A 72,089-nucleotide genomic window follows, 5' to 3' on the forward strand; every position below is an offset into this window, starting at 1 on the left:
CAGAATTGATAAATGTGGTAAACACATAAACACTACTTTAAGAGCTATGTGTAGAGGTATATCACACTTTTATTATATTTTTAATAGCTGCAGTAATTTTTTTATTAGTTTTTTTAAAATTAAGTCATAGGGATAAAAATATCCGTGAGTTATAATGAAGTAGTTTTAATAATATGTATCCTTAATAGACAATAATTAATTGGGATATGTATGTGTTGGAGGGGGTTTAGTGGTTAGTATTTGTAAAGGATGACCTTGCCATAGTTTGTGAGGCCTCCAAAGCAATTACTGTAGAGACCGAGATGGAAAACAATGGCATAAAGCAGATAGAACTGCTTGACTTAGTCCAAATCACAGACATTGCTCAGCAGCATTAGATGACTGTTAACCTTTAATGAGGGATGACAAGAGGTAATTAAATCTTGACACACAATTATGAAAGAAAATATCAGGTAACAATCTTGCTATGCAATATAAAAGAAGAAAAGACATTTTCTGAAAACTTGCCTGATGCTCTGTCATCTGAAACTATGCTTTATGAGTGCAGGGTGAAGGTCAAAGAGGTATCTCAACTCCATCAATCCTTTGGACAGTTACAAACGACCTTTCGCTTTCCATAAGACATTCAATATTCTGAATTGGAGGGATACATTTTTCTGTGTTTAGAAAATGGCAAAATTGAAACCTTTCCTATTTCAGGAGGCTCACTTTTGTTGACTCTCTTGGACAGCCTGTTCATTCCCCAAAGCTTGTTCAAGCTATGATCTCATTTGCATTAACTACCTAATCTAGAGAAAAACGTCAATTTGATATTGTGTGTCTGAAAGTTTTCTACTTGCTGAATAACTTTTGCTCAAGCTTTAAAAACCCAACATTGACCTATTAGAGTATGAAAATACTTCCTTTAAAACACGAGCGATTTTTAACTTCAGAGAAGTAATCCAAGAGTTTTGCATTTACATTGGAAAGCTAATAAGGGGAATGGAAGCAAGATTTTAATTCTTGAACTTTTCCTCTCTCTGATAGTCTTAAAAATAGTTATTTTTTAGTAACATTTTAAATACCCAAAAAAGTTCCAATTCAGAAATAAGACTCTTCTTGCTCTAATGAATTCAGATTTTTATAATACTCAATTTTTCTTATTTTTCCATATAAAATGTCACAGTAATCAAGCTGTCATCAACTTATGTAATATATAACAGTACAGCTACTGGCTGAAATTACATGTATAGGTACCTTAAGATAACACAAGACTTATACTATACTTATGAATAAGTGCTTTGTGACATGTAGTTACAAAGTTATAAGCATTAAAAATGCATGTGACACAAGTTCAAAGAGTAAGGTATTTTATTTTTTACTTATTTACTTCATTATTCCTTTAATATAGAAACATTGGGTCTCTCCTACAAGTTAGAGACTGTTCTAGGCAATGAGGATACAGCCAGTGTACAAGACAGACAGTATCCCAGTCCTTGTGGAGGTTCCACTGTGAAGAGATGAAGTATGTAAGCAAATACATTAAAAACATCATTCCAAATACTGTGAAATCCACTGGAAAAAACAAAACAAAGTAAAGGATAGACAAATGGAAACTGGAGCAGAGTGCTTTTTACACTCTGTGGTCAGGAAAACTTTGAATAAAGTGTATATTTTGCCTGCCAGGCTATTAAAATTGTGAAACAAATATATGGAATTTAATGAGTAACTGACTGAGGTTTTGGTCACTGACTGCATTCTTCCCAAAGCCATTTCTCCAGCTGAACCATTCATACTGATTTTTACCTATATTCATTATTTATTCTTCCAAAAGGGAAAGGTAGTTTTTGATCATGGACTAATCTTATGGAAGATTACAGAAATGCCTACTTCCTTAAATTGTTGTATTTTCTGCAATACAACTGTAACAAAATTAATATTTTTTGTGAGATAATTTTCTAAGTTTAATTATGGAAGAAGTTAATATGACAGCTGGTTGCTTTCATTTTCTAAATGTTGTCTTTATGTATTTTGTAAATTATAAAATTTGGAAAATAATTATAAAATTATTCAGAATTCCATCATATAGTGTACAAAAGAGTATGCATTGTTCTAAAATGGTCTTTTTTGAAAATTACATGATAATTCTGTCCTCTACCCTTGGATTTCTATATAATATTAAAGGTTTACTTCTGAGAGGAAGAGAATAATTTTTGTTGGCCAATAAACAGATACAGAAACTAAAGATAACCCAAAAAGAATTAACAAAGCAAAAATAAAAATAAAACTAGATAAATTATTTATGATGGTTGATATTCTTAAAAATTTAAAAATAGTTTTGAAATTTAATTCAAGGGAAGTAACTTTACTCTCTAAGTTGTGATTAGTTCCCCTCAGAGTCTAGTTGCTTTCATGTTAGTTGATGCAAAGATTTTGTAGAAATATGGAGGCAGTCCTGTTACTTGTCTCACCTGAGAACAAACATTTAAGTTTTCAGTGGCAAATCTATCAAGAGTTAAGAAAAATAATAAACTTCAGATTTAAAACTTAGTTGTAGCAAGATCTATTTTCAGCAGGAAAAAAAAGTAACTCACCTTTTTTTTTACTTCAGAATTACACTTATAAAATTGACTTCTAACCTACAAATAATTGTTTTAATTTTTTGCACTTTATAAAATGAGATATAAAATATTTTATTCCCAACTCAGACTCATGTGAATCAGATCTTGGCTTGTATCTGACTTTTCTAATTGGTTCAAGGATAAAAATCATAGGGTGCAAGCAAAACAGGAAGTGGTCTGGGATCTCCAATGCCTCTCCCCATGTTCTACCTGCTGTGTTAGAATACACTCAAACCAGGATAATCTGTGAGATCTTTAATAATATGTACAGGCACATCATTAACGCAGAAGGAGTGATTTTGGACATGAAATATCTTCATCTTATACTTAGTTACATAGATTACATAACATTCTGCAGGGAACCCTAATGATTCATGCCAGGTGAATTTGCAGATTCCAGATTTGGTTACCATCAGCAATCCTAGCCAGGTTGATAGGTCCTGTATATTCATAGACAAGGATTCTCCTGTTAGCAACTACCAAATTTTCTTTCACCAAGAGATCTATCATTCGTCTCTTAAGAAGATTTGACTGTGTCAAATTCTTTCTATCCCTGGGACATCAACCCTCTTCACCCAGAAGAAAATGTAAAACACAGCTTCCAGTTAACCACTTACTTCCCATAAGCAAACTCAATGAGAAGATGAAAGATACTTTGTTTACCCTGCTACACTCCTGCTCATCAAGAAGAATCCCTCGCTCCATCTGCAAATAACAAGGATAATAGCCAATGGATCATTGCAACGAAATCGTTGATACAAATCATAGAAATACAGTTTCATTACTGCTTCTCTATACACAATTTGAAAGTAATGAAAAATAAAATAAAGAAAATAATTTCATCCAGTTACATTTCTCTGTAGTTGAATAAAACCCGAGAGAGAGTGCATATTGGTTAGGGATCCAACTCTGTAGTCACAGTGCCTGGATTAAAATCTGGAAATTTATTCAATCTCTGATTGCCTTCATTCCCTCAACTATAAGATAAGGAATATAATTATACTTTATTTATAGTGTTATTGTAAGAATTAAATAATATATGTAAGGCCTTTAAAAGCAGGTATTCTCAGAAACAATACCAGCTAAACCAACATTTCAGTCATCCAAGTTGTGTTTGTGCTGTAAGACTTGAATTATTGTTTTTCTATTTTAACATACAATTATCAAGACGCAATTATACTCAGTTAACTTATTCTCACATTATTTGCATGTTATTGTTATGTTTCTTAAATTTGTTTTTTATGTTACTATTGTGCTAAAGTATAGTTCTCATTAACTGTAATGGGTTGATGGCTCTAATGTCATTAATCAAAACATAATGATAAAATGCTAATCTAAACATCTAACTTAAAATAATATTGCAAGCTTAAATAAGGATAGACTTCCGTAAAACTATGGATTGTGGATTTCTGTTATGACTTTAAAATGAGCATAGGCTATATTTATTTTCCACAAGTAGCTGAAAAAGAAACAAAGCACAAATTAATAAATACAAAATTAGTATCTAAATACTAGTATCTTGTCAAACTAATAAGCTGTTTACACCAATGTCCAGCGTGTTTTTGTCTTAAAATGTTAATGAGTTGCATCTTCATTTTCAAAGTATGGTTTCTAGTAATATGATGGAGACACCCCAGAATACTTCCAAAATGCTTTCCTATATTAAATGAATGTTGTCCAAAAAGGTAAAGAAGAGACCAAAGCTACAGCAGCATTTTTCAAAGTTGCATTTTCTGTAACAAAAGAAGAATGATACAGTATTTCTGAGAACTTCATAAAGCTAGTGCAAAGTAAATGACAAGCATGGCCAGTGAAAAAGGCCTATTGGTTATCTGCAAAATCCCTTTACCAAGTAGCACTGTGGTACAGGGTGTAATACCAAAGACATATATACCAGGAGAGAACAGCATGGAGTGGTTACAGATATTTCCCTTTACAGGTGGATTACTCCACCAAGGAAAAGAATATGAACTTCTCTTAGCAATTTGCCATAATATCTGGAGAAAAATAATATGTGACAGAATGATATTTTTTCTTTTATAACTGGAAAGTCATGTTCAAAGAGAGGTTTGCTTTTAAAAAAAAAATTATAGAGGTATGGATAATTATTAATACTTTAATTTTTGGAGTAAATATGCTGACTGAGAAATGTACTTTTAATCAGTTCTAACGGAGCAGCAATCACTGAAAAAGAGTCTGCTCTAAATTAAATTTCCAAGTGCTCCTCCAAACAGAATATTCGGAAGGTGCCAACAGGGCTTTTTACCATGATTTTAATATTAAAAGAAATAGTAAAATTAGTGTATTAGAAATGGACTAAGTTCCAGTCACAGCTAACTAGAGAACATTTTTCTGCTTCCAGAGAGTTCAAGATTTTACTGTTCCATTCTGAAGCATGCACCTTGTGAAAAATCTTTGTGCTGGTTTGTAAAATGGATAAAACAAACATTTCTTTGTGACATTAATACTGTTAGAAAGTTCTATTTCCATGATAGTATATCCAAGTGACATAACTCAGTAATAAGTGCATCATCTTAAAATGCCTTAATTTATCAACCTAGGGTCAAAAAATTATTATGTTTTTAACATTGACAATTACGTTTTAGCATTTTAAGGAGGTAAGCAAATAACTTGATCAATGACAATGTAACTCTTCCAAAAATACGAATTTTCTATTTCTGGAGTAAAAAAATAAACATACACACACACACACACACATATGTATATATTAGTTATCAATTGCTAATAACAAATTACTACACACCAAGCCCTTTAAAATTTCACTTACTTATCTCAGTTTTCACAGATCAAGAGTTCAGGCAAAGCTTAACTGGGTTTTCTGCTTAGAATCTCAGAAGGCTGCAAAGTGCCAGCCAGGTTGTATTCTTATTTGGAGGCTTGACCTGGGAAAAAAATCTGATTTAAACTTACTCAGGTTGTTGGCAGGATTTATTTTCTGGTGGCTGAATGATTGAAGTCCTGGTTTTCTTGCCAGCTGTCAGCCAGGGACTCCTCTCACTTCCTAGGGACGATCTTCAGGTCCTTGGCTTGTGGTCCCCTCCATAAGCCACCTCACAACATAGGAGCTCACTGCTTCAAGGCTAGCAGGACAATCTCTCTTTTGATTAACTTAAAGTCAACTATTAGCAACCTTTATTATGTATGTAAAATCCCTTCAATTTGCTGTATAATATAACCCAATCATAAGAGTTAAACTTGGTCACTTTTTCAATATTCTATTAGTTTGAAACAAGTCACAGCCCAGATTCAGTGGGAAGAGATTGCACAAGATGTAGAGATGAGGGCATGGTAATCATCTTAGAATTCTACCTATCAATATATTACTGGATGTATTAAAAACTGCACCCTTTAATATTTCAAAGTCAAGAATTCAGTATACATTGTTCCCAGTTGGATATTACTCCATAATTTCTAGATAAGTTTTCCTCTTCAATACCTTTAACTCTCTGAAATACTTAACCATGGTTTATTGCTGTTGACTATTGTTGTGACCTAAAATTGTGAATTGGGATACTCTAACTCTAATACCAGAGTATATAGCTACCACTAAAAAATTTAGAATAATTTAGTCCCAGTACCTGTCAAATATCTGAGCTTAGGTAGCTTTATAAACATCAAAAATTTAGAAAGGCTAGAAATAGAAAGTAATACAAATATTTGCAGGGAGAACTATGAGAATAAACAATTATGAAGACATAAATGGCTGTTTTTCTAATTACATTTTCTCTATAAATGAATAAAGTGTGTTTATGCTCTTACCTTTTATAAAAAAATACATTGTTAACTAATTCTTATTTAATTGTAATGAATCTATACATATGGAGTAGTAGTTCATCTTTTATTTTCTACTTTTCATTTTGATTTACTTTTAAATTCAATTTTTATTAGGTCAAATATAGAGATATACATATGTAATATGTATTATAGTAACAAATAATATTAACAGAAAATATTAATGAAATAAAAAGTGATGATCCTGATACAGTTCTCATATATCAGCTTTAATAAATGGAAACAGAAGGTAAGAAACCAGTAGAGATAAAATATACTTTTCAATAACAGCTGATAGGAGAATTAGCTGTTTGGAAAATAAAATAAGAATCAAGGGACTTTTCCATCATACTCCATAAAACAAATTTATTTTAAAGGAAAAGGGTTAAATATATATAAAGCACTAAAAAAACTAGGAAAAAAATAAGATCATTTATCTGAAAAAAATCTTTCTAAGCATATAAATAATGAAAAGAAGCAAATAAATGATCAAAAATTGTGGGCAAAAACATTTTAAAGCTTCTTGAGTTAAAAAAATGTTATATACAGAATTAAAATAACAGTGGAGAAAAATTTTTTAAAAAACTAATTGCCTTAATAGGTTTAGATTTCTTGTAATTCAATAAGGAAATTTCTAACAATAGCAGTAAACAATAATAAAGATCACAAATAGCCTTTTGTTTTTCCACTAGTTTAAATTGTCATAATATTTTAATTATTTTTTCATGCAAGTCATATGTATTACTATTTCTTCCCAATATTTATATATCACTTTGTCTATTTATTTAATTGCACCAGCTGACATAAAAATACTAAATAAATGGAGTTGATAGGAGAAATATTAAATAGTAATTCTTCATTATAATTTTTTAAATTTTTTCCATGTCCTTCAGATAATTTAAGTTTTTAACTGTTTCTGGTCTATTTGAGTAATATATAAACTCTTCCACTTTCTGTTATTTTCATATTTATTAGCACTGTGTTATACAAATAATTTTCTTTTAATTCATTTAATATCCTCTGTAAGTGATGTTCTTTCTCAATTTGTATTTTTTAGGTTTTTTTTTTAATGTACCAACAAACAAATTTTGTTCTTATAGTAGTACTATATATTTCCTGAATTTTTTCCCAAGAACCCAATATTAAAATGCATTTATCAAATCTATTGTTTCTGATTTTTAATTATAATGTTCTCTCTTTTTCCTCTCATTTTATTTAGCTATTTTCTAATTTCTTGAGTTGAATGTTATATTTATTTTCAGTGTTTAAAGGCTAAGTATAACACAGATCCAGATGACATTTTTTTTAAGAATTTATACTTTTCTGACAGTTTTATTTTCACACAAAAATTGAGAGGAAGGTACAGAGATTCCCCATATACATCCTGCCCCACATAAATAGCCTCCCCCATTATCAGCATTCCCCACCAGAGTAGTACATTTTTTGCAAATGATGAACCTACCTTGACACTTTATAATCACCCAAAGTCAACAGTTTACATTGACGTTCAGTCTTGGTATTATAAATTCAATGGGTTTGGACAAATGTATAATGATATGCATTCATCATTATAGTATCATACAGAGTATTTTTACTGTACTAAAAATCCTCTGTGCTCTGCCTGTTCATCACTCCTTTCCTCTTACCCAACCCCTGGCAACCTCTGATATTCTCTATAGTTTTTCCTTTTTAAAAATGTCATATAGTTGGAATCATATGGTATGTAGCCTTTTCAGATTGACTTATTTCACTTAGTAGTATGCATTTAAGGTTCCTCTATGTCTTTTCAGGGCTTGATAATACATTTCTTTTTAACACTGGATAATATTCCATTGTCTGAATGTACCACAGTTTATTTAACCATTTACCTGCTGAAGTGCATCTTGGTTGCTTCTAAGTTTTGGCAATTATTAATAAAACTGCAATAAACATCTTTATGCAGAATTCAGGATTGCTGGATTATATGTTAAGGGTATGTTTAGTTTTGCAAGAAAACTCTTCCAAAATGGCTGTACCATTGCACTCCCACCAGCAATGAATGAAAGTTCCTGTTGCTCTACATGCTCACCAACACTTAATGTTGTCAGTGTTCCAGATTTTGGACAGATGTGGAACATCTTTTCAGATGGTAATTTGCCATCTGTATATCTTTGGTGAGTGTCTGAAAAGTATAAATTCTTTAAAAAACCTGCACAGACACCTCTAATAAGATTTTTTCCTTGTTGTTTAGTTTTAAGTGTTCTTTATATATTTTGGGTACAGTTTTTTTTTTTTGCATTTTTTTGTTTGTTTGTTTTTGTTTTTAAACCAGAGAAGTCTTTGTAAATATTTTCTCCTCATTCATGGCTTCTCTTCTCATTCTCTTGAGATGTCTTTCACAGAAAATAAGGTTTTCATTTTAATGAAGAAGTCCAGCTTATTTATTATTTCTTTCATGGATCATGCATTTGATGTTGTATCAAAAAAGACATCAACTTTCTCAAGGATATCTAGACTGTGTCTTATGTTATCTTCTAGGAGTTTTTAGTTTTCCATTTTACGTTTAGGTTTTTCACCTAATTTGAGTTAAGTTTTTGGGAAGTGTGTAAGGTATGTGTCAAAAGTAATTATTTGCATGTGGATGTCCAGTTGTTCAAGCATAATTTGTTGAAGAGACTATCTTTGCTCCATTGTATTGTCTTTGCTCCTTTGTCAAAGACCAGTTTTCTGTATTTATAGGGGTTTATTTCTGGGCTCTCTCTTCTGATTCATTGATGTGTTTGCCTTTTCTTTCACCAGTACCACACTGTCTTTTTTCTTTTTTTTTTTTTTTTTTTTAGTTTCTGCTTTATAACAAAGTGAATCAGTCATACATATACATCTGTTCCCACATCCCTTCCCTCATGCATCTCCCTCCCTCCCACCCTCCCCATCCCACCCCTCCAGGCGGTCACAAAGCACCGAGCTGATCTCCCACCACACTGTCTTGATTACTGTAGATTTATTGTGAGTCTTAAAGTTGGGTCAGTCCACCATCTTTATTTTTCTCTTTCAGTAAGTTATTGGCTATTCTGATTCTTTTGCCTGTCCATATAAACTTTAGAATCAATTTGTTGATGTCCACAAAATAGTTCACTGAAATTTTGATTGAGATTGCATTTAACCTATAGATCAAGTTGGGAAGAACTGACATCTTGACAATATCAATACCTTCCAATCTAAGAACATGGACTATACCTCATTTATTTAATTCTTCTTTGATTTTTTCACCATAATTTTAAAGTTTTCCTCATATAGATCTTGTGCATATTTTGTTAGATTCACATCTAAGTATTTCATTTTGGGGGTACTAATGTAAAATATATTATGTTTTTAATTTCACATTCTACTTTTTCATTTCTCATTTATAGGAAAGTTTTTGACTTTTATATATTAACCCTGTATTTTCCAATTCTTCCATAGTCACTTCTTAGGTTCCAGAAGAAGTTTTTTTGTAAATTCTTTCAGATTTTCTATATAAACTATCATGTCATCTGTGATGAAAAAATTTTTTTTTCCTTCCCAATCTAAACAATTTGTCTCTTCTTGTCCTGTCTTATTGCAGTAACTAGTACTTCCAGTACAATATCAAAATGAACTGGTGAGGGAGGGGAATTTTTTCCTTGTATCTTGGCATGAATATTATAAGCACTTAATTGATTGCCTAATCATTCAGATGATTGTGGCCTGTGTCCAAGAAGGTGCTGGAGTCTAACGACAAATTGTTGTTTTACTAATCTATTCAGATCAGAATTTCATTATGATAATATTATCTTGTGCACATTACAAATTTATTGCATTTTATAATTCTCTCTCCTTGATTGAAATTGTGAAGCATCCCAGTTCTTCAATTGAAACTCAAGTTATATTTTAATAATACTTAGGAAAACCCTAGGTCTTATTGAAAATAAATTTGTAAATTAGCTCTTGAGATAATTACTACTACAGGGTTCAGTCAGTTATTTTACACAGACTTCTATTATTGTGGTGGCATCCATCTTCAATAATGCCTATCACATTATTGACTCATGAGAACATTTCACATTTTCTAAAATGTGTTATAGGTAATAAAAGCTCAGGATTCTTAGAGGAGGAAGAAGTTTCATTAGGCAAATACATTTGGAAAATGTTATTCTATATCTCCCTCTTGGAAATTTACAGTGCACATTAACCTTTTGAAGCTCAGGGAAATACTGCTAGGAGTAAACAAAATTTAACTTTTTTACTCATTTTGTTTTCCAAATACAAGAGACCATGTCTCAGTGATATCTGACAGATATATTTTTATCTTATCCACATGATTATTTTTATCCAGATAACTTAAAATGGCAAATGGCACAATATTTTTGCCAAAGTTATAACCTAATTTTGTTTTGAATATGGATCACTTTATTTTACAAGTCTCAATGTTTCCTCATTCTCAATATTGCACCCCATGGATTCTTCTGCCTTACAATTAAGAAAGTGCTTATAAGACTCAAATGTGATCATGTCACTCTCATTCTGAAGAATGTCAAAAATGTCAACCATTTTGAATACGATGATGTTGAAAATTGTTAGCATGACATATGTGAACTTTAATGAACCTATGTAATTTTTATCTCTACAAACTTTATTCTTCATCTGTTTCCCACACAGTGGGTATTAATGGTCAGCTTTCTTCTTTATTCCCTCTTTTCCCTTCCTGAGTAGTCAAATACTTTGCTAGGTATATTGGGTCTACCTCCCTTCCCTCTTCTTTGTGCCGTTGTACATATTTTCCTTAATTCCTCTAAATGTTGATATATTACAAATGTTGATATATTACAAGATTCTGGACCAGAACTTCTTAAATAAGTTACCTATATTCAGAGTACAAGTGAGATACTGTTCTAAGTAATTATTTTTTTTCAAAATATCTCAACCACTCACTGATATAAATTATCTGGATGTGTTTAGTTTATATTCAGGATGATATTTAATATCCATGATAGTCTAACTTAAATTTTCATTACTTCATTCCCTATGAAATGTATGGAGTTGTTGATAGACATAAAGCTAGACTCAATAGTAATTATAGAGTATACCTAACATTTTTGCACTCATTTGCAGAGGACAATTATGTGTATGTACAGAATATTTGCAATACATAGAAAACAATGAATTTATATATTGTCTAACATATAATTGTAAACATAAAGTTGTTTATTTTAGTAGCACCCTTTCTGCATACTCTAGTTCATGTATCATTGAAAATAATCATGTTTTACAGGGAAGTAAAAGTAAATTCTGGGGGAAATAAAAATTATTTTGCAAAGTAATTTTAAAATATATAAAAGATAAAAATTTGCAAAGTAATCTCCAGCTAAACCTAATATTACCAAAAAATTTGTGCTCCCTTATTTTCTACATATTTCCCTTTGTATACTCAATGCCTGAGAGAATACCTATTGCATAGTAGACAGTAAATAGATATGCATTGAATTAATAAATAAATGAATAATGAGTAATTCAAGTTTTGAAAAACACAATGTCTTAAGATGAACTGTTCTTTCGAGGCTTTTTTTCTTCATATCCTCAAAGACAAAGCTTTTACTGATACTCCACTTATTATGCTCTATGTCTTCACTGATTTATTGATAGTTTCTGTTGATTGTAGTGCCTATATCTGAACTGTTGCATTTAAATAAACTTGACCTATTTATTATGAAGAAGCTTTATATTACAAATTGTCAACTGAATCTTTACAAAGACAATGGATGTCATGTTCCTTGTTTCAAATTTCTTTTAGAATGAATAATAATATCAGATTTGGTTAGACTAAGAGCCATCATTAGTGAATATAAGTGGACTTTTTTTCTATGCATTGCTGTGGTTTTTGTATATGTCAGACAATGTGCTACTTATTGTGTATTCTTTAAATTCAAACAACAACTATATGAAGAAGAAAATATCTCTTCATGACTGTGGAAACTGAAGATTGGAGTTGTTAAATAAATAGTATAAAGGTATCAACTAAGAGGTAGCAGACTTAGAATTTGAAACCAGAAAATCTCTCTCTAGAAGTTGTGTCTTAAAGTAGATACTACACTATATTTCCTCCCTCAGGGAAAGTCCTTCATATTCTTTCTCAAAGTAAATATAGTATCTGGCATGGTATCTGGCACAGAGTAGGTGCTCAAATAATTTGTTGGAAAAAAATGCTTAATCTAAGATAAATTCTGCTATAATTAAGCAAATACTGGGAATACAAACTCTTTTTATAATAGGAAGGATTCTGTACTAAAATGACTTCAGATATTATTTTTAACACTTTATGGATGTATAAGATTTATATAATTGGCAGAAAAGTGGAATGAACTTATTATCATGAAACTTTTTTAATCCAATGCCACCTAGATGGATATGTAAGATATTCAAGTTTAAATATTTGAACAGTATTTTAAAAGTATATACTGCAATTATATGGGAAAGTAATACAGAGCTTTCACCCTACAAATTGTTTTCAAAGTTCTTTGTAATATTGAAATATTTACCACTGCATATTTTACATAATCTATTCAAAATTTATAGAATTCAAATTCTACATATCATCTCCTAAATTTATACCAATCATTGACACAATTTAAAGAAAACAAGAGTCTTACAGGTAATCGAAACCTTTTAAGGCTCATTTCTACTTACTTTATTTAACAAATTCAGTATGCATATTTATACCATAACAATCTTAAATTATACATTTTTCCATCCAAAAATTGTGCCTGCTTTTCCATAAAGTCTTCATTTTTATATTCTATCGATACCTGTACTAGCACTTTTTCACAAATATGTGAAGCTCTCACAGTCTTTATTTCATGCCCTTTCCACAAGTCCATTTCAAATTCAGTTAGTACAATTAAATGTTTTATTTATAATGTTTTTACTCCTTATGTAAAATATGCTTATAAAGATTTTGAACTAACAGAGGGAATTCACTCACTCTTCCCATAATTCCTTCCAGGAGCTGGAATACCAATCTTCTTTAGTCATCATAACCCCTTTAAGTATATTTCATAAACTTAATTTTTTCAATCTATAAATATTTATATATTTATAAAATAAATCCATCCCTTTTGAGATCTGCAAACCTCGCTTCAGATCTGTACATGTTTCAAATATTTGTCCTGGTAACACTATATATTCTTTAAGATCACACAATTATTTTGTATGAGGGGCTGAAGACACTCAAATTTTAAATAAAAAGGAACAGATTAGACTTTGCTATTGAAGGTATAAATAACAACCAGTCCATAAAAGTCACAATCAACAACTAGGAAATACAATTAATCTTATAAGCCATTCATAAAAATAATTATTTAAAATGAAATTTAAAGCAAGCAACCACTATCCTCCACTTCCTGCTTTATAACATTCTTTTACTTGATTTAAATTTTTCTTTCTTTGTTCTGATAATATTTCCTATGCTTATTTTTTAAAGTTATGTGAAATATGTTTTATCTTAGGTCAATAGTTCTAACAGAAAATAGCCCAAGAGGTAAAAAAAAAAAAAAAAAAAAATTACACATATCTCTACACAACTATTTCTGGAAACAAAGTATTTAAATCATGTTAAAAACCCTAGGCACAAATGAAAATGAATAAAATACGGATACACATTTCAACATGCATGAACCTAATAAACATTATGCTGAGTGAAAGAAGCCAGTCATGAAAGAACACATATTATATGATTCCATTCATGTGAAATATCCAGAAAAGACAAATCTACAGAGACTAAATAGATTATTATTTGCCCAGTACTGAGTGTAGGAATGAGATGTGGCTGCAAATGAGCACAAAGTTTCCTTTTAGGATGATGAGTATGTTCCAAAATTAGATTGTGGTGTAGTTGTACAATTGTATAAGTATACTAAAATTCAATGAATGGTACATTTGAAATAGATCAATTTTATGATATGTAAATTATATCTCAGTAAAAGGCATATCATCTTCCATCCCAGAAATTCGTATATGAAGAAAGACATTAGCACCCCAGCAACTGTGGAAAAAGCTGTTGATCTAGAAGTAGAATGTAAAAACAACCACTATTATTTGAATGTAATTTTCTCTAACTTAAGCTTTCTCCTTGATTCATGCTTGATCATATTCTCAGCTGGAAATGATGACATTGAAATTATAGGTGAACACCTTGAAGCTATTGAGTAGAGATTGAATCTCAAAGGTTTTAAGGTGAAACTCAATATTTAATATGAAAAGTTACCTACCTGATGTTCTTAGAGGGTAAAAAAAAGTTATTTTTAGATTATCACACTTTTTCCCTTTTTTATTGGTGAAATAAAAACTTTTAAAACTTTCATTGTCTTTAGCATCAATATTATAGTTGTATTTTCTTATCTGTTTTCTGCAGAGAGCTCAGAATATAAGGAAAAATAGATGTGCTGATACTGTGTGATACTGTATAAGGATTGCATTCCACTACTTAGTTTGTGAAAACTCATATCCTAGTTTGCCCTGGCAGGTAAGTTAATATAAATTTAGGGAATTGACGAATAGATGATGGAGTGGACTAGTGGCTAATGCGGCAGAGAGTGTTGTGGAGGTAGCTGAAATAGTGTTTTTGAAATAACTTTAATTTCTCAAACCAGGTGTCCCATAGATATAAGGTACTGGATCTGATTGTACAGTAATTTAACTCTATAGTGAGAAAATTGCTCACCAAAATGGGGTGAATTATCTTTTCCCGAAATATGAAGGTTCCAATGCACTAATGTACTGGAAGTGATTATTTACCAAACGTCATTCTGATCCTTTGAAGTTAATCCAATTCACATGGTTAAAATGTGTATATCTAGTGACTATTTACATTGGCTAATACCATCTTTTCATGTTTAAATTTATATTTAAAGTCTTTGTGTCAGTGGATTTGTGTAGCTGCTGTTTTACAACCACTGGACATATGCATAGTAAAAAAAAATGAGAAATGTTAATAATTAGGTACGTTTTTTCTCTTTATACTTTTGAAATGAAGTTTTGAACCAGACTTTAAAAGTTAACAATTGTTACATTGGCAGAAATTAAAAAGCATAAAAAATGAAAAAAAGATCTTCAATAGAAAATATCTGGTTACTTGTTTCTCTATAAAATTTGCTAGCTGGGAGTGTCAATTGTGTTAATGGAGAGAGTAATTTGAAGCTGTAATCAGGATTAAGCCTCCATAAGACTCTTCATTTTTCTTTTCCATTTGATGACAATTTTCTGTAATTAATATCAGTCCTTTTTTACATCAACCAACTGCCTTGATATTACAAATAGAACATTGTGCTGTGGCTTTAGGTAAGGAGTAAATTAAGAACAGATGCATTCTTAATAACAGTCTTCTCTCACAAAATGTTCAAGATTATAAAACAATATGAGGAAATAATCACTGAAGATGTAAAAATATACAGGGAAAAATTTACCTTAAATTTTTCTGAAATTCTATTAATTTAAGTTCATCTGGGCCTTTGTATTTACATGGGCATGCCAAAGGATCTAGAAAATGTATTGCAATATATAAGATCAGGTTCATGTACATTTATAGATGAATATACATCTATTTTAATACTAGAAATAAGATTAAAAATGGACATGGTAAATCAATTGAATTTTAAACTTTTAAATGAGGTTATTAGTCATGAACATGTAAAATTAACTCTAGTTTGTACAAATACAATAAACTCATAAGAAATTTCTAGTTTTTTGTTTTTGTAGGAAACAAAAGAATGAAAATTTATACATTAAATTATTGCCAATGGTTATGTCCCATCAGACTACAGGGAAAAAAATCATGTTCATGCATATGGATTTCTTTTCCTTTCACTCATTAATAGGTTATTCTTTATTTCTGTATGATACACATATTTCTCTGCTGTTTCTAATGTAAATAAATGTATTCAAAATAAAACTGCTGTGATCATTCTTATTTGGAGAACTTAGAGGCACAAAACTGTAGAAATATGAGTTTTAAATTAGACAATTCATTTTTTTTCTTTTATCTAAAAGCAAATAGTTAATGATTCTAAATCAGATAGTTATGCTTTGAATGGCTCTAAATGGTTCTTCATTCTGGGAAATGTAAGTCTAGCCTTTAGTGCATAAATGGAATTAAAGTTATTAACAAATCAACTATAACTAAAATAAAAGAGAGTGATGCAAAGTGATCAAATTGTAGTGATACATATATGAAAAATAACATTTAATTCTTATTAACAACCAGAATATGAATATCCTGTCTCTCAGTTTTCTTTCAGTGAAATGTGGATATTAACCCTGACCACTGACCCAGTCAATATCATACACATTAACAAAAAAGTTAAGAATTAGGGTAATAATGCTGCAATTCAAACAAGTACCTCCTGGAACCACAGAATGGAGTAATGAAATACATAATGGAGTGATATTCTCCTGGAAAATTCAATTTTTTCCTATTGTGGCAAAATAAAAATATCTCTTTTAAAAAAGTAAAAAAGAAATTCACTCAAAAATAAAAGCCTTCCTTTAAAAACAAACTCTCTCCCCTCCATACAGACAGTAACTTCTCTACTTAAAATTTAATAATCCTTAAAATATGACTTTTTATTATGTTCATTAAATAAGAATGATCAACATAAGGACAAAGATATGACTGGGTTATTTCATAATAGTTCCCAAATAAATTTTGTGTTTCATGGTAACAGATCTTTAGAAAATTAATATTCACATAAGCACAGTAAATCTTTTATAAACTGAAGTTATACGACCCTTTCGGAAGTGACAATGATGATTCTTTATCTAAAACTGTTTTTTTTTTTAATTGTTTAATGCTGTCATCTGGTCTTGAGCAAAACTTGCAGAGACTATATTTTAAATTTTTGTTTTACCAACATTATGAAAACCCTGCCAAGCTTTTTGTTTAAAGTATAAAGTGATTGTAAGTTTCGGGTTTTGAGAATTCTTGAGTGGCCACAAAAGGAAAAAAGTTCTGAACTTTTCAGGCTTATAAAAAGTTGAAAGTTATGCAGTACTTATATTTAGAGTAGACTCAGTTGAACAGTTTCAGGTTACTGCCTGAGCTTAGTAGAATAACAAAATATTGCTACTGCAGAAATAAGTTACTCTGTCACTAGGAACTGCCAGAAGAATCTACTTACATTTGAAAGAATATCAAAGAAACGAAACTCAGAGTTGAAGCAAAAACTGGCCAAAAAAAATATATATATATATATATATGTTGCTTCATGAAAAAGGTGCGAGGAAATAATTTAAACACCATGTTTTATTTTTTATTATAAATACATACATAAAATAAAATATTTGTATAAAGTTTATAATTTCTTTTTCAGTTCAAATAAAGGCTGTTTTAGGTGGAGAAAACCATAGTGTGGAATGAGCTCAATATTGGAACTGAATCCCAACACACTTTTTTCAATTTAAGTGGTATTTAGTAAGCTTTTAAAAGCATCGTGTATACTCTTATTATATGCAAAGCTTTGTTGAATAAATGTTAAATCTACTGTATAAATCAAACATGAATAAAATAGTTGTACATTCGGTTATACATTACCCTTTAAAAATAATTTCAAAGACCAACATTCAAAGTTTAAGCCTTTACTTTTAAAGTTCTTATATAGAGTCAAAAATCATAAAGGTCACATGTCCAACTTATTAACTTTTCAGTTTTTTTTAAACTCAAAGTGAATTTCCAGTGACCACGAGCTTTATTACTGAGTAAATGCTGTTTCAGTTTTGTGTACTGATATACTCATGTTTCGTGAGAGAAATATTTACATTTTTATGTTTATGTAATTATGGAGGAAGATTTCTGAGTTGGGGGAAACATTTCAAAGGAAATTGGACTTGATAAAGGTAATTGATCTATCATTCACATGCACACATTCATGTTTTGTCTTATTCTCTTTCAAGATAACATTTTGATATTTGCATTCTATTTTGTAATCTTATTCACAATCCTTTAAAGAGTATTTCCATGTTTAACTGGTTTTAGTATTCATAATTAGTCCTTTTATATGATGGATTTTCCATTCATTGGTTCTTTACATTTTTTACTATCTCAACTGAGTAAATGTATTAGTTTGCCAGGATTGCTGTCACAAAGTACCACAGACTGGGTGTCTTAAACACAGTAATGTATTGTCTTACATTTCTGGAGGCTAGGAGTTTGAGATCAAGATATTGGCAGGGTTGGTTCCTTCTAAGAACTATGAAGGATCTGTTTTATGTCTCTATCCCACCTAGCAGTCTGGTGTTCCTGGGTTCCTGCTGCATTACTACAATCTCTGCCCTCATCTTCACATGATGTTTTTCCCGTGTGTGTGTGTGTGTGTGTGTGTGTATCCAAACATCCCCTTTTTGTAAAGACATGATTCATATTGGATTAGGAGCCTACACCACCCAGTATGACCTCATCTTAACTAACTACATCGGTAATGATCCCATTTTCCTAAACATTCTGAAGCATTGCGGTTTAGGACTTCAACATATGAATTTTCAGGGTGACACAAATCATATTCACATAACAGTAAGTATATTTTTAATTAAAAAACTTGGTGGAGTAATGTGAGTAACATGTTTTCTAGTAATTTCCTAGATAAGAATATTTTTTAGTTTCCTTCATATACAAACAACAATTTTATTGGTTATAAAATTTTTGAATCATCCTTTGGACAAAACAACTTGGAAAATATACCCCATAATCATCTGGTTTTGAAGTCAGACTGGTTGTGTTTTCTTTGTGGACACTTCTTGTCCATCTATCTGAAGGCTTTTTTTTTTCTTTACTATAGATATAATTTGTAAATAATTTACCTGCCACATAGTAAACCAATTTAATTTACAAAATCTGATAGTATTATTTAGGATGTGGGTTTTGCCATTGAAACAGACGGTCATAGTTCACAAAAGATTAACTCTTATGAAAGATTATATCTCACTTAATTATCTTTCTTGTAAAAGATCCTCTATGCTCAAGGCTTTCCTCCATAAAGCCATCAGGGGTCCAGGCTTGGTCTACCTTGATGCTAGTCACCCTCAATACCTAGCTTTCATCTTCTAGTTTGAAATGCTTATTCCAGTTGCTGCCATGTTATCCCCACTCCAGCTACAGAAGGAAGAAATATAAAGACATGGTTATTTGTGTTAAGGGTACTGACTAGAAATTATACATGTAACTTTTGCTCCTATGCTATGGAACAGAATTAGACACATGACCACACTCAGCTGCAGGTAATCTGGGAAAATGTAGTCTTTCCATGGGGAGCCAAGTGCTCAACAAAAAATTCTATTAATGTAGAAGAAAAAATATATTAGGGGACATATAGTAAACACTGCTATTGTCTACACTTTTCTTCTCTTAATTATCCATTTGTAACCTCCTTCTCATGCATCTGAATGTACTTGCCTTTTTTTCAGGGAATCAACCTCAATGTCCCATCCAGTAACTGTATCTTACTCAAAGTCTAGGATCTCTGGAAAATATGCAGTCCTAATGGTTAGGTCTGAATTTGGCTTATCATGGCCCAGCATCCTCTAAACTAAAAGACAAATTATCTGTCTTCCTCCTGTCACCCCCTCCATAGCCAACACACATATCCAATATGTATATATAATAAGAACATATCAACAACAAATCTTACAAGAGCTGTAGCAAAAAGATACTAGCTACTACAGGCCACCCAGGGAGGCTGCCCCTTTGCAAGTATAGTTTCTTCAGGGGGTAGGCAGTGGGTCAGTGACAAAAGGTGATGGTTTCCATGCTAAGGAAGGAGACGTGCATGTTGGTCTTGCTGTCTGCCCCACAGCCACAGCTTCAAGGAGTCATCAAAGGTGATCTCTTCAGACACCTGATCAGGCTCTACCTGCCCCATGCAGATTCTGGCTGACTCCATCATCGCCCCCTCTGCATAGGAGTGAGTGGAATCTTTCTCAGTGTGAGGGTTTCTGGAGAGAAGCTCCTCAACCACATTTTGATAGTCTTCCAGGCTGATGCATCATTCCCTGTCTGAGTCACACACGCAGAACAAATCTCTTAACTTCTTTTCAGTGCACCTGCACCTGCTCCTCCTCCATCGGTTGGAAGTAAGACATGGTAATCAGGAAGCTCTCAAATTAATCTCCTGGACCAGGCCACTGAGACCCTTGCACATGTTCATATTGTCAAAGAAGGCAGATGGCTATTTGGATCATATTTGGTTGAGTTCCAGGCCTGGAACTTTGTTTAAGTTCTCCTTAGGAATGGTGGGCTGATCTCCACTCAGCTTCTTAAACCTCCACTGCAGCTGCTGGCTCTAGTCTCCTGAGAAGCCTTTCTTGTTCATAAGTTCCCACACATCATCAGATTGGAGGAGGGAAGTGCCCATGGTGCTCCTGGCAGGGCCTGTGGGAAACGGCTTTCTCACAGGGTCGGGACTGACACTGGCTCTGCAGCATCTGATTAGGCCTTGGGTTCAACATGGGTGAGGATGCCAGGGATGAGTCTGAGCCACAGGTCAAGAAACTTCGGCAAAGAAAAAAAATCATCTAAATAGGAAAGAAAGAAGTAAAACAGTCACTATTTGTAGATAACATAATAGTATGTATTGAAAACCCTGAAGATTCCACCAAAAATCTGTTAGAACTAATAAACAAATTGAGTAAAGTTGTAGGATACAAAATCAACATAAAAAAGCTGTTGTGTTTCTACACAATAACAACAAGACAATCAAAAAGATAAATTAATAAAACAATCGCATTTACAACTCTACCAAAAAAAAAAAAAAGAAAGAAACTAGGTATATATTTATTGGAGGAAGTGATAGACCTGCACAATGAAAATTATAAGACATTGATGAAAGAAACTGGAGAATTGTTATTGTTAAAATTACCATACTACTTAATGAACAAAAGACTCCAAAAGCCAAAGCAATCTTGAGAAAGAACAAAGCCAGAGGCATCACACTTCCTGATTTCAAACTATGTTACAGAGCTATAGTAATCAAAACATTATGGTATTAGCATAAAAACAGACACATAGATTAACGGAAAACAAGAGGAGCCTAGAAATAAATCCACTCATATATGGTTAACTAATTTATAGAAATGGAGCCAAGAGCATGCAATGGTGAAAAAGAGTCTCTTCAATAAAAGGTGTTGGGAAAACTGGACAGCCACACACAAAAGAATAAAACATAACCCTTATTTTATGTTATATATACAAATTACCTGAAAATGGATTAAAGACTTGAACATAAGACCTGAAATCATAAACCTTCTAGAAGAAAACGTAGGTGGTAAGTTCCTTGACATTAGTCTTGGTAATGATTTTTTTTTTTGAAATTGACACCAAAAGCAAAGGAAACAAAAGCAAAAGTAAAGAAGTGAATAAGCAATTGGGACTATATCAAACGGGAAAGCTTCTGCACAGCAAAGGAAACCATCAAAAAGAAAAGCAACCTACCGAATGGGAGAAAATATTTACAAATCATCTATCTGATAAGAGATTAATATTCAAAATACATAAACAGCTCATACAACTTAATATCGAAAGAAAAACAAAACACCAAAAAACAATCTGATTAAAAAATGGGCAGAGGATCTGAATAAACATTTTTTCCAAATAAAACGTACAGATATATGGCTAATAGGTACATGAAAATGTGCTCAGTATCACTAATTATCAGGGAAATACAAATCAAAACCACATTGAGATACACCTCACACCTGTAAGGATGACTATTATCAAAAAGGCAAGAAATAACAAGTGTTGGCAAGAATGTGGAGAAAAGGAAACCATTGTGCACTGCTGGAGAAAATGTAAATTCGTTCAGTCACTATGGAAAACAGTATGGAGGTTCTTAAAAATTTAAAAATAAAAGTATTTATAATCCAACAGTTCCACTTCTGGTACTTATCTGAAGGAAACAAAAACATTAATTCAAAAAGATACATGCACCCCAGTATGCATAACAGGGTTGTCCACAATTGCTAAGACATGGAAGCAGCCTAGATGTCCATCAATGGATGAATAAAGAAATTATGGCATATATATATATATGTGTGTGTGTGTGTGTGTGTGTGTGTGTGTGTGTGTGTATAATTCAGTAATAAAAAAGAGAAGAAAATCTTGCCATTTGTGACAATGTGGATGGACCTTGAGGGCATTATGCTAAGTAAATTTAGTCAGAGAAAAACAAATACCATATGACCTCACTTACAAATGAAATCTGAAACAAACATACCAAAATAAAATATAAAACTGAACTCACAGATATAGGGAACATATTGGTGGCTACCAGAGGTAGAGGGTGGGGAGTAAGCAAAATCATTGAAGGTGGTCAAAAGGTACAAACTTCCAGTTATAAAATCAATAAATCCTGCAGATATAATGTACAGCATAGTGACGATAGCTAATAATACTGTACTGTATATTTGAAAGTTCTGAAGAGAGTTGTTCTCATCACAAGAAAAAATTCTGGAACCATGTAAAGTGATGGATTTCAACTAGACTTACTGTGATGATCATTTCACAATATGTGCGAATATCAAATTATTATTCATACACTTGAAACTAATAAAATACTATACATCAATTATATCTCAATACAAATTTTGGGGGATTGTGTAATGGGGCAACAAACCCCCAAATTTCAGTAGCTTATCACAACACAAATTTATTTCTCTGTCATGGAAAGTCCAATGGAGATGTTCCTTGCCTAAAGCTTTCCTTCAAGCAGAGACGGAGCCTTGGAGATTTGGGCTCATTTAATTTTGGGGGGCTGCCATCTTCAACAGATGGTCTTTGAGGTCACTATAGATCAAAAACAAACAAATAAAGAAACAAACCAAATGCCAAAAACAAACAAATAAAAACATACCCATGCAGAATACTGAAGAACAGGAACACATAACAGTCTCTTTTTCAGATTATGTTTAGTCATTATTTCTGCTAAGTATTTCAGAGATCAAAGCCATAAATTATTTGAAAGCAGAGATATATGATAGCTATTCAATATAGGTAAGTTCACCATTTTCCCTTGAAACATTAACATGAAAGATGCAACACTAAACTAATCTCAATGATGCCCCATTTGTCAGGTTAGCTCCATTCAGTTGACAGTCGTCAGCTGATAAACTAAATCAGGATCTCAAATTTTTTGACACAACACGGATTTTATGAAGGTAAAAGTTAAAGAAGCAGCTTATAGCCAGAAATATTGATCAGAAAGTTACTTGATAATTTCTGTAATAATATATTTTCCATAAATATAAGAAATAGAAGCAGGTTACAAATGAAGTAGAAAAATAGTCCTATATTGAAACTTTGGAATAATTCACACTTAAAAGGAAAATCTAAAAAACATTATTTTGGAATTAGATTTTTATAAATTTTTATTTATATACACTGTTCTCCTAAGAATTGAGACCTCCATACCTTTGTGTTAATAAATCATTTTACTTCCACTATCCTTTTAATATTTTAATATTTTATGACAGCATGGTTAGGCCCCATCTCCTGAGAGAAGCAAAATAGTGTAGAATCTTAGAGCACTGATTCTCTAACTAGACCATCTCTTTCATATCTAGGTGCTACAATGTCTTATCTTTGCAAATTTAGACATGTTATTTAGTCCTCCCTTGAATTGGGATGGAGTCACTACACAGCCCCAAACAATCCATTAACAATTATTCTCAGACCAGATAATTGGTACTGAAAGACTCTTAGATGGACGAATTAGGCATGGGATGGGATATGTTTCTTTTCTGTCTGTGCGTGACAAGACTGATAATCTTTTAACAGCTTCAAGCAAACCCACAGCCATCAGAGTCCGGAGGCTGACTTCAGGATTTGGGAAATCCCAGGAGGTAATTTCTGGGAATTTTCTAGTGGAGAAGGAGGGAAGTCTCAGACTCTAGTTCCTCTCTCTTGCCCTCTTCCTCCTTGGGCTCAATAGAAGCACTGGAGACCTTCTGCCAACTTCCTGAGCTCTACCTGAAGATGGCCACCCAGGACTGGTTGGGGACGAGGGCTAAACAGTGGTCACCAGCCACACCTAGGAGCCAGGGCCCAAAAGCCAGGCAAGCTCTGGCCACGGGGGCCACTTCTTACCTTCCCAGCTTGCAAGGGGGTCACTGTTTAATCTGTCAGTGCAGTACCTGTGCTCCTGTAGGTGGAAAGGTGAGTCCTCCACAATTCTTGGCTGGGGTCCTCCAGCCTGCTTTTTCTCTGCTGCTCCACCACTCTCTGCACCTTTTCTTATTTTGGTGAATCCCCCTTCCTCGAATTAAAGTCTCTTCTTGCCCCTTTGGGGCTACATGAAAAAAAAAAAAAAAAACTAAAGAGAGAATTACTCAAATTTCACAAATTATTGCCTACACTTTAAAAAACTACACTTGTTAACCCTTAGGATTGTAGACACTTACATAAGAGGGGTAAATGTACTTTTTTTTTTAACTCAAGCAATATTCAACTATCTGTTCAACTCCTAATCTTTGTGTATCAGGTGACATGTTTTTTCTTTCTAAGACCATCTGTTGACAAAAATTATTTTAATTAATTTAGTCATTTGTTAACTTTAGAATGCCATTTATTTTCAAGTAATCTTGATATATTATTTATGTCCTATACATTTTTTAAAAGTTTAAGAGCATAATTTGATACTGAGGTAAAATCATGCATATAAGTTGTAGGGGCTTTTTGTACATTTTCTCTTACAGAAAAAACATATGTTGACAGAAAACTTCATTCATTTACTTATGAATTTGTATTGATCTTTTGTGCTTTATATATAATAGGTAACATTTATTGAGGGCTTGATATTTGTTACAAATGTTTTCAGCACTTTAATGGGTTACTTCATTTTATTTTATGACAATTTTATCTGGTAAAATATTATTCCCCTTTACTTGGGAAGTGAGGCCCAAGGTCATATAGTTATAAAACAGACCGCACTCCCTCAGATGTTTCAGCCATGAATTATCTATGCTTACTGTAAGTCAGGAAAAACTAGGTAACTATTTACTGCCCCATAGTACAGAATAAAGTGGCAGAGGTTTAGGGTGTGGCATTGTAGTGCCTTACAGTTTAATTTTCTAACACAACTCTAAGTTTCTCCAAAGAGTTGTCCAGCTACATAAAATTCCCACTTGAACTTTCCTCAGGGAAGCTAATATGAGTGCTTTGTCTACATGGCTGTTTGTGTATGGCCCTGAGCTTTCTTGTATATCAGACATTTAGGAACAGCTGAAAAAATCAGGAGACAACTGGGATCCTTTGATAGGTGCTGATGATGAGAGAACCACTGCTAGAAGAGGCCATTACTCTTCACAGCAGCCCTACTGGGAACTAAAGAAGGCCTCTAGGAGTGAATACCAACAAGACTTAAGGACAGAAATAACTGCCATGTATGTAAGTGGGATGTACTATGGTTCTGATAATGTAAGGAGCCGACTTCAGTCTCTTCTGTTTCCAAACTGCAGGAACGAATCTGATATTAGATGCTGAGAACTTAGCTTTAATAAATGTAGTCTTTTAATGTGTTCTCATTTAACTACTTTTTCACTCCATGGTGGTGTATGCTGGGAGAGGGAATATGCTGGATAAGTAGAAAAATGGGAGTGGCAAACTGGAACATCTGTTGTTGTTGTTGTTTTTTAATTGTCTTACCCCAAAGTGAGGCCAGTCCTACTACTATATCTCCTCCGTCAAAATTAATATATGATATTGATCCTCACAATGTTATAATATATCAAGTGCAATTTATGAAAAGATGATAGAATGTCTTCTTTAGACTATTCATGTCATTTTATTTATTTATTTCATATGACATTCTTCATGTTTCACATTATTAGATAAACTTTAATCTAGTAGGTAATGAAAAACATTACCTTCCATGAGAATTTGATCTGATATGTTGGGAAGAACATTGAATATTGATTGGGAGATTAGTCATAGTAATTTGAATCTTAAAGTAGTGTAAAATATTTTTACATTATATTCATTTATTCATAAACTATACATTTATTGAGCACTTACTCTGTACCAGGCATTTTGGTAGATGATAACCAAAAGAAGAAATGTTTATGCCCTCAAAGAGCTTGCAGTTTATTAGAAAAAGCATGTTTAAACAGTTTCAGAATAATACAGCTAATATTAAAATAGAAATACTGTATGTACTAGACAGGTACCTAAATGAGAGGACACTCAATTCTTCCCTGGAGAGGAAAGGCTGAGAAAAATAATGCAGGGATGATGCAATACAACATATGATTTAAAATGCCAACTTTAAAAATTAGTTTATTTGTGTGGGTTTGTCCTTTAGAATATGAGAGATGTAAAGAAAATAGATCTATAAACCAAATATGATTAAAAATATCCAAAGTTCTTCTTGTGAGAGTATCTAAATCATGGTACTGAATTTAATGAAATAAGAAAATATGTTCAATTTGAAGGACTAATCTGTTCAAATTCATAAGGTTAAAAAATTTTAGGCACGATGGAAAGCTGTTTCATAATGGAGGAAAGTGGGAAAAAACTTTATTGATGTTATTCCATTGGCTTTTAATTTTCCATCGATTTTGTTAACGTATTAGCATTTAGTCCTATTTTTCCTCCTTTAATATTTTTTCTTTTAGTTGTTTAAAATGTTTTTCTATTTGATTTATTTACAGAATTTTGAGTATGTTAAACTTGAATACTATTTTCTGTATTTATCCTGTTTTAATTTTATAGAGATTCTTGACTATGTAGGCTAACATAACAAACAGTTTTTGAAGGTTCTTAACCATTATTTCTTGCAATAAAATTTCTGTTCTTTTTGTTTCTCTTTTCCTTCTAGGATTCCATTTACATGTATGTTTAACATTTTCACTGGTTCCCTTATTTAATTATTTTAATCACATTTTCCATCTTTTTGCCTCTCTGTGCTTCAGTCAACAATTTTCTTAGTATTTTCCAGTGCATTATTTTCTAGTTAACTAACCCTTTCTCCAGCCGTGTCTAATATGTTTTGAAACCCATGTATGGAATTGAGTGTGATGCTCCTTTCAGCTTCTAAAAATGTGTTGAAATCTTTTTGCCCACTGATAATATATAGATCTTGTCCTCTTTATGTATGTTTTACTTAAATAAAATTTTATCAAAATTTAAGTTCTATGATGACTCTTTTCCTTACGAAAAATATCCATTCATCACTGAAATAAATAGTAGTGTGTATCTAAAGCTTTAGAGTTATATTTTCATAGGTGACTTTGGGAACTGTTTTCAATAATATAGACAGCATCTCTGCATTCATTTGCATTTCTAAACTTTCCATTGTCTTTATTTCAATAATCAGAAGTTTTATTTAACATCAAAAGTTACATTGGAAATTGCTGAATAAATTTTAAAATCCTTTGTATTCTGTTTTATATTGTTGGTACCTAATAGGGAAAATATTCTTAATAAATTTTACTGTTATCTGGTAGTATAATGTTGGGAAGTACTACTTTGTGTATGAAATTAGGAAGTTTAATAATGTATATAAACAACACTCAATACGTTTTAAATAATAACTTGAATAGATATGTCCCATTTACTTTTAGGATTTCTTTCTTTACATTTTGATATATATGTATTGCATATATGCATAGCCAATACATATATAATGGATAGATAGATAGATAGATAAACAGATAGACAGTTCGATATAGATATACAGATATAGATATATATAGAGATATAGTGTTTATGGATAATGGGGCCCCTGGAAAAACTTTTTACTTTCTATTCTCTTAGTAAGGAGAATTTGCTATCATTGACTTATGCACTATTGTTCTGATTCAACCAAATTCTTTCCCACAATTTTATCCTATGAATTTATTTCAACTTGTCTCCAATTTGAAGAGTATATTTGAAATGACAGGGTAAAACGAAAATAAAATTTATTAATTAAAACAAAATATATAACTTTGCATTCCAATTCTCATTTTAATTCCATATAGTGATAGTAAAATAAAACCTAATTTAGATTGAAATCACATTCTCCCTCTCCATTTACCATATTTGGGTAAAAATTGTACAGATTAGTCTGTTGTATTTACTCTACATTGCTCCAGAACTCCAAGGAATTCTCTCTGGAAGGTGATTCAGAACTGAGTATACTTCTAATTAAAGAAATATATATATAAGAAGTTGTTTTATTTATTTTTTTTGTGCCTCACTAATTTTTAGGTGCTATAGAAAAATATGTCACTTCTCTTCACACCACAAAGAACTTACAATATAATTATGGAAATAAGACTAAGAAAGACAACAAAGTCAGGTAACTAATTCCAATAGAATTAGGTTCTAATCATTTTCATTGTGTTTTAATTGTACTTTGATATCGGAAGAGAAAAAGAGTAATACCAAGTCATATATTACAAATATTAAATAAGTTTGTGAATAGGTTATGGAATTTATACTTAGATCTTGCATTTCAAAAATCAGTGAAAATGATACTCTTCAGCAGGGCACAGTTGGGGATATTGTGCTTCTCAAAGCTTTACCTGTCCTACAAACAAAGCATGTGAGACATGAATTGGCTGAGATCATTTTCAAAGTTGGGAAAGTCATGGATCTAGTGACCATAAAACCCAGGTCATGAACTACCTTTTCAGAGAGTCCAGTCAGTTTGGAAACCACTCACATAACCAAAAATCAAGAAGACCTAGGTATCTCTTCAACACAGTGAAGGAGGATTGGAAGACAGAGCCAAAGGAAAAGAGTTATAAATTTGCTTTATGGAAAAAATATTCTAAATTTCATCACAAACTGTCTAATTTATCTTCTGGTATTTATGAGATAGCTAAAAATAAATGAAGTAAAGTTCTTGCTAAATATTTTCATAAAAAAAGACAGTGAAGAATTTTATAACCTCTGACTGTGTAGGAATGATATAAACCATAAAAATAAGACTAGAAGGGGACAGAAACTGGAAGATACAATAATTAGTCCAGTTTTCTCATATTTTATAATAAGTAATCATTTTATGATCCAGTATTATATCAAAGTGTTAAAAATATTAATACAAGAATGACTATATATTTAAAGATATTCAATAGACTTATTAAATAATACAATATAGTTGAAATCATGTAGTAGGCATTACAAGCACTTACTCATATCTTGCTCACTTCTCCTTCTTGTTACCAGCAGGAGTACTGTCTCCTTCTTAAGATTTACTTTATGGCAAGAAGGATATCAACAGAAATGACTGCTGTCACTTCTGGGCTGACACATTGAATTCCTGCTGCACACTCCTCCATGTTCCCCTCTCCTGCAGAGTGGACCAGAAGCATTATGTTGACAAGTAAGTGCCACAAGATTGAAGCAGCCTGCGATTCTGAGATGCCACATGGAGAATACCTGCTTTGGAGAGATGCCCAGACTATAGGGTACTTTTTGCAAGACATAAACTTTGTTGTGATAAGTCACTGAAATGTTGTGTTCCTTTTACTGCAGTATAACCTAGTCTTTTCTGATTGACACAAAATAAGCAGTGGTTGTGACATAGTAGAAGAGGAAGTCAATAGAGCTTGTCTAAAGATTTAGATAACTAAGAATATGGCTGAGAGTAATACCTATAAAGAAAACCTCTAGAAAATGTATAAACTTTCCAAATTATCAGGAAAAAAACCCCACAAACATGCATAAAAGGAAACACTGTTTACATAGTGAAATATTTTAAAAAGCAGTGGGATAAAATAATGACATAACTAACCAAACATATATATAATTTACATAAATCTAAATAGTCTTAACTCAACCATTTAAAGGAAAAAATTTTATTAGAACAAAACCTAGTAATATATTGTATACAAAAATATACACATTGCAAAATAACACAGAAAAGCCAAATATGGAGAAGGTGGATCTAACCAGCCAAGGAAAATGCAAATAAACAAAAATCCAAAAGTGGGATTAGCAATATTAAATCAGAAAAGAACAAAATTCAGGACAAGAAATAATTAACTGAAGAAAAATTTTAAAATAATACAATTTACAACAAAGATCAAAGAAAATATTCATTCATTAAATAAAACAGTAAGAGCCAAATCATCAGAAATCCAGAGAAAATGACAGAAATACATTTGTAACAGGAAACTAATTTTTCTTTTCAATTTTACATTAAATTAAATTTAAAACAAAAATAAACATGTAAACAGTATAAATATTATTAATATATACTTATAAATTTTAAGTTCTGTACTTTGATATAGAAAATATTCTTTTAAAAATGCTATTAACTTTGAAATTTTGTCATGTATAATGTCACAAAGCATTTCAATCAACTTTGGAGAGTCAAATTTTTATATACTATACCCTCTGATTTAATTTAAGAGAGCACAAAGTTATATGGGAAAATATAAAAAGTATAATGTCCCAAGCTTAAAAACTATATGTTTATGTGTGTGTCTATGTAAACATATATTTAACAACTTTATTAAGATGTATTTTAAATAACACAAAACTAATGCATTTCAAGTGTACAATTCAATGATTTTTTATTAACTTTATTGGCAGTTTCAATAATCACCATAAATAATCCTTAGAGTATTTTCACATCTCCCGAAAGGATTCCTCATGCCCATTTACAGTTCAGCCCTGTTCCCACCCAGATTCCCACTTCTAGTCCCCAGCACCCACTAATCTACTTTCTGTCTCTATAAAATTGCCTTCAGGACTGGACCTTCAAGATGGCAGAGGAGTAAGACATGGAGATCACCTTCCTCCCCACAAATACATCAGAAATACATCTATGCATGGAGCAACTCCTACAGAACACCTACTGAACTCTGGCAGAAGACCTCAGACTTCCCAAAAGGCAAGAAACTCCCCACATACCTGGGTAGGGCAAAAGAAAAAAGGAAAAACAGAGACAAAAGAATAGGGATGGGACATGCACCTTGGGGAGGGAGCTGTGAAGGAAGAAATTTTCCACACACTGTGCAGCCCCTTCACTGGCAGAGACAGTGGTGGATGTCATGGGGGGGAAGCATCGGAGCCACAGAGGAGAGCACAGCAATGGGTTACAGAGGGCAAAGTGAAGAGATTCCTGCACAAAGGATCAGTGCCAACCAGCACTCACCAGCCAGAGAGGCTTGTCTGCTCACCCAACGGGTCGGGTGGGGGCTGGGAGCTGAGGCTCAGGCTTCAGAGGAGGTCAGATCCCAGGGAGAGGACTAGGGTTGGCTGCATGAATACAGCCTGAAAGGGGCTAGTATGCTACAGCTAGCTGGGAGGGAGTCCAGGAAAAACTCTGGAACTGTCGAAGAGGCAAGAGAGCATTGTTTCAGGGTGCACAAGGAGAAGGGATTCAGAGCACCGCCTAAATGAGATCCAGAGACAGGCATCAATGGACACCAGAGACAGATGGGCATGAAATGCTAAGACTGATGCTGCAGCCACCAAGAAGCCTGTGTGAAAGCACAGGTCACTATCCACAACCCCCCTCCCAGGAGACTGTGCAGGCCACCACTGCCAGGGTCCCATGATCCAGAGACAATTTCCCAGGAGAACACACAGCACACTACAGATTGTTACAACGTCATGCTGGCCTCTGCTGCCGCAGGCTTGGCCCGCATTCCGTATCCCTCCCTCCCCGCACCCCCTGGCCTGAGTGAGCCAGAGCCCCCCTACATGCAGAGGTGGGGCGAAATCCAAAGTTGAACACCAGGAGATGTGCAAACAAAGAAGAGAAAGGGAAATCTCCCTCAGCAGCCTCAGCAACAGTGGGTTAAATCCCTACAATCAACTTGATGTAGCTTGCATCTGTGGAATACGTGAATAAATAAGGAATCATACCAAAATTGACGTGGTGGACTTTGGGAGCAACTGTAGACCTGGGGTTTGTTTTCTGCATCTAATTGGTTTCTGGTTTTATGTTTATCTTAGTTTAATATGTAGAGTTTATTATCATTGGTTGATTTGTTTATTGATTTGGTTGCTCTCTTCCTTTTTTAAAAAATTTTATATATAAAAATAAAAATTTATGAAATGAAATATGAAATGAAAATGAAAATACTTTATTCCTTTTTCTCTTTTTGTGAGTATGTATGTGTATGCTTCTTTGTGTGATTTTGTCTGTATAGCTTTGCTTTTACCATTTGTCTTAGCATTCTGTCTGTACGTTTTTTTTTTCTTTTTAAATTACACTGAATTTTTTAATTTTTAATAATTTATTGTTCATTTTAATATCTTTAATTTTCTTTTCTTTCTTTCTTTCTTTCTTTCTCTTTCTTTTTCTCTTTCTTTCTATCTCCTTTTTCTTCTGAGCCGTGTACTGAGATGGTCTTGGTGCTCCGGCCGGGAGTCAGGCCTGTGTCTCTGAGGTGGGAGAACCGAGTTCAGGCCGTTGGTCCACTGGAGACCTCATGGCCCCACTTAATATCAAATGGCAAAAGTTCCCCCAGAGATCTCCATCTCAACACTAAGACACAGCTCCACTCAACAACCAGCAAGCTCCAGTGGTGGACACCCTATGCCAAACAATTAGCAAGACAGGAACAAAACCCCATCCATCAACAGAGAGGCTGCCTAAAATCATAATAAGGTCATAGAAACCCCAAAACACACCATCAGACACAGTCCTGCCCATCAGAAAGACAAGATCCAGCCTCATCCACCAGAACACAGGCACAATTCCTCTCCACCAGGAAGCCTACATAACCCACTGAAACAACCTTACCCACTGGGAGCAGAAAACAAAAACAATGGGAACTACAAACCTGCAGCCTGTGAAAAGGAGACCCCAAACACAGTAAGTTAAGCAAAATGAGAAGACAAAGAAACACACAGCAGATGAAGGAGCAAGGTAAAAAGCCACCAGAACAAACAAATGAAGAGGAAATATACAGTCTACCTGAAAAATAATTCAGAGTAATGATAGTAAAGATGATTCAAAATCTTGGAAATAGAATGGAGAAAATACAAGAAACATTTAACAAGGACCTAGAAGAACTGAAGAGCAAAAAACCAATGATGAACAACACAAGAAATGAAATTAAAAGTTCGCTAGAAGGAATCAATAGCAGAATAACTGAGGCAGAATAAGTGACCTGGATAAGTGACCTGGAAGATAAAATAGTGGAAATAACAACTGCAGAGCAGAGTAAAGAAAAAAAAAAAAAAAACAATGAAAAGAATTGAAGAGAGTCTCAGAGATCTCTGGGACAACATTAAATGCACCAACATTTGAATTATAGTGGTCCCAGAAGAAGAAGAGAAAAAGAAAGGGACTGAGAAAATATTTGAAGAGATTATAGGTGAAAACTTCCCTAATATGGGAAAGGAAATAGTCAAGTACAGGAAGCACAGAGAGTCCCATAAAGGATAAATCCAAGGAAAAACACTCCAAGACACATATTAATCAAACTATCAACAGTTAAATACAAAGAAAAATATTAAAAGCAGCTAGGAAAAAAAAAAAAAAAAACATACAAGGAAATCCCCATAAGGATAAGAGCTGATCTTTCAGCACAAACTCTGCAAGCCAGAAGGGAGTGGAAGGACATATTTAAAGTGATGAAAGGGAAAAACCTACAACCAAGATTACTCTACACAGCAAGGATCTCATTCAGATTTGACAGAGAAATTAAAACTTTTACAGACAAGAAAAAGCTAAGAGAATTCAGCACCATCAAACCAGCTTTACAACAAATGCTAAAGGAACTTCTCTAGGAAGGAAGCACCAAAGAAGGAAAAGGCCTACAATAACAAATCCAAAACAATTAAGAAAATGGTAATAAGAACCTACATATCGATAACTACCTTAAATGTAAATGGAGCAGGCGCGTCGGCCTCTCGCCAGCGACGGCGCTGCGTCACAGAGCTTTGGGCGCCGCGTTCCCCAGACTGCAGCCGTTGCGGCCTAGGCACTGGCATCTCGCGCGCGAACCCTGGTCGGCGGCGCTATGAGGCTCAACAAGGCCGATGTGGAGCGGTATATCGCCTCGGTGCAGGGCTCCACCCCGTCTCCCCGGGAGAAATCAATGAAAGGATTCTATTTTGCAAAACTGTATTACGAAGCTAAGGAATATGATCTTGCTAAAAATATATATATCTACATACATTAACGTGCAAGAAAGGGATCCCAAAGCTCACAGATTTCTCGGCCTTCTTTATGAAGTGGAGGAAACCATAGAGAAAGCAGTTGAATATTATAAGCGTTCAGTGGAATTAAACCCAACACAAAAAGATCTTGTGTTGAAGATTGCAGAATTGCTCTGTAAAAATGATGTTAGTGATGGAAGAGCTAAATACTGGGTTGAAAGAGCAGGTAAACTTTTTCCAGGAAGTCCTGCAATTTATAAACTAAAGGAACAGCTTTTAGATTGTAAAGGTGAAGATGGATGGAATAAACTTTTCGACTTGATTCAGTCAGAACTTTATGCAAGACCTGATGATGTCCACATGAACATCGGACTAGTAGAGCTGTATCGCTCAAACAATAGACTGAAGGATGTTGTGGCCCACTGCCACCAGGCAGAGAGAAACATAGCCTTGCGTTCAAGTTTAGAGTGGAATTCCTGTGTTGTACAGACCCTTAAGGAATATCTGGAATCTTCACAGTGTTTGGAGTCTGATAAAAGTAACTGGCGAGCAACCAATCAGGACTTACTTCTAGCCTACGCTAACCTTATGCTTCTCACGCTGTCCACAAGAGATGTGCACGAGAGCAGGGAATTGTTGGAGAGTTTTGATAGTGCTCTTCAGTCTGTGAAATCTTGTGTGAGTGGAAATGATGAACTCTCAGCTACTTTCTTCGAAGTGAGGGGACATTTCTACATGCATGCTGGTTCTCTGCTTTTGAAGATGGGTCAGCATAGTGACGTGCAGTGGTGAGTGCTCTCTGAGCTGGCTGCGTTGTGCTATCTCATAGCCTTTCAGGTTCCAAGACCAAAGATTAAATTTATAAAAGGAGAAGCTGGACAAAATCTACTGGAAATGATGGCCTGTGATCGCCTGAGCCAATCAGGGCATATGCTGCTAAACTTAAGTCGTGACAAGCAAGACTTTTTAAAAGAGGTTGTAGAATCCTTTGCCAATGAAAGTGGGCAGTCTGCTGTATATGATGCTCTGTTTTCTAGTCAGTCACCTAAGGATAGATCTTTCCTTGGTAATGATGATATTGGAAACCTTGATGTACAAGCACCAGGTCCTGAGGATTTGGCTCAATATGATGTTGGTGCCATTCGAGCACACAGTGGTAGTCTTCAGCACCTCACCTGGCTTGGCTTACAATGGAATTCATTGCCCGCCTTACCTGTGATTCGAAAATGGCTAAAACAGCTTTTACATCATTTGCCCCAGGAAACCTCAAGACTTGAAACAAATGCACCTGAATCAATATGTATTTTAGATCTTGAAGTATTTCTACTTGGAGTAATATATACCAGCCACTTACAATTAAAGGAGAAGTGTAATTCTCACTACAGCTTCTATCAGCCTCTGTGCTTGCCACTTCCTGTGTGTAAACAGCTTTGCACAGAAAGACAGAAATCTTGGTGGGATGCAGTTTGTAATCTAATCCACAGAAAAGCAATACCTGGAACCTCCGCAAAATTGCGACTTATAGTTCAGCATGACATAAACACTCTAAGGGGCCAGGAAAAACATGGCTTTCAGCCTGCTCTACTTGTGCACAGGGCAAAGTGCCTTCAGAAAATGGACAGTGGTCTTAATTATTTTTATGATCAATGAGAATACACAGGCAGAAGTGTTAATTACTGGAAGAAGGTTTTGCCATTGTTGAAGATACTTAAAAAGAAGAGCAGTATCCCTGAACCCATTGACCCTCTGTTTAAACATTTTCATAGTGCAGACATTCAGGCATCTGAAATGGGTGAATATGAAGAGGAAGCACACATAACATGTGCTATATTGGGTGCAGTTAATGGAAATATAGACGATGCTGTGGCTGCTTTTGAATCTATTAATAATGTCGTTTCTTACTGGAATCTCGCACTGATTTTTCACAGAAAAGCAGAAGACATTGAAAATGATGCGCTTTCTTCTGAAGAACGAGAAGAATGCAAAAATTACCTGAGAAAGACCAGAGACTACCTGATAAAGATTTTAGATGACAATGATTCAGATCTGTCAGTGGTTAAGAAATTGCCTGTGCCCCTGGAATCTGTAAAAGAGATGCTTAATTTAGTCATGCAGGAGCTCGATGACTTCAGTGAAGGAGGACCTCTTTATAGAAATGGTTCTTTGTGAAATGCAGATTCAGAAATAAAACATTCTACACAGTCTCCCACCAAATACTCTCTCTCACCAAATAAAAGTTACAAGTATTACAAGTTACAAGTATTCTCCCAAAACACCACCTCCATGGGCAGAAGATCAAAATTCTTTATTGAAAATGATCTGCCAACAAGTAGAGGCCATTAAGAAAGAAATGCAGGAGTTGAAACTAAATAGTTCCCTCATCGTTGGCCTACAGAGAATTATGGACCAGATTCAGTGCCTGATGGATATCAGGGGTCACAGAATTTTCATGGGGCCCCACTAACAGTGGAAGAGAAGAAAAAGCCTGAAGATCTTCCCTCAGATGACGATGTTCTCATTGTGTATGAGCTAACCCCGACCCCTGAGCAAAAAGCTCTTGCAAGCAAACTTCAGCTTCCTCCCACTTTCTTCTGTTATAAGAGCAGGCCAGACTACATCAGCGAAGAGGAGGAGGATGATGATTTTGACACAGCTATCAAGAAGCTTAATGGAAAACTATATTTGGATGACTCAGAAAAATGTAGACCATTAGAAGAAAATCTAACAGATAATGAGAAAGAATGTATTATTGTTTGGGAAAAGAAACCAACAGTTGAAGAAAAGGCAAAAGCAGATACGTTAAAGCTTCCACCTACATTTTTTTGTGGAGTCTGCAGTGCCACTGATGAGGACAATGGAAGTGGGGAAGACTTCCAATTGGAGCTTCACAAAGTTCAGGAAGCTCAAAAATCCCAGAATGAGGACATAACTAGCATGGCTGACAGTGTGTGTACAGATGACAGTAAAGTGACTGTACCATTTTTGTGTAAATCTGAAGAACCAGAGTTTACTACCAGATCTATTAGTTCACCACCTATTTCTTCTGAAACTGTCGATAAACCTGTGGATTTATCTACTAGAAAGGAAAATGATGCAGATTCTACAAGCCAAGTGGAAAGCAAAACAGTTTCATTTGGATTTGGAAGTAGCACAGGGCTGTCATTTGCAGACTTGACTTCCAGTAATTCTGGGGATTTTGCTTTTGGGTCCAAAGATAAAAATTTCCACTGAGCAAATACTGGAGCAGCTGTGTTCGGAGCACAGTCAGCCAGTAAAGTTGGCGAAGATGAAGATGGTAGTGATGAAGAGGTAGTTCATAATGAAGATATCCATTTTGAACCAATAGTGTCATTACCAGAGGTAGAAGTAAAATCTGGAGAAGAAGATGAAGAAATTTTATTTAAAGAGAGAGCCAAACTTTACAGGTGGGATCGAGAGGCCAGTCCGTGGAAGGAGCGTGGGGTTGGAGACATGAAGATCCTCTGGCACACGATGAATAATTACTACCGGGTCCTGATGAGAAGAGACCAGGTGCTCAAAGTGTGTGCAAACCACGTCATCACCAAAACAATGGGACTGAAACCCTTGAATGTTTCCAACAATGCTTTAGTTTGGACTGCCTCAGATTATGCTGATGGAGAAGCCAAAGTGGAACAGCTTGCAGTGAGATTTAAAACTAAAGAAATGACTGACTGTTTTAAGAAAAAGTTTGAAGAATGTCAACAGAATTTATTGAAACTCCAGGAAGAACAGGTATCACCGAGAGCAAAGGAGACAAATCCTGTGGTGTTTTTTGATGTTTGTGCAGATGATGAGCCTCTGGGATGTATAACCATGGAATTATTTTCAAACATTGTTCCTCAAACTGCTGAGAACTTCAGAGCACTGTGCACTGGAGAGAAGGGCTTTGGTTTCAAGAACTCCGTTTTTCACAGAGTGATTCCAGATTTTGTTTGCCAAGGGGGAGATATCACCAAACACGATGGAACAGGAGGATGGTCCATTTATGGAGATAAATTTGAAGATGAAAATTTTGATGTGAAACATACCAGTCCTGGCTTACTATCCATGGCCAATCGAGACCAGGATACCAATAATTCTCAATTTTTCATAACACTGAAAAAAGCAGAGCATTTGGACTTTAAGCATGTAGTATTTGGGTTTGTTAAAGATGGTATGGATACTGTGAAAAAGATTGAATCCTTTGGTTCTCCTAAAGGGTCTGTTAGTCGAAGAATTATTATCACAGAATGTGGACAGATATAAAATCAATATTTTTCATAGTAGATTTTACCTGTATAAACAGTTGAATTGAAGCCTGGTTGTTAAGACAACATGGTAATTATGTTCAGCTTTTGAAAATGGACATTTCCAATGTATAAATATGAAATTGCAGCTTATAGCTGTTGTCACTTTTTCATGTGTTATAACTGACCTTGCATGGTGTGAAATAAAAGTTCAAACACTGAAAAAAAAATGTAAATGGATTAATTGCTCCAACCAAAAGACATAGACTGGCTGAATGGATACAAAAAGAAGACCTGTACATATGCTGTCTACAAGCGACCCACTTCACCTAGGGACACAAAGAGACTGAAAGTGAAGTGATGGAAAAAGATATTCCTTGCAAATGGAAATCAAAATAAAGCTGGAGTAGAAATTCTCATATCAGACAAAATGGAGTTTAAAATAAAGAGTATTAGACACTACATAATGATCAAGGGGTCAATCAAAGAGAGAGATATAGCAATTGTAAATATATATGCACCCAACATAGCAGCACCTCAGTATATAAGCCAAAGGGTAACAGCCATAAAACGGGAAATCAACAATAACAGAATCATAGTAAGGGACTTTAACACCCCACTTTCACCAATGGAGAGAACATCCAAAATGAAAATAAATTAGGAAACACAAGCTTTAAATGACACATTAAACAAGATGGACTTAATTGATATTTATAGGACATTCCATCCAAAAACAACAGAATACACTTTCTTCTGAAGTGCTCATGGAACATTCTCCAGGCTAGATCATATATTGGGTCACAAATCAAGACTTGATAAATTTAAGAAAATTGAAATTGTACCAAGTATCTTTTCTGACCACAACACTATGAGACTAGATATCAATTACAGGAAAAAATCTGTAAAAAATGCAAACACATGGAGACTAAAAAATACACTACTAAATAACCAAGAGATCACTGAAGAAATCAAAGAGGAAATCAAAAAATACCTAAAAAAAAATGACAATGAAAACACGATGACCCAAAACCTATGGGATGGAGCAAAAGCAGTTTTAAGAGGGAAGTTTATAGCAGTACAATCCTACCTCAAGAAACAAGAAACATCTCAAATAAATAATCAAACCTTACACCTAAAGCAGTTAGAGAAAGAAGAACAAAAAATCCCCAAATTTAGTAGAAGGAAAGAAATCATAAAGATCAGATCAGAAATAAAAGAAAAAGAAATGAAGGCAAGGATAGCAAAGATCAATAAAACTAAAAGCTGGTTCTTTTAGAAGATAAACAAAATTGATAAACTGTTAGTCAGACACATCAGTAAAAAAAGGGATGACTCAAATCAATAGAATTAGAAATGAAAAAGATGTAACAAGTGACCCTGCAGAAATACAAAGGATCATGAGAGGTTACTACAAGAAACTATATGCCAATAAAATGTACAACCTGGAAGAAATGGACAAATTCTTAGAAAAGCACAACCTTCTGAGACGGAACCAGGAAGACATAGAAAATATAAACAGACCAATCATAAGAACTGAAATTCAGACTGTGATTAAAAATCTTCCAACAGGGGCTTCCCTGGTGGCACAATGGTTGAGAGTCTGCCTGCCAATGCAGGGGACATGGGTTCATGCCCCAGTCCAGGAAGATCCCACATGCTGCGGAGTGGCTGGGCCCATGAGCCATGGCTGCTAAGCCTGCATGTCCGGAGCCTGTGCTCCTCAAGGGAGAGGCCACAACAGTGACAGGCCCGCATACAGCAAAAAAAAAAAAAAAAAAAAAAAAATCCAACAAACGAAAGCCCAGGACCAGATGGCTTCACAGGCAAATTCTATCAAACATTTAGAGAAGAGCTAACATCTATCCTTCTCAAACTCTTCCAAAATATAGCAGAAGGAGGAACAGTCCCAAACTCATTCTATGAGGCCACCATCACCCTGATACCACAACCAGACAAAGATGTAACAAAGAAAGAAAACTGCAGGCCAACATCACTGATGAACATAGATGCAAAAATCCTCAACAAAATACTCACTAACAGAATCCAGTAGCACATTAAAAAGATCATACACCATGATCAAGTGAGGTTTAGTACAGGAATGCAAGGATTCTTCAATATATGCAAATCAGTCAATGTGATACACCATATTAACAAACTGAAGGAGAAAAAAACATATGATCATGTCAAAAGATGCAGAAAAATTATTGACAATATTCAACACTGTTTTATGATAGAAAAGCCTACAGAAAGTAGGAATGGAGAGAACTTACCTGAACATAATAAAGGTCTTATATGAGAAACCCACAGCCAACATCGTTCTCAATCGTGAAAAACTGAAACCATTTCCTCTAAGATCAGGAACAAGACAATGTTTTCCACTCCCACCACTATTATTCAACACAGTTTTGGAAGTTTTAGCCAAAGCAATCAGAGAAGAAAAAGAAACTAAAGGAAGCCAAATTAGTAAAGAAGAAGTAAAGCTGTCACTGTTTTCAGATGACATGATACTATACACAGAGAATCCTAAAGAAGCTACCAGAAATCTAGTAGAGCTAATCAATGAATTTGGTAAAGTAGCAGGATACAAAATTAATACACAGTAATCTCTTGCCTTCTTATATACTAATGATGCAAATCTGAAAGAGAAATTAAGGAACCACTCCCATTTACCACTTCAACAAAAAATAAAATAAAATACCTAGGAATAAACCTACTTAAGGAGACAAAAGACCTGTATGCAGAAAACTATAAGACACTGATGAAAGAAATTAAAGATGATACAAACAGATGGAGAAACAGATATACTATGTTCTTGGATTGGAAGAATCAACATTGTGAAGATGACTATACTACCCAAAGCAATCTACAGATTCAATGCCACTCTTATCAAACTACCAATGGCAATTTTCACAGAATTAGAACAAAATTTTTCACAATTTGTATGGAAACACGAAAGACCCTAAATAGCCAAAGCAATCTTGAGAAAGAAAAACTGAGCAGGAGGAATCAAGCTCCTGGAATTCAGACTATACTACAAAGCTATGGTATTAAAACAGTATGGTACTGGCACAAAAACAGAAATATACATCAATGAAATAGGATAGACATCCCAGAGATAAACCCATGTACATATGGTCACCTTGTTTTTGATAAGGCGGCAAGAATATACAGTGGAGAAAAGACAGTTGCTTCAATAAGCGGTGCTGGGAAAACTGGACAGCTACATGTGTAAGAATGAAATTAGAGCATTCCTTAGCACCATACACCAAAATAAACTCAAAATGGATTAAAGGCCTAAATGTAAGCCAGATACTATAAAACTCTTAGAGGAAAACATAGGCAGAACACTCTATGACATAAATCACAGCAATATCCTTTTTGACCCACCTCTTAGAGAAATGTAAATAAAGACAAAAATAAACAAATGGGAGCTAAAGACACTTAAAAGCTTTTGCATAGCAAAGGAAACCATAAACAAGAGAAAAAGACAACCCTCAGAATGGGAGAAAATATTTGCAAATGAAGCAACTGACAAAGGACTAATCTCCAAAATTTACAAGCAACTCATGTAGCTCAACATCAAAAAAATAAACAACCCAAACCAAAAATGGGCAGAAGACCTAAACAGACATTTCTCCAAAGAAGATATACAGATTGCCAACAAACACATGAAAGGATGCTCAATATCACCAATCATTAGAGAAATACAAATCAAAACTACAATGAGATATCACCTCTCACTGGTAAGAATGGTCATCATTAAAATCTACAAACAAATGCTGGAGAGGTTATGGAGAAAAGGAAACCCTTTTGCACTATTGGTGGGAATGTAAATTGATGCAGCCACTTTGGAGAATTGTACGGAGGTTGCTTAAAAAACAAAAAATAAAACTACCATACAACCCAGCAATCCCACTACTGGGCATATATCCTGAGAAAACCATAATTCAAAAAGAGTCATGTACCACAATGTTCACTGCAGCTCTATTTACAATAGCCAGGGCATGGAAGCAACCTAAGTGTCCATCAACAGATCAATGAATAAAGAAGATGTGGCATATATATATATATATATATATATATATATATATATATATAAAATGGAATATTACTGAGAAATGAAATTGAGTTATTTGTAGTGAGGTGGATGGACCTAGATTCTATCATACAGAGTGAAGTAAGTCAGAAGGAGAAAAACAAATACCGTATGCTAACCTATATATAAGGAATCTCAAAAAATAAAAAAAATAAAAAATAATAATGGTTCTGAAGAGCCTAGGGGAAGGACAGGAATAAAGGCCCAGATGTAGAGAATGGACTTGAGGACACAGGTAGTGGGAATGGTAAGCTGGGACGAAGTGAGAGAGTGGCCTAGACATATATACACTACCAAATGTAAAATAACTAGTGGGATGCAGCCACATAGCACAGGGAGATCAGCTGGATGCTTTGTGACCACCCAGAGGGGTGGGATAAGGAGGGTGGGATGGGGGTGATATGGGGATATATGTATATGTATAGCTGATTCATTTTGTTATACAGCAGAAGCTAACGTAACCAATGTAGGCAATTATATTGCAATAAAGATGTTAAAAAAATTGCCTTAGTTGGAAATTTTATGTACCTGTAACCATATGACATGTTGTCTCTTGTGTCTAGCTTCTTAAACTTAGAATAATGTTTTCTGAAGTTAATCCAGGACATAGCCTGGCCAGGAATTCCTTCCTTTTTATTACTGAGTAGTATTCTATTGTATAGATATACAACACTTTGTCTGTTCACTTATCAATTGATGGACATTTAAGTTCTTTCCACTTTTTGGCTATTGTGAATAACGCTGCTATGGACATTCATGTGCAAGTCTTTTTGTGGACATGCATTTTCATATAACCTGGGTATAGACCTACAAGTGTTGGGTTCTACAGTATTTTATGTTTAACTTTTGGAGAAACTTCTAAACTGTTTTCCAAAGTAGGTGTACCATCTCACATTCTCCCAGAAATGTATGATATTTTTCCACATTTTACACATTGTCACCACTGTTTGTTATTGTTAGTCTTATTTTGGATAGCTGATCTAGTGGATATGAAATTGTATCTTGTAGTTTTAATTTATATTTCTCTAATGATGGACTTGTTATGTACTTATTAGCTCTGATGTGTATTTTTTTTTCAAGGCCTCCAAGGTATTAGCTTAATCCTGATACTATCTACCAGGAGATAGAATCAGATAGCACAGGTTAAGGGTTCAGTACTACAAGATAGCCCCATCCCCACACACACACACTTCGGAGGCCAAACACAAGTCCAGGTTGCTACCTGTGCTTCCAACCAAACAGCTATAAGTAGGAGGGTCACACAACCACCTGCTTGGGTTCTATTAATCTTCTAGAGTGGACTACATAATTTAGAGAAACATTTTATATCCTTTTATTTTATAAAAGGATATAACTTAGGAACCAGTAGATGAAAGAGATGCATAACGCAAGGTATGGTGAAAGGATGCCGTGCTTCTATGCTTTCTGGGTGCACCACTTTCCTCATATCTCCATGTATTCACTGGAAGCTCTCAAAATCCCATCCTTTTTGGTTTTTATGATGACTTCATTACCTAGGTATGGTTGCTTAAATCATTGGCCATTGGTGATTGGACTCAATTTCCAGACGTTTTCCCCTTCCTAGAGGTGAGGGTGTGGTGGGATGGGATTGAAAGTCCAAACCACTAATTACAAAGTGGGTTTCCCTGGCAACCAGACCCCATCCTCAAGGTACCTAAGGGCTTTCCAAAAGTCACCTCATTAACATTAATAGACCTAATAAATAAACAAGTGAACTATTTGGGGGGGAAATTAAGATAATATAAAACATAACTTTCTAAACCAAACAGGGAAAATTGATATCACACAAATACATGACATACACACTGATAATAGAAATAATCACAGATATAGGGGATGTTATCTAAATCATGAGAGACTAATTTTCTCCATTCTATGTAAGCACATTTAGAAACTTGAATTTTATATATATATATATATATATATATATATATATATATATATATATATATATATATATATATATATATATAATTTTTTAGGAAAATGTAAACTGCCACTAACAATCACAGAACAGATAGATAATTTGAACAGATAAATACCACCTAAGAAACAGATTTGTCAAAGAGCTATGCTCAAAAAGTGGACTGTATCCTAGAGCAGTTTGTTAAGAAACAGTTAATTCCAAAGCTATATAAAATCCTTTGAAGCACAGAAAAAAGAAGAGAGTTTCCAAATTTTTTTAATGAAATCGGCAAAATATTGACACCAAATAGTGATTAAAGATATAGTCCAAAAGATGTAGTCCATCAGCTACATAGCCCCCTGCCCCTCTAAAAAAATGAAGAAAAATAAAGAGAACTCCAAACTAATCTCACTCATGACACCAGTTTACAAAACATTAAATAAAACCTACCAAACATTACCCAGAAGCATACCAATCAAGACTGAGTCTTATTCCATGTATGCACCTATTCTGCTATTTCCCTGAGCCTGACTGCTCTAGTACAAACATATATAGCATTATAGCATTTGAATAACATTTGGTGACATTTGACATTTGTTTCACTGGTGGTCAAAGTGCCTAATGCCCAGGTGGTAACTCCTAGGTGACTTGAATCATTGTTAGTCTTTAGTAAATGACTTCATGGTTGGGCTTCCCTGGTGGCGCAGTGGTTGAGGGTCCGGCTGCCGATGCAGGGGACACGGGTTCGTGCCCCGGTCTGGGAAGATCCCACGTGCTGCAGAGCGGCTGGGCCCGTGAGCAATGGCCGCTGAGCCTGCGCGTCCGGAGCCTGTGCTCTGCAACGGGAGGGGCCACAGCAGTGAGAGGCCCGCTTACCGCAAAAACAAACAAACAAACAAAAAAAAACAAATGACTTCATGGTTAATGGCTTATTCTCCAATTTTTCTTTCAAGTCTCAGGAATGTTCAGTACTATAGTTTCCTTTGCATTCTATCCTACGTTTCATCTCAGCTTTGTTTTGTGTTTGTGTGAAAGGGCAGAGGTTTCCCTGGACCAGAATTAATTGTTAGGTCTTTCAGTTCTACACTATTTACTTTTGTATGCAATTTGTTTAACTAATTGGATATATAGTGGTAGTTTGGCATTAAATGCAATGTATACATTGGTAGTTTTGCTTTCAAGATAAACTCAAATGAAACACCAATGTAATACTTAAATGTAACATTTTTCAAATTTTAAGAATGAACAAACCAAAAAAACTGATTCAGTTAGTAGTCAAATTGAGCAGAAGATATATTAAAACTAATACATGTAGAGTAGAGATCTAACAACTTTCTCTCATCTCTCTCTTTTTCCCTCTCTTATCTTAATCTGTCTATTACGTTTATCCATCTCTCTTTCAATAGGGCTATTATCTAACCATTTCCTTAAAATTCCTTAAAATTCTACTCTCACATAAGACTTAAAAAGACTTTTAGTATAAGCTGTACATTCGGATTCCTTTCTGAGGGCAATAGACAGCATCTGATTATCTTACTAATGGAGGTAAATGTCTGTCCTGATTAGGAGAAAAATACCACGGCCTTGTATCAATGCATATCATGGTATAATAAGAAAATAGTATAATGCATGGCTTTTATCTGCATTTTCTGTTCTTATTGAAAGAAGGAATGAGACTAGAATAAGTGCTGTAGAAGAACACTAAAAATAAGGTGGTTCGCTCTGGGCTTTGCCCGGACTAGCATAAAAGACGCCTGGATAAGGTGGGAGCCAAGCTGCTAGGAAAGCACCTCATTAAAGGTAGGCTGCCTAGAGAGAGCAGAAGGAACACTGCGGCTTGAGAGCAGTGCAGTAGCAAGTCCAGACTTACAGGAATTCATATACCTGAAGTCCGGAGCAGTCAAACCAGCTTGAGGCCATCTATCACCATAGCAGTTAGTGGCTGCAGGGGCTGTTTGAACCCTAGATTCCTGGAGAGAGTACAATACCAGAGTGACTACAACACAGAGCTTCTGACCCTGAGATCCAGTAAGTAAATGTTCATAAAGCAAGGATCAAGAGGTTTGGTTCTCCCTGGGCACTTAGCTCTGAGGGTGAACAGGCATTCATTAGAGAGATAAGGCTCAAGTTTGAGAGATATGTCTTAAGTATTAGCAAGAGCATATCTGAGACTTCCTAAAGCAAAACAGCAGGCCACCCACCAGAGTGGAGAGGGCTCAGAGAAGGCACAGCTGTGGCTGTCATAGAAGGATTGGACTAAGGAAAAAAATATTATAAATGCTAGTGTCTCCAAGAAAAGCAAAATTTACTTGGTGAGATAGTGTTAAATACTTATTCTTCCTATTCCAAAATATACAATGTAGTTTGTTTTTGACTGATTTGAGTAATATTTTGTTTCTAGTATCTCTAAAGAATAAGTATGCAAATTTTAAAGTTTATGTTTTAAAAACTTAAAAAGAAAGCTTGAGAGCTAGAAAGGAGTGTAGAGATAATATATTCTATCACATACTCACACAATCCATTTCCAAATGAGAAATGTGACACTCAGGGAAGTTCTCTAACTTGCCTAGAGTCATGAGTGGTAATGAAAGAATTAATACTCACACTGCTGATTCCTAACACAAACTTAGTTTAATATAGAATATCGCTAATAAAGAGTAAATTTGCTAAATAAAATTTCTACTTTATCCATTTTTCAGAACATCAACAACAACAACAAATGGTTGGCTACTTGCAGGAACACAAGTTTTTTAAAGAATAAAAGAAAAAATGTTTGTGGATATAACTCATAAGTACTGACACATTCTATATGAGTGCATAGAAATATATACAATGCCACTATATATACATTGCATATATAGGGATATATATATATATATATCCATCCAGATATATATGGATAGCTAGATATATATGGGTATATATAGTTTTATATGTAAACAAATATATGTAGGGATATATGCATACATACACGTATTCCTTGAATAGGTAATTTCAAGTTGTAATTCTTATCAACTGAAGAACAGAATAAGCTGCCTCAAAATGTGCCGTGTTAGCAGGTGGATTGTTTTAAGCTAAAGTCAATCAAGACACAGCAGATTCAAGAAAAAAAGCTTTTTGACCTTCGCCTTAACTGCCTAAAATAATTTTTAAATAAAGGGCCTGGTCCAGCAAGAAACTGTCACCAGAGATAACTATAAAGAGTATGGGCTATGTGTAATAAGCTGGCGGAGCTTAACAGGGCTTGTTCAGAGTCCTCTCTGTGGACTCAGTGTCTCTGTTAGGCATGAAAAACACTTGTTTACCAAACATTTGCTCTTCCCATCTTGCTGTGAATTGTCTTCCTTCGCTTTGAGGACCTAGACCCCTACCCCCTTCTCCTTAGCTCAGGATGACATATAAGCCTCAATTGCCTGAATGTCTGAGAGCTTCTCATGTCTATGGGTGGTTCCTGTATACATGAACTGAAGTTTACTTTTCTCCTGTTAATCTATCTTACATCAATTTAATTATTAAATGAGTCAAAAATACCTACAAGGGTAGAGAAATCATGTTCCTTCCTGGCACAACTTAAAAATGTGAGCATAATACAACAAGCAAATATAGGAAGACTCTGAATGATGGAAAGAAAAAGATGGGCTGACTAAGAACCACGGTATTTGAGGAATGAAAAGACAGTGAGCTCTGTGGCTGTTAGCTTTGCCTTCTATATACCCAGGTTGAGACACGGGGGACTGCAACCTGAAACTATCAAAAGACGTAGACAAAATGACCCGAGAGAAGCCTGGTCTACCTAGCCAAAGAAGAAGGAAAATGATAAGGATAGCCTAATAGAGTAGTAAACTTATTGACAATACCCACTGTACTCCACCTAAATACCAGTGGAAAAACTCCCCCACACCCCCATTCTTGGTGTCAGGGGAGCTGAGCACAGAGCCAAAGTTCCACACATCTCTCCCCTACTGCCGATAGACAGCAACAGATAGTGCTCTGAATATCCCACCAGATTGTTCTTGTTTGGGCTAAGCAAAGAGTTGAACTTTCACCTTACCAGGCAGTAACAATGTGGAATAAAGCAGTGTAAGTTGGTGTTATTCAGGACGTTGCACCCACATCTCCCCCTCTGTCAATGAAGCCCAGTGGAGTTATGAAACTCCATCCTCACTGTTCTCCACCCTGTTGCCAGCAGTGAGGCAGCACAAGACAGTGTGAGGCAATACTAACTGGCATTCTGCTTTTGCTGATAGGGTAGTATTTTTGTGGATCAGCAGGGAGCTGAGTTTCTATCCTTATCCACAAGCAACAAGGTAGTACAATGCCATGATCTGCTTTTTCAGGGATAGTGTCAGTAGAGCCCAGTGGGTATCTGAACCTCTACCTCCACACAGACCTATGTGCTACAACTAAACAGGGTGAATCTCCACTAAAACAGACTAAATTGAATCCAGAATCTCACAACATATCCTAGAAGTCCAAAATACAATCCAAAATCACACATCATTTCAAGAACCAGAACAATTACTACTTGAATCAGTAGGTGCCAACACTGATATAATTCAGCTATTGGAATTATTTGGCAAGGATTTGAAAGCAGTAATCATAAACTTGCTTCATGAGCAATTATGAACTCTATTAATAAGTGAAAAAATAGAAACATCAGCAAAAATGGAATATATTTTAAAATACAAAGGGGAAATATAGAACTTGTAAAAATGTAAATATGAAAAATGAAATAAAATCTCACTGCACCAGCTCAATAGTAGATTGGAAACAACAGAGGATAAAATCATGAACTTGATGATAGACAATAGAAATTACTTAATCTGAACAGTAAAGAAAAAATAGTTAACAGAGCTTCAATGGCCTGTAGATCAATATCAAAAAAAAATCTAGTATTCTTATTATCAGAATCCCAAAATGAGAGGAAAAAAGAGCATGGGGTTGAAAAACTATTCAAAGAAATTATGGCTGAAAATTTCCCAAATTTGGTTAAATGCATAAGCCAGCAGATTCAAGATGCTGAGTAAAACCCAAACAAAATAAACCCAAAGATGTCCGTGTTATGATGTATCATGATCAAACTATTGAAAACTAAAGACAAAGAAAAAATCTTAAATACAGCTAAAGATAAATGATACATTGCCTATACAGGGACATTGGTTTGAATGATAGTAGATTTCTGATCTGAAAGTATGGATTCAGAAGGAAGTGTAATTCATTTTTCAAGTACTGAAAGAAAAGAACCGTCAACCCTGAATTCTATAACCAGCAAAAATATTCTTCAGGAATAAATACACTCTCAGATGAAGGAAAATTAAGAGAATTTGTCATCAGCTCACCAACCTTTAAAGAATGTTTAAACTACCTTTAAAGGAAGTTCTCCAAAGAGAAAGGAAAATAATAATTGTAAACTTTCATCTATATGTCATAGTTGAATCACATAGGTTTATCAATCTAACATATCCCAGTGGTAGTTCTTTCAGTGGGAGTTAATGTGTTTGTTTATGTAAGTATATATGTATTTAGTTTGTTCACATATTAGACATCAGACATATGATTACAAGCCTTTGCCAAGCACTAGCTAGGTACAGAGAACACAGTCCATCTTAGAATTGCCCATGCATGCAGAGAACATAAAATTTCGTAGGAGAAAATGACATTGCACACATAATGAGACAATTTTTTAAACTTACAATTATTTAAAATCCTGTGAAAATGTGTAAGATCGAGGAGGGTGTATGTCAAAGGAGCCTTACCTCCTCTAGTGGACTGGGTAGGGAGGGCTTTCTGAGAAGGTGCGATTTAAGATGATACTCAAAAATGAGGGTGATAACAGGGTTAAAAGTGGTGGGGGCCAAGGAAGTGTGCAGAAAGAACATTCAGAATAAAGGGACAACATGGACCAGGGCCTGATGTGGAAAGGAAGGAGTTTGGGGCATTCTAAGAACTAAAAGAAAACCAGCACAACTGAAATTTTACTGTGTAATGGGGAAATGACACTTTTGAGATAGATGGGACCTGAAAGCCATGTAGACCATTCTGAACTTTATATAGGCCCAACATGAGGTTGCAGCAGTATTTTAAATGCAAGAGCACTATGATCAAAACATTGCTTCCTGTTGGTGTTTCCCAAAGGACCTTCCTTCTTTCAGAAAACACAATTGGATGACAGGGTGATTCTTTGTTCTTAGTGATTCCCATTGATAGCAGTTATCATCAGTTTCCTCTGTTTGTGACAGGGGCAGCTACTGGCAAAAATTATACCTAGTGACTTCTACTTTCTTTATCAATTTATTGCCCATTTTCTGGAGAAAATTTCAATTGATCATTACTTTTTCAGCACCTTATCTACAGAACATCTTCCAGCAAGATTCTAATTTTCTTAAGTTAAATGAAATTAATAAAATTACACTTAGAATAGTGCCTGGCACATAACTTCAAGAAAATGCATTAATTTAAGGTAGTACTTACAGTTTACACAAAACTTTTTCAAAGTCCACCTAAGATGTCCTGGGAAACAAGCATGAGTAACATCACTTGCTGGTTATATTCTAGTGTTTTTATGAGCTCTGTGCCCACAGATACCCTCTATCCTGAGAGAAAGAGCAGGCATTTATTTGCTTTCCTACCTCAAACTGTTATGTATGCTAGTCTTCTCAAGTGTTGCAATGGAAATTCATCTAGTAGTATGTGAATTTATTTGATATGCCTAAAATTTATTTTTATGTACATCCCCTGACCCTACTTCTCCTCCCTTATCAGTAAGACACTCATGAATACCTACGTAAACTGGACCTTGTGAAGACCTCTGAGTACATCACATAGTTCTACATGCCAGAGGGGCAAACTTAACTTAATAGGAACAATCAACAAATTCCATGAACCAATCTGTGAGACAATAAAATGTTTATATTGCTTGTTTATGGATAATGTTTATTTATCCCACAGCTCCTCATAGAGAAAGTAAAGCAGGCAGATCACTCAAAAGTTATCTACTGGCCACAGTTAAGAAGCAGCAGCTAGTTGCTGGCACCTACTTCCTTTATGGATATTCGGCACTTTTGGTATCTTAATCCCATTCTCATTGAACCAGATTCTTTTCCTGCCAGGACCCCATCACTGCTGTACTCACAAACGCACATAGAATCTCTTTCTCTATCTTCTAGCCACTATAGTGGCCTCTATGTTGTTATGTCTGACTTGACAACCAAATTCTGACCTGATGGTTTTATTAGCCTATAACTTAACTTCTGACCTCTAGATTAGATCATGTGGGGTTAACATTAGATCATGTCGGGTTAAACCTACAACTCTCAGAAAGAGAACACCAGGGTCTTCCATTTGAAAATAAGTAAAAAATAATGATGGCACATTACTCTGTCAAAGGTAATTTTTTATTGAATTATGATTTATTTCTTAATAATCAAAGCAGATTGTTTTAAAAAATCCATAGACTTCCCTTAATAGACTTATTTTATAATATAAAAAATATATTAAGGAGACAAACATGATTGCTGAGAAACCTTTCAAAACATATTAGTATAAGAACATAAGGAGAAAGTCACTTTTCAGAAACAATGAGATTAAAAAGTAGAGTAATTTTTATACATGGTGGCTCTATACTACTTTTAAAAAATATTTATTTTTTATTTATTTATTTTTGGCTGCTTTGGGTCTTAGTTGAGGCACACAGGATCTTTTGTTGTGACATGTTGGCTCTTCGTTGCAGTGTGTGGGTTTCTCTCTAGTTGTGGTGTGTGCGGGCTCAGTAGTTGTGGCTTGCGGGCTCTGTAGTTGTAGTGTATGGGCTGCGGAGTTCGTAGGTTCTGTAGTTGCAGCACACGGGCTTAGTTGCCCTGCAGTATGTGGGATCTTAATTCTCCAACGGGGGATCGAACCCATGTCCCCTGCATTGGAAGGCAGATTCTTAACCACTGGACCACCAGGGAAGTCTCTCTATAATAATTTTTAAATTTTCTTAAATTTAAATACACTTTTAATGTAAAAAATAATCACTCAGTATAATAATATTAATAGATTTTTTACTAAGTGCCTACGATGTCAGAAATGTACAGATGTATTATTATTTTTATCTTAACAGCATCTCTAAGAGATAGGTATTACATCCTCATTTTAAGGTGACCAAATTGGGACTCAAGGAGGCTTAAAGTTTTGATGGAAATTGAAATCTGCTTGGAAGCCCTGTTCTGGATTCCAGTTCAACATGATGATATATTAACTGTTGGCATATGTAATATTTTGACCACTTTATACTATAATAAAAAACACTGACACAGAAATTCCAGTGAGAATTAGTCCTGCTCTAGCTGGCAGTCACATACCTGCATATAAATAACAAATGTTGGGTTTTTTTGTTTTGAAAACACACAAAGAATACCACTTTTGAATCTTTAAACAAGCCTGGCTATGAGATTTTTTATTTTGCTTTTAAAAGACTTGTATGCTCTTTGTGATAAACATGCTCAATTATCTTGATTCTTCCTCAGAATTAGACATTTATTTTCACAAAATTCACTGTATGCTTACGAGAGAATATTATAGATTACAACTGTAACTGCCGTTACTCTCCTAACCTACTCATTTTCCAAATTTCGGAAATTAATAGTCATTTATTGCCACATTTTTATTACAAAAAATTCCAAATTAGTGAATTTATCAGTTTTTATAATACAGTCTCTTTAGGGATATTGTCCTCCCAATGTAAGAACTGGGTGTGTATTTAACATGTCACACTATCATATTTACTGTTGCTGCTCAAGACTTCAGTTCAATCCAGCAGGTCTTCGTGAGCAACTCCTATGTGCCAGTGCAGAGCAAGAGCTGCTGAATGAAAAACTAATAACATAATCCCTGCCCTCAATAAAATAATGGCCTAATTCTAGTACATTGTATAGAGTAGCAATTACAGAATTTCATTTTTGAATCCCAATCTAAAATGATCAGTTAAGCTCCTAATAATGAGACTGGCCAAAATTCTAATTTTCTGATTTTATTACACATTAAACAGCAGTCGGTTCCAGTTAGGGCCCTTTGTAAAATGAGATTTAGAGGAAACACTAACTTTGTTCTATACTTACGACTACACTGGGTACTCACTGCCTACAGTCTAATATCTCTTGATTGCAACTTATAATCATTGGTGTCTTCTAGTATTCCACCTTACAATCTTTTTGCTAACTGTCTATAGACTAGTTTCCCTGATTCTACTTTATGAAACACAGGGCTGACTGAATTCAGGGTAGTATCCCCAATTCTTCTGGACTCTTTGAATTATTCTCTGTTATTAGGCACGTTTCCATCTTTACTTATCTTCTGACCAACATCCCAATCACAATATGGTCAAACTAAATATTAATAGCTAACAGTGTTATCTGGCTTTTGAAAATAATTGCATTTCTGGTTTCAAGGAAACCCTCCACTATGCAAAATTGCCGTCTCTCGACGCAAGTGGGAAAAATCCAGCCCCATTAAAAAACAAGGAAGAGAGAGATTTATTTTCTATTGCTAAGTGGGAATTGTAATTATCACACAAAATAAGTGGATGGTAAAGAGTTCAAATTGTGTCAAAATTTTAGAGATGACTTCATTTAGATACGTGGTTTGCACTGATTTGTGGTTTACATTGAGTACAATGTTATCATTCTCAATGTTATGATTATTGCAATAGAAACACATTTTTATTTAAAAATCAGTTTATTAACCCATTAATTGGTATTATGAAACCCAATCTCTCGGGAAAAATAATAGTATAGTATAGTAGAAAGACAAAAGAATTTGAAGTTTAGTTTCTTTCTAAAATGGAGTGATAGTACTTTACAAACTTACAATAAGGACAAAACAAGAAAACTCATATAAAATGCTTTTATAAAATGCAATAAAAGTTTTAACTTAGATAAGTATCTGGTAATTAATTGTAAAAATAAGACATCATATTGACTAAGCATATTGGAATAATTCTTAGGAGAGAACCAACTCAATTATATAAAACAAATGTATAGAAGTCCTGCTTTTAGACTTCTTGTAAAAATATGGTAGCTCCTTGACTCCCTAAGATGTCGAAACAGTATAGGTGAAACTACCCCTGGGCTGAGATAATTGGTTTCACTTTTATACGCCCCAGTTTCTACATTTACATTAGCTATACTAACAGAAAGACATGTTTGTTTATTTTTTTCTAAGTAGGTCTATAATAATGTTTAGAGAATATAATGAATGGAATATATCTGGTATCATGTACATTAATTTCTCATTTTAACCATGTTTTTTAAATGCAATGCAAACATCTATGAAAGTTTAAGAATGTGAGTAGATCACAGAGGAAGAAAAAGCTGAAACAGCTAATATACTTGCCCAATATGGGGGGAGAAAGCTGCTTGTCATTGAAAAGCTAGAAAAGACCTTGCAGTCACTGCATTTGGATGTAATAGCTACCCAATAGAAACACAAAGTGGAACTTGCTCAGCTAGAACAGCAGATAACACAGCTTGAAAGCGACTTTACAGCTGCCAGGAAACTTTGTAGTTAGAAAGATCAGCTACACCCTTGAGATTCTGAGACATGGGGGAAACATATCTGTTTAAAAATTACATGGTTATTGATAAGGAGACGGAACTGGAAACACCGTTTTGTACATTTTTTCTGAATTATTGAGAAATATCTATTTTACCATAAATTTTGTGAATCCATCTTTCTCTCGTATGTCTCTAAATTCAATATATACCTCAAGTGTAGGTAATAGAAATGCCATCTAGCTTCATTTAGATAGATATTAAAACTAAATAAAAAAGCAGTATTTATTAACTTATGCCTGTAGATGACTTGAAGATAAATCTGCCAAAACTGTAAGTGTAAATCCTTCCTATTCACTTTGTATTTCAGAGGCAAAGCAAACAACACATTTTTCCTAGTGGGGAAAATGACACATGTCTGACAGGTGAAATTAACACCATCTATCCAATTCAATTGACTAAGCGCTTATTGTATAGAGAGCTAAATATAGGACTACGGGCTAGAAGCTGGCAACACACAGATAGATAATAGGACAAAGTCCTGATCTATCTGGATAGGACAAAGTCCTGATCTACCTGGAGCTCATTTCTTCATGGGAGTTCATTAAGTGTACCACTGTAATATACAGTCTCCTACTATGTTCACTAAAAAATATATTCACTTTACAAAGTATACAATTTTTATTATTCTTAAGAATAGGTTTCCTTTTTTAAAATTTAGGGTGAAATCAATTATCTGAAATCTAATCAACAAATATGTAGTCTCTACATCCCAGAATTTTCCAATTTCTAAATCTTTAAACATATATACATAAAACATGAATAATGAATTCTATTTCCTAGTACCTTTAAAGCTAATATTATTTTATAACTTTTATAACGTAGTTTTTTTTTTTTTTTTGACTCTGCATATTTGTACAGCCTGCTCAGAATAAGGGCATGAGAGTTCTAGGACTTATAAATTTTCCATAGAAAACAAACAAAACAATATAAGTCTTACGTTTGTAAGAACTTTTGAAGTGCTTCATTATGTTGAATTGTTTAAAGACTATTAGCAATAGTAATACCAAATCATTCTTGGGTTGGACTTACAATTTAACAATTGGTTAGGGAAAAGCCATTTAGAATCAAATGGACCTAAATCCATACCTTTTATTAATAATGACAGAAGTAATGGAACATTGAAATACATATTCATAAGAAGATATCACACGCCATTTACTAAGTTTTGTACACCTGAGAAAATATGTTAATATAGATAATTGTTGTGTTAAAATTATAGCCAAACATGTCTGCAGGTTTTAGCTGTCTAATCTAATTCTACATTCTCAATGAATAATGTTTAACATTTGAACCAAAAACAGTTTGGCACGAATAATTAAAGGCTTAAGTTAAATACATAGACAGTCATTTAAATTTAGATCTGCAATAACATTTACTATTATTCTCCAAGGCTTTGACTGCTTGACAGAAACAAAGTACTCTGGGATTAATTTCAAGAAATGGTGCCAACTCTGCCGCAATTTGCTGTAATTAAGACATGAAAGAACACTAAATATTCAGATTAAAGAAGCATGATGGAGCATGATAGAGTGTCAAGGTGTGGCAGGGAGCCAATAAAAAAAAAAAAAAACAGCCAGGAATACCATATTGATGGATATGAAAACAGCACCGGTAAAGTTTGGTGAATTTTCTTTTAAGGAAGCACATTGGTTTATCATTTTAGCTTTCGATTATTTTTTTATGTCTTTCCTCACTCAAATTTAAAGCTGAGACCTGGTGTGTTAGAAAGATAATAAAATTAAAAAAAGAAAGTGACAAACATTGTGTTCTTCTAAAGCTAATTAGTTCAAGTGTTGTGGAGAAGTCATTAGGAGGGTATCATAATTATCTTTATGGTGGAGGGATTTCCCTGTGTGTCACATTAGTGTAGTTTGCTTTAGAGCTAAATGAAAGAGCCATATAGGTGTTAACTCTAAGAGATTAAATACACTTTTTGTATTCATTAAATTCTTCTTTACAGTTTAAAGAGAAAGTATTCATTTTGATCTAACAAGTCTCCTTTTTAATTCCCTAAGAATCATGGGATATAGTATTCTTTAGTCTTGGAACCTTTATGTATTGATTAACACTTCATTTAGGCTAATGGTGGGTGAATCTTCCAACTGATTTTTTTTTTTAATGAAAGTCCCTTTAAGGTTTTGATCTTAGAAAAGATGTGGATACTTGACCCAGTTGCTAATGAGGAGTTGTATAATCTCCAGTATCCTATAGCTCAAAATAGCAGGATGCAATATAAAAAGTCCATCATAAAAGGCGCTATTGGAATGCTTTTTGTCTTCACAGGCAATACGCAAAAAAAATAGGACTTTCTAAGAAAGTCAGAAGCTGGTCTCCTGCAGGCACAGGAAGCCATCAAAGTCAAAGTGGGTAAGGGGGAGGCGCCTAGACAGTGCGGTCAGGAGACTGAAAGAAAATCCCAAGATCTACAGGGAGGGAAGCGTTGGGAAGAGCAATCTTCCTAGTCGTCAGAGCAGGTCTCCAGCAGCCACGTGGGGACCTGCCGAATCTGCATAGAGCAGGGCATTGTGAGAGAAAGCAGTGTACCCCAAATTGTGAGCTTCACCAGTATGGAAATCTGTTCAGCCTGACAAAAGAGAATTTCATGTTCCAGGTATATGATTAGAGGCTCAAAATAGAAAATGTGGATCTTTTCAGGCTTTGGGGAAGATGCTGCTAAGAGTCAGCATCTTCCAGAGAACCATAAAAACAAAACTGAGTTGTTTACACACACAGAGATCTTTGCAGGAAACTGTGTAATGTCTTTTGGATACAGACTTTCTTCTATCTTAGCTTTTTCCCTGATTTTGCAAATCTTCATTTGGGAAAAAAGAAGCTTGAAATAAAGGGCATATTGTATAGTGCTCTTAAACAGTTCAAATTGATATTCTGCCTAGAATCTTAACATTCTAGTAAAAAAAAAAATGTAGTTGGAGAGATATCAAAGTATTTCACAGACACTAGTATTTACATAACTTAGATAAGATAGAAATAAGATAATTTATTATTTCATAGCATAAATAAGTAATCAATTCTGCTTATAATCTGTGGTGCATAATATTCACACAACATTGAATCTCTATAGTTAGAAGTCTATATGTTTGCTAAGTTTTTTTTTTTTTCACATAAATAAATAGTATGAAGCTAGGAGTATTATTATCTTTATTACATGTGAGCTATTATTTGACTAAAGTTTGTGGTGTAATATTTTATGAAATAATATCTGAATGAAGTCACTGGGTACATAATAGACAGCCATCGTCAACCCCTTAATTTTTCCTTCCACTATTCACAACGTTGCCAGATACGTATTTCTGGATAAAACCCCCTAGAGGTCTCCTGCAAATTCTTTTTCAATACAACCAGATCATTGCAGATAATTGTATTACACAGTGTATCGATCCAAAATCGTTGTGAACCGGAAACATCTGAAAAAAACATGATTATAGCTTTCTGTTTATTGTTCGTACATCATATAAGCAGGCTTTTGTGTGAATCACCTGTAAAAAAGGCAAGGTGGAAACATCAGAGAAATTACCTCTTTACAAGAATCTATTGATCACTTTAAATCAAAGAAGTATGTTTGACATAAGATTACCTGCCAGTTTGAACATTAGGTACACTATGTTATAGCCTGGGGCAGTTGTAAGTCTGACAAAGGGATTGTAAATAAAGCATGCAGCTGCGAGTGCCTCTGGCTTGGGATCAACTCCGGCTCAAGTCCAAGGCATAGGTAAACTTAAAATAATTTACCCCTTTTTAACCAGCATATAATGAATTAGAGCAGACTCTTAAGAGAACTGTGGGGCATAAATCTCTTAGTCATTTTGAAACGGCAAACTTCGTAGAAAATTCACATCATTCATAGTTGATAAAAGGTCTTTTTTGTATATGTGCCACAAGTTTACTCAAGTAGTCTTGAAGTCAGTCTATTGGCACAGGTAGGTTCTTCAAACAAGAAACTTCCTGAAACATTCCTATCTCCATAATTATTTGTATATAGTCTGATTGCTCAAAGTCCTTTTAACTTAATGACTGTTAACCTCTCAATTTCACTGTCTGAAAATTCTCCTTATTTAAAAATTTTGGCGTAGGGTTTTTTTTTTTTTTCCATAAGAAATATGTATACTGTGGAAGGTGAAAAGCATACAAAATGAAACATTGCACTTATGCAACTACATTAACAATGCTAAAAAATATCATTATAAAATATTGATTGTTTTTACTTGATTACATTTTCTTATTGGTCAAGAGCAGGGCAAGCTAAAGTGCCTTTATATATTTTTAACCTTGAAGGGTTTTTAAAAAAATTTTGAAATTTAACTTGTTGTAATCTTTATTGGATTTTTTCCCCATACTTGAACATGTGTTGAAATTATTAAACATTTAACTCATTTGTTCAGAGAGATTTCAATGTATTTGAAATTTAATAAAGATGAGCTCTAGATGATGCATTCTTCCTTGTTAAATATTTAGCTGTTTGCGTTAGCTCTGTGGTTTCCTGAGGCACAAATTTAAACTGTTAATATATAGCAGGTTTAAGCTATAAAAATAGTAGATGCTGTAATTTCTTCTGGGGCAAAACTGGTCATTTTGAATACTTGCAAGTAACAAAGCAAACATGTATGCACATATTTATTAGAATATAAGCACTCAGTTGCTCAAAATCTATAAATAAGAAACTGAGAATCAGATATTCTTATATCTAATTTATAAGGGAGACATCATTCAACTTCAAAGATGAGTGATAAATGCAGAATATTTATATAGAGTTTCTTCTTCATGAGGTTGGCTGTAAAAGATACCTCTGATGTAAGACTGTAATACCTTGGTTTCTAACTTTATTGAAGCTTAATATAAACACCATTTTTTGGACATAAAATGAGAATCCTTAAAAGGGAAGATGCTTTTCTTGAAAAAATATGACCTTCTCCATTTCTATTTATATTGATTTGGAGATACTAAAAGTATTTTTTTTTCTTCATTTGAACTGCAAGATTGAAATTACTAATTTTCATAAAATATCATGATCTTTAATGTAATGAATTATATATCCAGTTATATTTAAGAATACCTCCAAAAAGATACTATTTAGCAATGTATATAAATATATACCCAAACATGTGATTAAAAATAAAATTAAAAACCCTGAAAACATTTAAAATTCATGATATGTTTTTGAGAAAATCTGAAAAGAAAAAAACTGATAAATACTTTATAAACGGGAAATACTCGAATAAAAATACAGATATATATCTCTAGGAATACGGTCAACAAAGAACAAAGGAAAAATGTCTTTGTCTTAAATCACTTATTTTTTGAGAGCTTAAAGCATACTGCCTAAGTATGCTTTGGTCTAATGAAAGACTGCCATCTATTGGATGACCTTGAAAAAGTGTTTAAATTTCCTAAGTATTATGCATAAAAATAAATCAGTGGAGAGCCATCATTTTGGCATAATTTATAACATATCAGTCTTTGTCTATATGAACATATATACATATACCCAAGGCCTATGCTAAAGAAAGAATAAGAATAGTATACATTAATGTTCTTCTTTTATAATACACTTATGTAGCAGCAGAAGACTCACAAATAAGCTCAGGGAATTGTTGTCTGATGAAGATATCTAATTTTTGGATTCAAATGTTTTATAAACTCGAGATTACTGACATGCATCCTGTATCTCTTCGTACATATGTTTGTTTACTTGTGTTTTAAATAAAGGAATCTGAACATTTGAATGCACGAGCTTGTATTTGGACAATAAGGATCTGTTTAAATCTTCCTCAAAGTTGCACTGCATAAAATTTAATCCAAAAACAAAAGAAAAAAAAAAAAACTTTAGCTTGGTTTTTTAAAAGGCAATGTTCTTGTTTTATCTTTCAGCCCAAGAACTTGCCAGTCAAGATGAAAAACTTCTTCTAATGGAATCCAGCTTGAAAGCTACTCAAGAGCAGCTAACTGAGCAAATAGCAGAAACAGTTCGCCAAGAACAGAACAGTAGAAAACCCCAGGCAGAGCTGAAGACAGTGACAGAAGGGATTATTGCTTCTGAAGAAGAAAAAAATGATTACAAGTGAGTTGTTTTTTAGTATTTCAAAAAGTTTTACTTTACAAACTGAAATCAAGTCAGTCCTTTTGACTTTAGCTCTTAAATATTTAATTCTCTCTGTCTTGCAAAAGGTTATGTGTAAATATACTAGCTTGTTCAATAAATTGTTCGTTCCAAATAGATAAACTTTAAATTTCCAACATCTCTTAACTGAAACGGCACATATTGAAAGCGGTAACTGTCCTATTCCAGATTCTGAGTAGTGACGTGGCAGTCAACTTTCTTGTTAACTATCAAGAAATGTTCAAGGTAGGATTCAAGGCAAAGAATACACTGTGTTTCTGTAGCACCTATCTGCCAATGGCATTCTCATCTTTCTCCTTTTGGAGTCCAAAGGTTACATATGGCTCTTGTTGACTTTCTTTTTGTTAAAGTAGCAGCTCTAAGCAAGACAGTAGTAAATTGAGAGACGTTTAGAGTAGAAAAATTTTGGTCAGACCATTGAGGCATGTAAGGAACTATGATGAAAAGTAATAAACATCTATGTTGTTTTGAAACATTCAAGAAAATTGTTCTTAGTGAAACACCTAGTATTTAATTTCTGTTTTTATCATTTAAATGCTTATGTAATTATTATATCTCTGCAATGTTTTCAGCTTTTGTCATCTACTATTCAAATAAACGTTAGTTTCTTTTTTTGAGTGTTCTGGTAATTAAGTTTTCTGTCTTCTCTGACTTTTGCTTCATTTTCTTAGTCTGTTTTAAAAAATAATTGTGAAAGTAGCATAGCCCAGATGAATCTCTCTCTGTCCCTCTCTCTGTCTCTATTTGTCAAGAATTACACTTTACTCACTGAACTTTGGTTAAATTGAGTAATTGCAGTTAGATAAAGCATACACATCTAATGTTTTTTATTCCCTCATCACTCATACCTTTGAACACAGTCCTGAGGCCAAAACTAAAATGTGCATTTGATATTAACCTATCTTTGGAAGTCAAATTCTAAACGTACACTACTTACTGCTTATCTTGATATATCTATCAAGAGGATTTCAAAATATTACACATGATAAACATTAAAATTCTTTTCTGATTTATAGTTTATAAAGCATATTAAAATGTAAAAGTAAAATTTTTGAAATTTATTCATGAGCATTTATTTCTGTTTTAATACAATGATTTAATATGACAAAACACTAAAAATAATTATAAAATCTCGGATGACACTTTATGTGTTTCTAAATAAAATTAAACACTATGATAAATGCTGTTTGCCATTAATGTAACTTTAGTCAGATGCCAGAACACAGACAACAAAAAAAGCCACATTTAACAAATATTAAAGGGTAGAAATTGGTACCAAGGATCAAAAGCATATTGGGCAAAGTTTCTTTGGGAATGGCTACAGTAATGTACTATTGTTATAAATATTATGGTCTTTTAAAAAGCCAGATTATATTAGGGCAATAATATGCTTAAGATATATTTAGAGAATATGAAATATATAACAATGGTTGTGAACACATATAAAACTAATGACAGTTTTTGATGTTCTTATTGTTATTAAAATAATGCCAACATTTTTTCTACAGTTAAACATTACTATAAAGGCACGTTATTCTGACCCACAAAAAAATGTCATTTTTGATCTGAAAACTGGCATGCAAAGATCTGCTTTCAATCTTGAATTTTATAAGTAAATGCACCAGACACTGATTCATCCAGTTAAATTACAATAAAAATCAAACTTAAGTTCTATATGCTTGATCTATATTTATCTATTTTATTTTCCAACACAGCCTGATCATGAAATTAAGTATGATATTCTCTCTTAACGTGAAACTGCTGTCAAGGTATACAAATATCATCTCAGAGAGTATTTAAAATTGTACAGTATTTTTTTGAAGTCTAACTATTTGAAATGGTTTTTAGCAATTAAATATTTTAAAAGTCATAAATCAGAAATATTATTGACATAAGAAAATGTTAAATTTTAAAGATACTAATAAATATCATAATCAAAACAGTAATGGTTTCTCAGGAGAAGCAGGTTTATCTTGCTTTTCAAATACAGCCTCGACATACATTGTCACAGGATGTGCCTACATGCTAGATATACGTGTCTATATATTTTCTATGATATGTGAAATTATATACTATTGTTTAAATGTCAAATAAAAATCAAAGCCTTTTTGGCCTAGCAAACAAAAAATTCTGTTTATTTATTTTGTGTTTTTTTCCCCACTCAATCGACAGGTGGCATGAATTGATCAAATTTACCAATTGATCTGGTTTGGGGCAGTGCCAGACACCATAGTTCTCACCAGTCAGAAGAAAGAAAGGCCATATTAGGTGTCATAAGGCATGCAAGCATTATAGTTCGTTCCCTTAACCAGTTATCCCTTTATTTGGAAAAGTTTGTGGATTTTAACTAGAAGATTCAGGAACAAAATGTATGGAACATAAATTTAAGGTCTTGAGTAGTTTCTAGAATTTGCAATCACAGTAGAATATTCCTGCAGAGAGCAGAGAATCTCACTAGAAAAAAAAATCCAAAACTTTTATTAAGATGAAGAGAATCTCATTTCTGAAATTATGATTTTCTTTATTTTACAAAAATAGAAAAAAATGGAACACCTCAAACATGATTTTAAAATGCATTGGAATAAGTCATGAAAACAATAACTTGAATGTATATTCTAAGGGATCTGCTACAGTTTGAAATATTTGTCAATCAGGGTCCCACACATTTCTCTCTCTAATAGTGATAATGTATCCAAGTGACTTTTTGATAAGAATTTAACTCAAACTTATTTCTTTCATTCATTTATTTTGGGATAGTCGTTCAGAATTAACCAGTTTCCTATATCACCAAAATCTATTACTAGGTTAAATCATTTCTTAACTAAATATGAAACAGTTGAAAAAGAAGCATACAAAATATTTGGCAATCAAAAGGAAGATTTTTTAACATTAAAAGGTGACCTGTAAGTTACTGGTTCCATAAAGCTGAAGTTTTAAAAAACACCTAGGATTTAGATTTTATTTTTCCCCTCCTCTTTTTGAACAAAATGTAGAGAACACACACCTTATACTCAGTATAAGCCTTTTACACTTGAAAGATTTGTTCTGAATGTCCAGTGGGAACCTGGAAATCGTAATAATTTGTAGTATCGATTGAGTGAAGCTATGCAGCTGGGGCCTCCAGTGAATAGACAGGAATAGACATTTTATTGATTAACTTTTACAGTCATATTTTCAAGACTCCACTGTAACATAATTTTCACTTCCCAGCTTTGTGTTGCTGCATCGTGAAACTTGGATTCTTCTCTCTTAACATTTACCCACTTGAGGAAAAAAGTATGAAAGTATGGATATGTCTTGCCAAGGTTGTGATCTACAGATTTGCAAAACTTTCTGGAAAATGATTTCTCTCTAGTGTTATTCTACCACAAACAGTAGAAAGGAACAAAACTGGTTGTAACTGTTTTTGGACATATCATTATGGCAACTATTTGGTAATTAAACTTCTTATCTTCCTCATTCTCTTTGTGCTTAAGAATCTTAATTTTCCTACCCTAACTTCATACATGTAACTATTAAGATGAATTATCTTGTGAGAGTTTTGTTTTTATTCACTTATAATTTACATCTTATTTAATGTGAGCAGCAGAAGAAAAATTATTGTAATAATAGGCTATAATTTAGTCTGAAAAGAAAGCTGTTAAATACTAAATAATTTTGACCAATAATTTCAAAGTCTGAAAATGTGAATATATACCTATTGGATATATTTGATATTTCTCTAGTCCTGTGAAAGTTTTTTTAATTATTTAAACAAAACCTGTATTTGCACAGGTGAAAATATTGCACATTTTCTGTATATAATCATATGTTTATTTACCTCGAGTTCTTTACTGCTTGCATTTTTGGCCGCTGGAACAAATTGCAGATTTTATACTCTCAATTACATATGTAGAAGGTACTTCACTGTAATTTTATGTAAGAGTTGATGACAGAGATATTAGACATTAGATTGGCTTTGGAAATGGGATTAAAAAAAGATGACATCAATTCCTTTTTTTTTAACTCCCATCTGCATTTCTTTTATTTATGACTTTGAAAAATCTAATGTTAGAATAAATTGATCCAAAGATAAAATTCAGGAGCTTCATGTGAGTACACCCAGAGGCATGAAATATAATTAAATTAGACCAAAAATTTAGCACAAGTTTTAATAGTTATGCAATATAATTCATATCCCTTAATGTTTATGTCTTACACAGTTAATTTTAGGAATCTTATCTATATTCAAAATCATTAATAACTAATATGGAATTTATAAAATTCATAGATTGAGTTAAGAAGTATTCAGCATTTTAAGGTTTTAAGTTACTTCTCTTTTAAGCAAAAAAAATGAGTAAAGCATCCTATCTTAGTAGTGAGAATGTGAAACTGAAAAATTTTTCTCATTACATTAAATATTAATTTTTTGATATTCAACAAGCTTATAGCTTGTTTCCCATTGACTTTCAAAGATACAAATATTGAGAATTTCCTTTGATTTTTCTTCCAGGGAGCGTTAATATTTTCTGTGAAAAGTCTTATAAACACTTTTATGTGCAAAATATGTATACAGACAGTGCTTGTTGAAGTTCCACAGTTATCACAATTAATATAGCCCATTAATGTATTTCAAGATTTTTCAGTTATTCACATATATATGTAATTATATTTTTTCTTCTAATGGAACAGATCTTTTATTTATAATGCAAAGGTGTTTGAATAAAATATCTAGGAATTAATTCTTTCCTGCTTCACATTAAAAGAATGACTAAAATAATGTATAAAGAATACAGGTTATTTTTACAGTGTGTGTGGGTCTTGGAAGACACTTAACCTCTGTAATCAAGTACAGGTTTTAAAATTATTTACCAAAATGAGTGCAATTAAGACGGATCTAGTAATAAACATAAAATACAAAAAGTCTGAATTGAGATTGATTTCAGCATAATCCTGTAGAGGAATCCCCACTTATTGATCAATTTTAAAGCCCATGCATAGCACTTAGAAAGATAAAGTAAGCAAGGTCAGATAATCAAAGCATTTAAATAGTAAAAACAACAACTGCCACTGTAGACTGCTAAAATAAATCCATAATACAAATTGCTTTAGCAAAATGTGGATGAGCAGCTGATCTTCCTATTGAACTCTGATACTGTTCAGTGACCACACTGGGAAAAGGATTGGGAGAAATGCCTTAAAGATCAATATTGAGTGAGATGTAGCAGGGATTCATTCTGAACATGAAAGCTTTACAGGTGTGAGAGTATAGACATCTTCAGATGTCATCAAGTGGAGATAGTTTAATACAGTTAAAAACTGCCATCTATGCCCGATATTGCCAAACCTCACTCACAGAAAAGCTCTCTTACCAGTTTCAAGAAGTTGAATAGGGTTTAAAACAGCTCTCGACTTAAAAATATAATAAGTTGGCTTTATATGAAAATAGTGGTACAACTACTTACCAAAGACAATTAATATTTCTCTATAAATATAGTCTACATAAACAAATACATATTTGGGATATCAAATAATTATGTGATAGTGGTCTCCAGTTCTGTACAGAGGTATATAAAATAATCATAGAATAGGGGATGGAAGAAATATTTTTGGAATTTTGTGGAAATGGAGTACTTTTGTTGTGAGTTCCTTTTTGAAACTTGTTGCAAATTAGGGAGTCTTATTTTTCATGAGTATTTGAATTCTATTGGCAAATTGTATTCTTGACTCTCGTGAACAACAGGAGTTTCCAGTATATAGATCTATGATCAGCAGAATTAGATTTGACTCACTTAACTACTTTTCTTATAAAACTTGAGTTTAACTTCTACTTAATGAGACATCTTCATGGCTATAGTGAAGTTTCATGGGAAACTGAATATGCATTAGCATAAGTACATGCAATTTTATTGCATTTTGAAATAAAGTGGTTCTTCAGTCAAAATGGACAAAAATGCAATTGAATTACTCCTTACCTTTTCTCAGGTTCCCATAGGTGTCATCCTTACATCATTATCTGTTTTCATAGCTTCTAAATTCATCTCATGCTCATTACATGAATAGTATTGTGTCTTGATAGGGTAAGGACACCAATAGGATTTTCCACAGAGGTATTTCTGGTGGAATATAATCACAGTCTCCTAATAACCTGGATATAGTAATTAGAGCTTTATAATATTATTTATTGAGAGATTTTACTTCATTTGCAAAAATGTTTCAATATTGAACCTCTCAGTTAAATGATATGAAGCATTGAATTAATTTATTTTCTTCTGGAATAGAGAAGAAAGAATTTAAGTGATGACTGGTTATATGTAAGACAGAATTTCCATATCAAAATGATTAACATATACACATTACTGTATATAAAATAGATAACCAACAAGGACCTACTGTATAACACAGGGAACTCTACTCAATATTCTGTAATAACCTATATGGGAAAGGAATCTGAAAAAGAAAGGACATATATATATATATGTGTCACTGAATCACTTTGTTGTACACCTGAAACTAATACAACATTGTAAATCAACTATATTCTGATATAAAAAAATTAATTTTAAAATAATATAAAAACTAAAAAATTCTACAATGAGTCAGAAGTATAAATAAATGCTATAATCGTATGTGGAAAACAAACAAACAAAAAAATGAAATATAAAAATCAGGCTGAGGCTTAAAAGTTGAATAACTTAGGCTTAATTTTTTCCATTCCTTTCTTACCATAATGAATAGCTATTTACAACTATTGTAGTCTCCATGTTTGATGTATGAATTGCTGATAGCAGCAATTTTAATGGTAAAATTGTGGAACAATATTCATAGTTGTCAGAAAAAGGTCATTCTATTTGCATTCATTAGAAAACCGGAGGACTGCAGTGTGTGTTTCCTTTGGGATGTTGCAGCTATTGATTTATATACAGCTGTAGGAAAAATTAATTAGGATTATATTTCACTTATTACTGCAGCCTGTGTAATAAGAAAGAAAACCATTTTTGGTTAGAATGTTAAACAGAAAAACCTAACTGGAATCATTGTTTCTTAAATCACAACTACTTTATCATAAAATTTTTCTTTTATAATCTGGTTAAAGGCTTAGTGCATTTATGGAAATTTAATTAGCACTTTGAAAAATGAGTGTTTTAGTATATATCCTATAATAATAATGATAATTCAAATTAAGCCAAAGAGGCTTTTTCCCTTGTTAATTGAACCTTTACTTTCTCTAAGCAAAATCCATGTGTATCTGTCTACTGTGAGTTTGCAGGTATTGGGAAGCCGTTGTCAAAAGAGTTAAATAAAAAAACCAAACAGGGACCAAGATCAGGTGAATTCTCAAGGTGAAAAAACAGATTCCAGGAATGAGAGTTTTTGAAGCATAACAACATGAGAGAGAAGTCCTCTTCAGTTTTACATTTGCAATCTAAAATGTGCTTATAATTAGGTTCTTCTGTGAATTTAATACTTCAAATAAAGTAGAATATGTTACATTGATAATGTCCTGTTAGTTTGATAATATCAGATTGCCAATAGGTTTAAAATATATATTTGTCTCCTTTCTATGAATACTATGAATACTACTACAAGTGGAAAAATATTGAATTCAGCTCTCCACATTGTTTATATGTGACACATGTTTGAGATTAATCAAAGTGTAGTCACTTCTAATTAACAGCAGAGAATAATTTCGAAATGGGGCAGAACCAGATGACAAAAGATAGTTTGTGTGTGTTCAAGACATACTTTATGAATGGAAACACATGCTTATTATGACATTTCTAACTTGAAATTTTTATTAAGTCAGCTATCATCTTTTAGACATGTCACATTTTAAGAGAAACCCACTGCCTGGTCTCTGGTGGACACTTAGGCATAGACTCAGCATTTAGGGGAAAGCCAAATCAAAGAGAGGTAATTTGATGCCCCTATAAAATCTAAAACTAAAGTACAATATCAAAATCCATTCGTATTATTGGAAGTTCTAGGTTTTACTAAAGGGGCAGAGGTCTACAGCAAAACTGAGTACAAATACAGACTTCTTCTCTATATTTTATAGATTAAATATTGTCTAAAATTAATGGCTAGGATTGAAAATATATTATCTCCCTCTCCAAAACTTTTATTATAATTTTTCTTAGCTATGACTATAAGGATCTATTCCTTAATGTACCTAATAAAATGTAAACTGAGTAAACATTTTGTGCTTTGCTTCTTCCCTTTAAATATTTGGGGCTCCTTTAAGAAAAAGAAGTTTTTATCTTGAGTAATATGTAACTTTGCCTTTCCAGGGTGATAAGCAATATTTTCCACCATGGCACATTTTGTATCCTGTTGCAAAAATTATATGAGGTAATTATACTGAGATTCATTGCAAGTCCTTGGCTTTTGTAGTGAATCTAACATTTCCAGTTTGTTTTCAGGGTAATGCTGTGTTAGATTAATAATGAAGTAGCAAAGCAAGAATTTTATAAAATCACGGAGGTCTAGGGCAAAAATTTTGAACTACTTTCTTAACTAAAACAAAATTATCAGAACCGTATTTCTTAGGAAAATTTATCAATCAAGCTATATGTTGGTCCACAATTTATTGAAAAGCTAATGTTTTAAAGGCATTGTTTCTTTAGGTTGTGAGGGACACAAAAAATAGCTAAGGTAGGGTTCTTTACCATGAAGTGCTCATAAGCTAATTGGGGCAAAATTCATGAAAACAGACGTTCAAAAAACTAAGTAATGTGTGATTTGTCTATTAAATTGAAAGGAAAAATATCATAGTATTGAAATAACTACCTCAGAAGGGGTAATTAAAAAGGCACTAATTGGTAACTATCTTTTCAAAATGTGTAAGTATTTGACGGGGTGCTTTACGTGGGCAAAACGACTGAGAAGCAAAAACACAATGAGAAAGTATATTTTTGGTCTAGAAAATTGTAAATGATTTATTTTGTAGAGAACATTTGGATGTGCAGAAAGGCAAGTGGAAAGCACATTGTGGGTACCCCCTATGCCAGGTTTGGGAATTTACAATTTTCTTAGAAGTAATGGGGAGTTTATGAAGAGTTGTGAATAGTCAAGGGCATATGATCACACTAATGTCTGAATCTCTCACCCACTTCCCTTAACATTTTACCTGGCTAATTCCTACTCATCCTTAAACACTGGTGTGTTAGGCCACCTCTGGCCTGTGGCTCCCTCCTCACTCGTTCCAGACTGAATTATGTTACATACTCCATGTCACCATGGCACCCAATGCCTATGCTACTATAGTGAGCATCTCACCTTATTTTACCTATTGTTGTAATAGTAAAGGCCCACTTACCCCACTGGATAGCTCTGTCTTCATTACTATCATCCTGGACTACTGTAGGCACTGCCACCTTTTAACTAATTTTGGTTAAATTAGTAGTGGATGGAGGAATGCACTTAGCTATGTGCCTTGTGCAATATACCATCCATCACCTAATGAAACATGCCGAATAGCTGGCCTGACTTCTACATATATTGAAAATATCAAAGGAAAACTTGATTTTTATCAAAGTGTTGTACCAATCTTTAACCCCTGGGTTATGTGTGGTCAAACAAACTATTCAAGGCTGAGAGAAATGGGTTTGGAAAATGGAAGCTTTATTGGAATAGATGGGAGTTGAAGGAGACACTAGTTTGCAAAAAAATATATAATAATAATAATAATAACTAAGTGTGTAGTAAGCAAGAGGTACCCACATTATTGCTTTAAATATTTGGTGATACTATGATCTGTATATATGGGTCCCCCCAAATTCATATGTTGAAATACTATCCCCCGAAGTGATGGTATTAATAAGTGGGAGATTTGGATGATTATGTCATGGGGGTAGAGCCTACATTAATAGAATATGTGTCCTTATAAAAGAGGCCTGAGAAAGCCCCCTTGCCCCTTCTATCCTCTGAGGACACAGAAAAAAGTCAGTCGTGTATGAAGCAAGGAGCAGGCTTTCACTAGACATGAAATCTGCCAGTGCCTTCATCTTTGATTTCCTAGCTTCTAGAACTCTGAGAAATAAATTTCTGCCCTTTGTAAACCACCAAGTGTTTGGTGTTTTGTTATAGTAACCTGAACACACTAAGACAGTTGGGGAGAAAGAAAGGAAAAGAGAAAGAAAAGTAGCTGATTAAAAAGAGTGAGGAAGGACTAAGTCCTCATGCAATATAGACTTGAATTTGACAATAGAAAAAAGATAAGGAGAAAGTGGACAAGGAGGATATAAGATTGAAAATGGGTCACCGATGAGGCAAAGAATCAGAAGATATAGCAGACGTTTATGAAGTGTAAAGATAGACACTTACAGGGGTGTCCTTTACATCTGAGAAAAGATATGGGTGGATAATGTGTACAAATGTCAGGAAAATTCAAGAACATGTCAGGAAAATTAGAATAGTTTTTGAAATAAAATCATCTGACAGAATGAGTATAGCAAGGGTTTAGAGGACTGTGAACAGGACTGTCAAGAAGGAGTAAAATCATTGACCATTGAGTGGAAAATGTGAAGACAGTGTATACTAATGTGTGCATAAGGAAAATTAGACTCACAAGATACTGAGAGTGTAAGGGGCAAGGATTACTGGGTTAAAGTGAATTTGAAAATACAAGTTAGTTCATTCA

The 72,089-nt window shown here is 33.7% G+C and overlaps 1 protein-coding gene and 1 pseudogene across 2 annotated transcripts; both read left to right on the forward strand.

Annotated features, from left to right (window-relative positions):
- The first annotated feature begins 34,275 nt into the window (after positions 1–34,275).
- On the forward strand, positions 34,276–37,701 carry LOC308629899 (ranBP2-like and GRIP domain-containing protein 3; annotated as a pseudogene). The gene has a single exon. The product of its transcript is annotated as a ranBP2-like and GRIP domain-containing protein 3 (transcript).
- Positions 37,702–37,941: 240 nt separating this feature from the next.
- Positions 37,942–38,758, forward strand: LOC308629901 (E3 SUMO-protein ligase RanBP2-like; the record flags this gene model as incomplete). Its single annotated transcript, XM_081258227.1, has 1 exon — positions 37,942–38,758. The coding sequence occupies one exon, from the start codon at positions 37,942–37,944 to the stop codon at positions 38,734–38,736; it is 795 nt and encodes a 264-aa protein (XP_081114353.1). The 3' UTR covers positions 38,737–38,758.
- Positions 38,759–72,089: the final 33,331 nt, after the last annotated feature.

The sequence above is a fragment of the Mesoplodon bidens genome, assembly GCF_964165515.1.
Source record: "Mesoplodon bidens genome assembly, chromosome: 16".
Lineage (NCBI taxonomy): Eukaryota > Metazoa > Chordata > Mammalia > Artiodactyla > Ziphiidae > Mesoplodon > Mesoplodon bidens.